At 45.9% G+C, this 70,484-nt stretch overlaps 3 protein-coding genes across 3 annotated transcripts; all 3 read right to left on the bottom strand.

Annotated features, from left to right (window-relative positions):
* Positions 1–11,744: 11,744 nt before the first annotated feature.
* Positions 11,745–13,287, bottom strand: LOC135202824 (uncharacterized). Its single transcript, XM_064232285.1, has 3 exons — positions 12,910–13,287; positions 12,207–12,331; positions 11,745–11,774 (listed from the first exon to the last, which is right to left on the bottom strand). Exons 1-3 carry the CDS (start codon positions 13,250–13,252, stop codon positions 11,745–11,747), a joined length of 498 nt encoding a protein of 165 aa, XP_064088355.1. The 5' UTR covers positions 13,253–13,287.
* A 179-nt stretch (positions 13,288–13,466) lies between these two features.
* LOC135202724 (probable E3 ubiquitin-protein ligase HERC2) lies at positions 13,467–17,100 on the bottom strand. Its single transcript, XM_064232197.1, has 6 exons — positions 17,076–17,100; positions 15,895–16,062; positions 15,129–15,371; positions 14,688–14,868; positions 14,074–14,246; positions 13,467–13,547 (listed from the first exon to the last, which is right to left on the bottom strand). The coding sequence occupies exons 1-5, from the start codon at positions 17,082–17,084 to the stop codon at positions 14,107–14,109; spliced, it is 741 nt and encodes a 246-aa protein (XP_064088267.1). The 5' UTR covers positions 17,085–17,100; the 3' UTR covers positions 13,467–13,547; positions 14,074–14,106.
* Positions 17,101–18,134: 1,034 nt separating this feature from the next.
* On the bottom strand, positions 18,135–68,927 carry LOC135202723 (E3 ubiquitin-protein ligase HERC2-like). Its single transcript, XM_064232196.1, has 8 exons — positions 68,736–68,927; positions 68,343–68,474; positions 67,563–67,659; positions 66,484–66,594; positions 66,022–66,261; positions 65,028–65,236; positions 41,705–41,861; positions 18,135–18,314 (listed from the first exon to the last, which is right to left on the bottom strand). The coding sequence occupies exons 1-6, from the start codon at positions 68,907–68,909 to the stop codon at positions 65,208–65,210; spliced, it is 783 nt and encodes a 260-aa protein (XP_064088266.1). The 5' UTR covers positions 68,910–68,927; the 3' UTR covers positions 18,135–18,314; positions 41,705–41,861; positions 65,028–65,207.
* Between the last annotated feature and the right edge of the window lie 1,557 nt (positions 68,928–70,484).

The raw sequence follows: 70,484 nt of genomic DNA, 5'->3' as shown, positions 1-70,484 counted from the left end.
TCGACTGTAAAGCCCGGTGACTGATCCGTGACGATCTCTACAGCTCTCTTGCTCAGCATGGTCTTATCTCCTGTCTCAGTGCTACGTCCTTCGATGACCCTGGAACGTACGACTGCTGTTGGACCGGTTGGAGGTGAGGGGTGGCCGAGATTCGAAGGGTAATAGATATCCCTCCGAAGGACATCTACAATCCAGGTCTCGGCGCCGTAGCGCTGCCAAGTTGCCCAATGGCTGGCCAGGCACCCCCCCACTTCCGGCAGCAGTGAGGGGGAACGCCGTCCCTAGCGTTTCCCCCCTTTCTTCGACTTCTTCCAGAGCCTCCACGGGAGGATGAGGAGGGCTGGGAGGAGGGCGGTGGTTACGGCTCCCCTTGCCAGAAGTCGAAGAAGAACAGAGTCGGGGCCCCGTTCGACGCAGCAACCGTCTTAGCCGCCGAGGAAGCGCTAGCCGAGCTCTTAGACTTGGCCGCAGTCCGAGGCTGCCCAGAAGCCTTCGAGACTGCTGGTGAATGAACCAGACGGTCACTGTCGTCAGTGCGCCGTCTGTCCACCGACAGCGTCCACCATCTCTCCTGGGAAGAGAGACGTGGAACTCGTAGAGGTCCGTTTCGAAGCCCCAATGCCGCTTCACGCCCGGCCGCCCTGGAACCCGAGTAAGGACAGCGTCCCTTCGTCGGAGAACCAGGTTGGCCCACAGGTTCACCGTCTGGTGGGCAAGGAAGATGCTCTTCCCCCAACTGGCAAATTCTCCTGAAGGCCGAGTCATCTTCGGGAGAAAATTCCCCCGAGTTGGCTGCGACCTTAGATACTGTGAGGGACCACAGATCTAGCCAGGAGACGGCCTGGAAAAGCTGCCATGGCGGTAATTTCCCAGGTTTCCGAGTGCCTCTTGCTGCGAGAACCACAGTTTCTCGACAGGAGCTGCTGCAGAGACCACAACCGGAGTCAGCCTGGCTAACTCGGTTCACCTGTTTGGGCGGCATCGGGTCTTCAGATGGCACGTAAAAACCGCCGCTGTCGTAGCAGAGGAGGTGGAAGCAGCTTGCTCGACCTGCCAGACTTGAGCGAACCGTCTTGTCCGGAGACAAGCGATTCAACCTGGTCCAGCACTGAGTCCGCAAGCTCCGAACGTCGGCAAACCCACGTCGGTCTGGGTTCCCTCTTCGGGCCCCAGAACGACTCGAGCCGGGACGTGGGCTCGGATGGTGGGAGCGGCGATCCTTCCCCGAGGTCGTTGTGCTGATGAATCATCGCAATAACCTCGGCAAAGTTCCTCTGGATCTCAGGAGTGACTGCATCCTGCGGAGTTGGACCGTCCAGTCCCTCAAACAGGAGCACCTCCCGAGACCCTCCTCCCTCAAGGAGAGGAGAGTGACAGCCCCCCTCTCGGTCTCCTACCCAACCACCTGTGCGTACGACCTGGCTGGTCCGAGAACCGAGCCTGGTGCGTACGACGCGGTGGCGGGTGGGATCCTGAGGGCGCACCCCTCACGATCACTCCTCAATACCTCGCCCCTTCCCGGTGTAACCCGAGGAGGTTTGAAGGTATGGGAGAGGAAGACCTGACGCTCTCTCCTCGCTCGCTGGTAGAACCAGCGGGCTTGGAGGACTGCAGGCGACGCCAACCCCGCGGTGGCGATCGAGCTGCAGACCTAGTCGAGCCGTCTCGCTGTGGAGAACGGCTGGACCAGAGAACAGCGGCCCCGGTCTCGTGTGTCAGAGGACGCTGTGCTGGTCGCCGTACCGATCGCTCTCTGTGAGAGTGACGGTCAGGCGACCGGCGAGCTCCACTGTCACGGTGAGACGGTGCGTATCCTCATGGTGCGTCACGCTCGCTGGTACAGCCGTGGCTGGTGCCGCGAACGGGGGGACCTCTTCCCAGCCTCAGCCCGTGGCCGGTCATGGACCGTCACGTCCGCCCGGGTAGCCAGCTGCTCGCCGCTAGAGCGAGAGCTGGCCTGGTGAGAGTCGCTGTGAGCGGCTGTCACCAGTCTTCCGCTCCGTGCCGTGAACCTGACGCTGAGCGGACTCAGAGGTCTGGTTCCTGGCTGCACGGTTCGCTGGTAGGCGACCGTACACTCGGTACCTCTCGCGAACGAGCGGCCGAGCCGGACCCTGCTGCTGTGGCCGAACCACTGACAGCAGGTGAGGAAGTGCCGGTGTTAGCCGGCACCCCTCTGGTCCCCGTAGTCTTCTTCCTTGCGGGAGAAGAGACGGGTCCTGCTCCCGAAGGAGCAGGGCGCCACCAGCGAAGAACCCCCCGTCTCACCAGAGCGAGACGGGCCCTTAGAAGTTCCCGAAGGAGACTTCTTAGGGGGGGGGGAGGCGACCTTCTTCTTCTTCGGCGGGGGAGCCTTAGAAGAAGAAGGGGAAGAAGAGGCGGCAGACGACGACGACGACGAAGAAGACGATGAAGACGACGACGACACCTTCCTCCTCTTCTTCTTCTTCTTCGTCAACCTCCTCAGGACCGATGTCAGATCTGTCATCCAGGACGGAGCCGGGGCTGCTGTTGCCGAAGCAACAGGGCCCGGACGTACCTGTCCGAACAGACCAGCATCGGGAGCAGCGGCGCCAGGAACAGGAACAAACATCAGCAGGTGCGAACATCACAGGAACGGCAGACGAGACAGCAGGAGCAGGTACAGGTACATCAGCGGTGGTCACGGCAGGTACGGCAGACTGTGTGGGTGGTACAGGTGGTCGAACCAGCGGCACAGCCTATCCTATGGTACCGTGGGAGGTCAGGGCGAGCTCTTTCGGGCACATGAAGTCCGGTCGCGGCAGCACGGCAAACCCAGGTGGCGGCATCACACTCCCCCGAGTTACGGCGACTGGCCCCTGCACCGATGTAGTGGGTGTTACAGAGACCGCGTGCTGGGTGTACACCAGGTGAGGAGGGGTGAAGCATAGCCAGGGGTTGTAAGGGTCGTGGTGGTGGTCGTGACCGTTTGCAGGGGGGGTGACCGCCACGGAGCCAGCAAGATGATAGAGCAGCCCCTGGACACTCGGCACGCCCTGCAGCCCCAACGATGCCCACACCTGTCCGAGGTCATCCTTCGCGGCAACCGCACCTGAGGAGGCAAAAGTCGGGTGATTAGAAGGATCCTATCTACCCGTTCGCGCGAAGACGAACGGATAGAGGACCCAGAGTACAACTCTACGTCAGGGTATCTAGCGCCCTCCTCCACACTCGACACGTCAGGAGAGGAGAAGGACCTAGACACCCCCCCGAAGGGGAAGGCGCGAAGACGTGGAAGTTGAGCGGGCGGCAGGAAAGAAGACGAAGTGTCCGTCACCAAAGGGAGTCGCGGGAGAGCTTTCCGACGACTCCTTTGCAGGCCTTCGCTTCTTCCTGCCCTCATACAAAGACCACTGCGCCTCCCCGACCGACCAATCAATACACATCACAGGGCTCGGCTCGGGTGCATTCGCGCCCCGACACCGAGCACACAAAATATGAGGGTCAATCTCCGGGAATGATCTGAACTTCCCGCATTTACGCCCTTCGATACCCGGGCAAAGTCTCCGTGGGGTAGCGAGGCGAGAGATTCCATCATAATCAATAATTGAAGGCAGCAATTAATATGAAAAAAGAGAATAATTGTACTTACAATAACTCTTTCATACACAATTACAACCAAATACTCAGAAAGCAAACGACGAGAAGCGGGCAGAGAGCGTCGAACAACACGTCCATCCACTGCGAGGCCGAAAGCAAAGTGATTTGTTTACCTCCCAGTCGCGCGCGCGCGCCTGTCGGACAAGCAGTTAACTACCGAACCCCTTGTTCGAAAGCTTACGACCTATCCAGCTGCCGCTAGTACCTTCCTATTGTAAAAGGACCGAAGGTTTGTATGCCGTGTCGGAACCAAATTACCATAGCTTGGTGGAAGAATATCTTGCTCAGCAGAGGCAAGAATAAATATGGTAATACTCTTATTTGACAAAAGGAAGATGAGCCAAATGCACAAGTTGTATCCTAAAATAATAAGGCAGTAATTAACTGTGATGAAGCAACCAAACTATGCCACCGAGGAAGAAAAACCCAACAGCACCAAAATAAACTTTTTAGGGTACATCCATGATACTCATAAAGCTTGTACATTTAGGATGGTAAATTTAGATAACTGACAACATAGTAGCCTAAAAAAATGACAATTTGTCGAAAATTGCATTTTTCCTAACTATACAAACCTGAGGTCCTTTAACAATAGGAAGGTAACTAGCGGCAGCTGACGTCGTAAGCTTCGAACAAGGGAGAGCGTAGTTAACTGCTTGTCCGATCGTGCGCGCGGCCCAGCGCCACTCCCGAGAGGTGAAGAATCACTTTTGCGTTTAGGCCCATGCAAAAAGTTGTTGCAGAGTGAGGGGTGGCATGAGGTGGACTATATGTAAAGGACCTCAGGTTTGTATAGTTAGGAAAAATGCAATTTTCGACAAATTGTCATTTGTTCCGATACGTAATACAAACCCTCGGTCCTTTAACAATAGGAAGACTCACTTCTTGGTGGGAGGAATCTGAGTCTTTTTGGTGAACAGACTGGTGTTCGTCCAACCCTGGAGTGCCTCCCTGGTCGTAAGAGCAAGGGAGGGATCCAAACCTCTGTCCGATTGATCGGGGTGTGCACCGCAGGATCAATGGTCAGACCTCTGGGCCAAGTACTAAGAGAGAGGCAAGCGTATCTCTTCGTACCAGCAAGCAAGAACTTGTTCCTGTTTGCAAGAGACAATCATAAAATGATGGGTTTGTCTCAAATTGGCATCCACTTCCTTCCCCCTTGTTGGAGGAAGTGGTGGATATTTACTTCTATCCCTACTGAAAGGGATAGGATGGTGCTCTATTGAGTAGCTCACCTGCATCTCGTCCTTACCCCAGCAGGGTGACGACTGTGTCCCCTCTACCCAGAGGTAGAGGGAAGAAAAAAGATGGGAAGAGGAGCCAGTCACACTCTCATTCCTCATCCATTCTTACGGTCACACCAGGACTCGATGCTGTTCAGCCTGCGAGGGTCTGGGTTAACTACACAACGTGTTGAGCAACCACCACGGTTCCCAAGGAAAAAAAAAAAAGATCCAAGGAACTGTGGGCAATATATCCTGAAGGTAGAAGGAGGTTGGCATGCGGTCCGGTTGGTTTGGACAGGCGCCTGCCTTCATTACCTGCGCCACGGAGAAGTTCTTGCGGAACGCGAGAGATGATGAAGAGGCGTCCACACTCATTCCTGGGTGTCGAGTTTCTTCAGACAGCTCCGTCGCGCCTTCACAGGACAAAGCAGCATAGCCTTCGTATCGGAGCGGTGAAGTCCATTATTGGAGGGTATTGTGAAGGACTCGAACCAATCGTCAGTTACCGAAGGGTTCTGAGTCTTCGCTACGAAGATCGGTACGAAATCGAGCGTCACAAATCCCCATCCCTTTGTGCTTGACTTCTCAAGAGAAGTCAATGCAGTTACCTAAGACGAAAAGAAGAAGGGAATATTCGTCTTATGACCTATCCCTCTTCTCGACTTTGGTTATGTACAGTACTCATACTGACAAGCTATTAAGACGAAGTAATGATTGCTCTGGAACAACCGAACTAAGTCCACAGCATCAGTTCGTAACTGACTCTTGGGCGCTCTGACAGCTGCCCGACTGACTGGTTCGGAATCAGTAGAGGCAAGTTGTCTAAGCATCCGGGTAAGTCACGTGACCTTCGCCCTTTAAAGTTATGCTGATAGACCAAACAAATAAAATATTTGTTAGTCACCGATGCCGGACGGCGCGGCGATGATTCTCTTAATGCATAAGCTCAAAAGGCGAAAGTCAATTGCCTTCAAAAGACCGAGGTCCCTGATGGCAAGAAAATCTCATAGACGTTGAATCTCAGCTTAAGGAGAACAACACTATGGACGTTGAGCGAAGGTAGCAATGAATGCAACCTACGTCTTCCAGCTGAATCGAGAGAAGGAATCTCAAGATTCTAAACCTGTGCTTACAAATGACTGAAAACGCTAACCGCCATTTCATTGCTGTCCGTTGTGCAATGAAAGCGGGGCGTTCTTCAGTAATGAAACACAGGGGAGAGCCGCTTGAAGAACTGCTTCTCATGGGCTGAACGTTTGGAAGTAGAGAAGCCGCAAGTGTGGTAGTAGGCGATGTCTTTCAATACATCTGCTAATCTGGGGGTGAACAATGAACAATTGTACACCTCCGAATACAAGATATTTTGAGGACAAACTCAGATTCAGCAAAAATCATTCGCATTATCGAGATACGATGCAGCAAGAGACTATTACAGAATTCTGTTTACCGTGCGGTAAACAGAAAGATGAGAGTCGAATAGATATCTCTGTTTAAAATTCTCGCAATACCGAAGACGATGAATACTAGCGTCACAGCAGTAGATGGTCATTCATGTATGCGAGAATCCCGTTAATCAGAGACTTAAGTCCGTGATTGTTGGGCAGAGATACGGTTGGTATTCAATCAAAGCAGGTGAGAAAGACATAACTAACCGTCCATCTCAAAGCGGCAGCTGGTACTGAAATGCCATGCGGGCAATTCAATACGCAGTAGCTGTCGCTGACTCGTCATCCTGAGTTGCCAAGCTAATCCTTTCCACGAAGGAATGCGTTCGGCTAGAACCCCAACCGAGCATAAAAAGATATGCTCGAGCAATTATATTTAAGCGAAACGAATTTCGGTAAATATAAAAGCTTAAATGGTGTTGTTGTGACAACACCATAAGTATATAAAATTGAAACTGGAAAGTCCTGGGAGGTTGCAGGCAACTGGGTTGCAGTTCAATTAGAATACTTTTCGTCTAAGTCGCAATCCGTATAATAACCAGGATATGCGCTACCCCTCGACCATTCAACTGCTTAGCAGAATCATGTCGCAGAGGTTAATATACGTAGTATATTTGTAGGATTCTGAACAACGATCTCCATCCTAAATTCTTTCCTTCAAGAAAACAAATAAGGATTGGAGATCGACCACCTTCGGTCTCTATCAAAGAAAGTGAAGAAGTCTTCCTCGAAGGAAAGCTTCAATGGTGAACAGAATACTAAGACGATAGTTCAAGCCAAACTGGATATTCCGTCCGTTCTTCTCTATTCCAGGTTGGTCGCCTGTTGTGAGATAGTCTTCTTTCAGCAGCAGTCTTCTTCCTAATGCTAGAAATTCCAGGAATTCGAGCATAGGCGAGGTTCCCGATTATCGTGTAACATATCGGGGATTCTCGTCTCGCTCACTTTGGACCGTGGTCTCGCCTAAGTGTTTGGAGATCGTAAGAAACTCTAACACTCTGAATGCGCTAGAAATTCCGTAGAATTCTAAGCAGTCTGCGAAACCCCCACCGAATTCGTCAAACGATATCGGCTGGTGGTCCTCTCGATTCCCGTAGAAATCGAGAACTGGGCAGGATCCCTCCTCAACGACCGGGGCTTACGTCAGGTAGGACCCGAAGGTCCCCCTGGTAGCGCAGTCCCCAACGTGGAATACTACAGAGAAATCTCTGTAGGATCCCTCCCCTTTCCCTCGTAGCCGTAAGGGGAGAGGGAATGGGGGGGGAATTGGATACTCGCTCGCCTTCCCAGTGGAACTAGCAGTTGGGAGAAGAGTTAGGAGCAGCCATCGCCTTGCGGCGATGGCCTCTCAGAGTCTGGGAAAACGTATCGTCAGGAGAAAAAGTTTTCCCGAGGAGGGTTACGAACTCATACTGTAGGTAAGGGTCTGCCGCCACTGTGAACGTCGTCTGGGTGGGGCTGATCGACACCTGACAGGAGAGAGCCGATACCGTCCTCCGACTCATTCCAGTCCTCGTCGAGGTCGAAACCTCTCAGGAGGACCGAAGGAGTATTAAATACGGTGTCCGAAGACACGTAGAAACGCCGCTGTCGCAGTAGAGGAGGTGGAAGTAGCTTGATCGACCGGCCAGAACTGAGAGAGCCTTCTTGTCCGGAGACGAGACTCTGGTTCAAGACAGAATCGGCAAGCTCCGATCGCGGCAAACCCACCGTCGGTTTGGGTTCCCTCTCGGGCCCCAAAACGACTCGAGCAGAGACATGGGCTCTGCTGGTGGGAGCGGCGATCCTTCCCCCAGGTCGTTGTGCTGACGAATCAGTGCAATAACCTGGGCAAAGTTACTCTGAATCTCGGAAGTTACAGCGTCTTGAGGAGTAGGACCGTCCAGTCCCTCCAACAAGAGCAGCTCCCAAGACCCTCCTCCTTCAGAAGAACGGACCAGCAAACAGATCCCTGGACGTTGCCTCCAATCACTTGCGCGTACGTCCATGGCTTGGTCTAAGACAATACCTGGCACGTGCGGCGTCGTGACGGGATCAGTGAGCGGCGCAATCTCACGATCACTCCTATATACCTCGCTCTTCCTGGCGTCTTGCCAAGCCCGGAAGTTGAAGTATCGGAGAGACAGAACTGACGCTACCCCCTCCCCCCCCTGACGGTCGCCTCCAATCACTTGCGCGTACGTCCTGGTGGTCCTAAGACCATACGTGGCATGTGCGGCGTCGTGACGGGGATCGTGGAGCGGCGCAACCTCTCACGAATCTCTTCTTAGCTACCTCGCTCTTCCCGGTGTAGCCCGAGGAAGTTGAAGGTAGTGGAGAGACAGACCTGACGCTCCCCCCCCGCTCGCTGGCAGGACCAGCGTACGCGGGGGGCTGCAGCCGATCCACCAACCCGCGGTGGGGATCGATCTGCAGGCCTGGCCGTGCCGCTCACCTGTGGCGAGCGGCTCGACTGAGCACGTCGACCCCGGTCCCGTGCGTCAGACGAGCTGCTGCTGGTCACCGTATCCGCCCGGTCCCTGTGGGAGCGGCGGTCAGGTGACCTGCAGAGCTCGCTTTCGCGGTGAGACCGGTGAGCGTCCTCGCGGCACGTCAAACCGCTGGTACCAGCCGAGGCTGGTACCAGCCGAGGCTGGTACCGTCGGTCGAGGGGACCTGGGGGACCTCTTCCCAGCCTCAACCCGTGGCCGGTCAGAGACCGTCACGTCCACCCGAGGTACCGGCTGGTCGCTACGAGCGGCGGAACGTGGCCTGGCGAGTCACCTGAGCGGCTCTCGACAGTCTTCTGCTCCGTGCCTCGGTCATGACGCTGAGCGAACTCAGGCATCTTAACTTTGGCTGCACGGTCACCCGAAGGAGACCGTACACTCGGAACTTCTCGCGGACGAGAAACCGAGCCGCCGGTACCTGGCTTAGCAGCAGAGCTGCCAAGACCAGGCGAGGGTGTACCAGCGGTAGCCAGCACACCCTTGGTCCCCGTCTTCTTCTTCTTCTCAGAAGGGGAGACGGGCCCCGTTCCCGAAGGAACAGGAGGACCAGCAGAAGAACCCCCCCGTCACACCGGAGTGTGACGAGCCCTTCGAAGTTCCCGAAGGAGTCTTCTTAGGGGGAAAAAACCCCGTTACCAGCTGGTCGCTGCGAGAGCGGCCGCTGGCCTGGCGAGAGTCACCTGAGCGGTTCTCGCCAGCCTTCTGCTCCGTGCCGTGGTCTTGGCGCTGAGCGAACTCTGGCGCCGAAACTTTGGCTGCACGGTCTCCCGAGGGAGAGCGTACACTCGGGATCTCTCGCGAACGAGAGACCGAGCCGGAACCTGGCGTAGCGGCATCGCCGCTAGCACCAGGCGAGGAAGTACCAGAGCTAACCGATACTCCCTCCTGGTCCCCGTCTATCTCTTTCCTTACGGAAGGGGAGACGGGCCCCGCTCCCCGAAGGAGCAGGAGGACCAGCAGAAGGACCCCCCCGTCCCACCGAGGTGGGACGGGCCCTTAGAAGTTCCCACGAGGAGACTTCTTAGGGGGGGAGGAGGCCGCCTTCTTCTTCTTCGGCTTATGGGCCTTAGAAGTCGAAGGGTGGGGGAAGAGGCAGCAGCAGACGAAGACGAAGATGACACCTTCCTCTTCTTCGTCAGCTCACGCAGGACAGTCGTCAGGTCCTCCATCCAGGCCGGAGTCGGGCCTATTGCCGAAGCAACACGGCCCGACTGCACCTGTCCGGAAGGACCTGGGACGGGGGGAGGGGGAAGACACACCATGGGCAGGACCAGCATGGACAGGCGCAGGAACCAGGAGCGACAGGAACAGCAACCAGCTCAGGAGCGGCAGGAACAGCGGCAGCGGTAAACACAGAAGGGACAGCCAAGCCAGTAGCGGGAACCACATCAGCGACAGGTACGGCAGGCCCAGCCATCGCCTCGTAGAATCATCGGCAGCCAGCGGGAACCTGGGTACTGGCGGCCGGTCCAGGGGCGAGCTGCTGGAACAGCGGAAGTCTGGGGCAGGCAACACGAAGAAAACACAGGCGGCAGCGGCATACCCCTCCTCGGTACGGCGGCGACCGGCCCTAGAAGCGGCAGACGGCGTCACCGACACAGCATGGGGAGTGTAGACCAGCGGGGGGAAGCGCATAAGCATAAGGCGTGGCCAGGGTGGAGGTTGTAGTGGAGACCGCTCCAAGGTCACCGCCCCAGACCTCGCTAGACGCTGCAGCAGATCGTGGATGCTAGGCACGCCCTGCAGCCGCAGTGGCCCATACCTGTCCAAGGTAGTCTCCCACGGATGTAGCACCTGCGGTAGCACAGACAGATTAGTAAGAGGGTTCCCTCACGCACGGGGGGGAGGGACATGCCCCACCCCGAACGCAAGGAAGACCCAAATACAAAATACAACGAAGAAGCTGAGCGGGGGGCAGGAAGGAAGACGAAGAATCGGATACCAAGGGAGTCGCGGGAGAGCTTTCCGACGACTTCCTGGCAGACCTTCGCTTCCCCTACCCCCGCACAGCAGTGAAAAGTAATATGAAAATGAAAACAGAATACTGCCCTTGCGATTCACTTCATAGAAACTTAAAGGGGAAAAGATCATTCCCGGGTAAGAACGGAAACTTGATCCAAATAATATGATACTATCATAAAATATATATGAAAATGAAACAGAATACTGCACTTGCGATTTCACTTTCACAGAAAATAATCGTAAGGATCAATTCCCGGGTAAGAGCGAAAATTGATCCAAATTAAATTATGCAAATAAATAAATGAAAATGAAAAGAATACTGCATTGCGAATCCACTTTCATTGCATTTTATCATACAAAATAAAAGGCTCGTGCCGAGCGCAATCACGCTCTCGGTAACGAACGCACAGGGCAAAAATATAATGAAAAAAGTACTTACATTTTTCAATTACACACTTTCGCCCAAATACATGACTCGGCGCGAGCGTCGGCATCGAGACATAATTCAAGGGTTCAATTCATGAAAAGAGAGGAAATCGCCGCATCTACGGCGATAGCTCTATGTTGGTTCATAATTAAGTAATGAAAATGAAAACAGTGTACTTACAGTTTCATTTTCAAGTCAAACAAACCATTAGTAGAAAACACAATATAAACAAAGCATACGACGATGAAGCGGGCAGAGAGCGATGACGAACACGTCCTTCACACCCGCGGCCGAAAGCAAAAGTGATTCTTCACCTCTCGGGCGCGCGGGCGCGCGCACGATCGGACAAGCAGTTAACTACCGTTCTCCCCTTGTTCGAAGCTTACGACCGTCCCAGCTGCCGCTAGTTACCTTCCTATTGTTAAAGGACCGAGGGTTTGTATTACGTATCGGAACAAATATACAGTTATTCAATATGCCATATTTGCTGCATTTTTGCTTTTCACCTACATATTTTCTTTTTTAATCATTACTGTAATAAATCTCTTTAGTGCACTTTCAGAATGACTGCCAATTATGCTGAGAATATAATTTCACTCAAAACCTGTGAAGAAATTCATTCATATTAAAACAAGTAAAAGTAAACTAACTGAAATATTAATGATGAGATGGTTATAAATACTGATTACTTTATGCTATACAAACACAAAAACATATGCAGCAACTAACAAAGAAGAATTACATGAATACCTCTAACTACTGCACAACCATTTCAAAACCTTTTGGGATGAAATAACACAAATTTGTTCATAAACAGCCAAACTTATTTGGTTATTTATGAATATTTCTCATAGTATAATATGCATAAGTACAGCTTGAAGTTTGTACTTACAAAAATCTGGAACAGGACTTAGTCCTTTATTTTTTGTATTTATATGCCTTTTACGACAGTTCAAAGAAAAGTAGGATCTATTTCTACCATTAGGAGCAATTTTAATCATAAAGAAAACCAAACAAAAATAATTTCTTAACATACCTGAGTGAAAAAGGCTTTCCTCAAGGATTCAATGTCGATGGTCTCCTCAGAGCATACAAACTCTATTACTTTTGTGGCTATTTCTATTACCCGGGTAGTTGAAGGGGGAGCTGTTGGCGTTAAAACTGTAAAATATAGAAATAGAACCTTCAGTTTTGTATTTTACATTTTTCAATAAAAATATCTGAAAGACTAATTAGCACTAGCATCAAATAAGTAAAGAATATGAAACTTTCCTTCAAATGATGGCAATAAAATTAGTATCATTATTCAATAAATAATTAAGCCTTTCTGATGAGTTATGATATCAAATTGCATGCACGGTAATCCCCAAAATAATTGTGTGCTTGCTCCCTCTTTCTGGACTGGAACTTAATAAGACTTGAGAACAAATTATGGTAATTTTGACAAGTTTAACTTTAATTATACACTACTATTACTATGGCTAAGTGAACATGATGCATTTAAACAGAAGAAAAAGGCTGAGGTTGTTGAGAGGAGCTATTTACATGCTATATACTACAGAAAAAAGATGATAGTATGGTGAAAAAATGCAACTCATAAGTGTTACTACCAAAAAAGGTAGGGTTTTTAAAATACAGATGAGAAAGAGATAGAGAGAGAGAAACAGTCATTAAAAATGAGTGACAAAAGAAAATATAAAAAACAACTGAGCTAAAGTGAAAAGCCCAATTACACTCACGTGAAGATGGTCTAGATGGAGAATGAGGTGTTCCAGAAGGTGATGGAGACCTCTTCAAATTCAAACTGACAGATGCCTTTTTGCTCTCAGTGGAAACCTTTTTCCCATCGGCAGATAATCTCCTTTCTTTTTCAATAACATCCACATCCCCTTCTAATTTCATGTTATCTAGCGAAAGTTCGGTAGAGAGACGACTGAGACCAACAGGTTCTGGCAAATCCTTGCATATATCTTCACCTTTGTCGAGCCGTCCGCTTCTTACGTCTTGATCGTGACTAGTGTAATTGCCCCCGGCATCATCACTATGTGCATTGCTGCCGCTACTAATACTAATATCCTCCATGGAGCTGGTCCCTTCCTTTGATTCCTGTGGTAAGACATCATGATGTACAAAAAATAAAGCACATACATTAAATTATAAAATACTCAACTATATCAGCTAGTTAAGCATCTACAGCCTTTAAATACTACATCAGGAGGAGCATCTTTTTCCCCTTTCCTGACTTGTGGCAGTGGTATCATTTGAGCGAGCGCAACAGCTGAGTTGCCTTCCGCCACTGGATACTCCTCTCACTGCAAACTTATCCAATGCTTCTACATCACCACAGCTGGCTGGGCGGACTTCATAAAATACAAATCTGAAAATTTTGTCCTTTAAGTTATCAAATTAAAACTTATTACAGATGAATAATTATGTACACATCTTTTTTCCAGATTCCTCTCTAACTTAAAAGTTATAAATCATGATTTTTGACATCATAATGCCCTTTTGCACCTTTTTTCCTTCAACCAACCACAATCTATTACTAAATTTTTACCAAGACTAACCTGCACATAATTTACCATTTTATTCTTTACAGTAAAAATTCAAAGGACATTTCATCTCCAATTAACACCTACTTCAAACAAATACCTTCACTTGAAGTTTGGCATATTGTTCCAATAACATTTCTGTACTGAGAGTTCATTTATTTTATATATAATAGATAAACAAAGGTACTCCAAATAAAGCTAGCCATTAAACAACTCAAGTCCTGATTTTCAATAAAATGTGATCTCCAAACTAAAACAAATTGTTTAATGCTCCCCACACACATAATACAACCCTCAAAATGTGCTATTGAGCTAAGCACCTTAAAAACACAAAAAGGATGATCTACACACCTGCATCTTTCCATAACAGGTGCACACACCTCCTTATACGACCTCGTAAGTTCTTGCCGCCTTGATCAGTAGCCACTTTGTATTGTGGACATGACGAATGAGTTCCTGCAAACCTCGTGGCAGATCTAAAGTGGATTCCCATCCATGACTATCCTCTGCACTTAAAGCCAGACCTAAAATTCAATTTAAATAATAAGGGATCAAGAAAGATAAAATCTCATTAATTCTATTTTCATTAGTATTCTTGGTAATGTGTTTGGAAATGGATGAAAATGCAAGTGCAAACTTAAAAAATGGTCTTCATGTGTAATATATAAACAGTAAGCATTATATGGCAAGGATATTATTAATAAAGAAAAATAAAAAATACACCAATGAGTAATACGGACATAAAATCAAATGGCAAGTCTAGCCTTACTGCAAAAGTCCTTAAAAAGTCAAGCCTGCTATTATAACACAGCTTATCTGTAAATGATTCTCAAAGATTCTAGTTCCTTTGTTCAATATATGCCTCCTAGTTATCAAAAGAAACCCAAAGATATAAGAACAAAACCAGTAACTACAGCACAGAGTACTCTTAACCTACAACCAACATATGGGGAAAACTCTCCTACCCTGTTCAATCACTTCAATCAGCTGCAGAGTGAGATGTGTGTGGCGCAACAAAGTGGCTGACATGAGGCGTCCAACTTCTTCTATTGGGTGGTCTAATGAAAAATTAGTGTGAAGAGCATGACGACCAGAGTGACGAATTTCTCTGTCACAGATGGAAAGGTACATTTGCACATAAGGATCCTGAAAAAGAGAGAGAGGAAGTAGAATTCTAGTATACAATGTTTAGTTATTCAGGGAATGACATATGTCCTCATTTGTTAGTTAATCATTCAAATAACTCATGATGGTTCTACAGACAATTAGTTGCAACCACTGGTGAAAGATGAAGCAATTAAATAATGACAACTTAACAATATTTTTATATTAAATGTAAAAAAAGTTTTACTACTTACTAAATTAATAAATGTCACTGAAATAACAATTTCCAAGAAGGAACTCACCTGTGTCTTGCCCTCCATGAGAGCTGAGAGGAAATAATCAGCCATGTTTGAAAAATAGGTTTCAATTTCAACCTGGGGTCCGGAAGTTTGTCCTTGCGTCCTTGTTTTCTTGTGGGACAAAGGATCAACAGGACGGGGAAGTCTGACATCACCAGGAGTGGTAACAGAGCCTGGTGTAGTGGCTGAGGAACCAGTCCTTGCCTCACCTTTCTCTTCATCATAAGGATCTGGGGGTTGCACAGTCTGCAAAAACATGCAATGAATAGTGATTACCATACATCCTGTTATTACGGTTTAGTAAAACCATACTGAAGCAAATTAGGATAGTTTTGGCATGAGAAAGGAGAAAGATCAATCAGTAAAGAGCAAACCAGCATTCAATAGAATGTGTAATTTACAAGGGAATGGAAAGGACTAAACAGTTTTCTCTTACCAAATTAAAGGTACAATCTCATTAAGACTGAGGATCATGAGGATGATAATTGTGAAAGTTCCAAGCATTTTCTGCTACATAACTCTGGCTGCCCTATATGTTAGCTATCTGAAGGCACAATTTATGGCCCATAGCTGATTACTAAGAGATCAAAATCCAATGGCAGCCATGCAGACAATTTTCAACTTGCAATCAGCACAAAGATTAAAATTTGGTGTAGAACAATAACCTCTCTGTAAAAGCACTATATTCAATTATGGATTTAGACAATAAAAACACCACTTGCTGCTTCATTGTCATGGCCATAAAATCAGCATAATACTACTCAAGTACCTGGCATCCAGCTCTCATAAACTCAGCTGAGATCCATCTTTCATGGTCCATTTCCCAAGCAGTTGATGGCTGTCCTCTTGCCTGGCAGCTTGCATAAACTCCTACTAACATGGCCAGTGCTCTTTCAGTATCAACAAGTGGTGAGGATAAGGTACTTGCATCCAATACCTGAAATTGTAATTGACTTTATGAGTTACAATACATATATACAATGATTTAGGAAATAACTTTATGTGTTACTGTACAATGTCTTAAGAATGGAAATTAACTTAACAAATATATAGCACATGCAATCCTTAAGAAAATAACCACCCAAGATTTTTAAAATAACAGTAGACACAATTTTTTTCAGATTCACCAACAGCTCTTACTAGCTAGATTGTTATCCAAGATAGTTTCTGTGCATACCAGAACAGGGCCACTGGCTTAATATCCTTATATTCAAGCAAATACTCTTTTAGCATTAGTCTACTGATCTCTTGAGATACAAATTATCAATGATACAATTTATGAAAATTAACATTTTAAACTGCAGATGTCTGTGCATAATAAAATATTGGTTTGCAAAGAATTTATAAAAGTTGAGCAAAGAATTTATATTGTAATCATAGCACAATACATCACGCTAATGAACTTAACTATTTCAACATTAAAAAATGTCTGTAAGACTCTTTCCTTGTGGCAATACTATGTCCCAAATGGGAGTTGGGTCAAATTAAAAAATTACTGACATGAATTATCATGATGACTGCAGTCAGATATGCAAAACACAATACGATTACATTATTCTTTGAATAAATTAACAACAAAATATCTTGTATGGAACCAGCAAAGTCTGCTACATAATGAGGTATGCAGCTGAGACACAGGAAATGGTAAGAGTCCTATGGTTGTTGGGGAAAATAAGCAATACTACTTTTTGGTCATACATGAGTTCACAAGATGATTTCTATGAACACAAACAGCAAATACATATAGTTTTCTTTAGTTTTCTTTATGAGTCTCTCTTTTACCCCCAACTTTACAGCCTGAATACTTCAACATGGATTCTAGTAACAGGACTTAGCTTGTGCATACTGATATAATTTACAAGTGCTGACTGGACAGAAGACAAACTGATTTCAAGAAAAGCTTCTGAATTCTATTGAAACTTTAATCATTCTAATAATCAAAAGGCTTACCTGTACCATTTCTTGCTCTGGGTCCATACAAGTGCTACAAAATACTAGACATCATCTCCTTTGCACGAGTTGAGTGATTAGCCATCTCCCATACCTGGGTGGCGTCTTGACCTGCATAATACTGTAGTATGTCACTTCCACAAGGTGCAGTCAACCTAAAAGAAAGAAATTTTAGGGCATCATCAAAATGGTTGGAGACCTGGAAAGAAATGCTAACATTGCTTTTCATTACTTATATGACCATCCATCCCCATTATTGGAAAACTTGTGTTAGAAATGATGATTAATAGTGCTTCTTGAGTCTACTTACCTGAACTCCTGAACATCATAAACCTTCCCATTGACAACAATCCAAAGGCCACCATCTTTGTTGTGGTTTTCAAGGTCTGCTTTGCGTATTATCGGTACTTCTTCAGTCTGCTTGTTAGTAGTTTACTGAACAAATATCAAAACTGCATCAATGCAAAAACACAAATGCAAACATCAAACAAAAAGCTATTTTGCATAATGTACAGAAGAAACCAAGTTTAACAGAGGTCATGCTTCAAATAATGTTTACAAATTTAATGTCTATGATCAGCATATAAAGTGATACCATCCCAGAAGGAATACCATTATTTGTCTAATCCAGAGAGCACACTTTCACCACCCTTTACGAGGGATACCATTATTGTGATATTATTATTTCTATCATAGTGACTGCTTTTAGGCCTACAGCCAATATCAGATGATTATATAAACCAGGAAAATACATAAGGGGCAAAAATAATTACAAATAGGAAAAATATCTTTATGGTATAATTTCAAGAAGTCCTTAAAAAGTTAAGATGATGATGATGGTGATGATGATTATGGGCATTTTAATGAATTAAAGCCATTTTAAAGCATAATAAGATAATGACAATATTCTTAAATACTTTTCTGATATAGCAAAACCTTCATATAAAAAAAATGAACAACTTCAAATGATAAAGGCACTTATAAATTATTATTACATAACTATATGAATTCAATAGTTTCATAATTTAAAGAGCAATAATTCACAATACTTACCAATTATTCCTGGCCAAGCCATATCCTCTGTATCTTCCCTATCAGCACCAGGAGACAGTTGATTGAAACGATCCAATGGTTCGAGAAGGCTCAACAAAGGTGATATGAGATCGCAAGACAAAACAACATTTGAATTGTGAACAGAAACAACCAGTAATGAAACAAATAACTCGCTGAGCAGTAGGCCTGAGAAAAAAAGATGACAAAAATATAAATTATACAATAAAATTACTTTGCCTAAGGTAAACTGCAATGGACATTTTTTCAAATAGTTAACACTAGATCACAAAAATGGCTGAATCCTTGAAGACTGTAAAAAATATTCTATTTATTACAAAATTATTCTTAAATGATTACTTTAACTCAAATTCTTTGGAAATATATTTGTTCATATACGAAACAAACCTTCGGACTTAAACATTAAGATAATACTAGCGCCAAGCTGGAAACCAGTAGAATTAAAATTAAACTTGTGAGATCCAGGGACTATTGGAATCTATACCAGGTCACGGGGCACATAGTACCCAAGAACGGCCCTCGGCGCCCCGTAACAAGCCAGTTACTTTCCTACCGCCTTTAAGATAGGACGTGATTACTTTCTACTATTTGTTTTAAAGCCGGTTTTAGTTTGCCAGATTTTATTCATTTCACTTTTTAACTTTTCTTTTTAATTTCTCTTTCTCTGGGGATTGACATGGTGTTTGGACTGAAAAAGGATACCAAGGTGTCGTATGAATTACCTTGTTCAAGTCATGCGGAGTCCGTTTTACAACACATAAATGCACAGATTGCAGGAAGGGATAATTCCTTAAGATCGAATAGATTGTTTAAGTTCATCCCCCCCCCAAATGATGAAATATAGGAAATATTATACAACACCAATGGTTCCTTTTCTATCTAGACAAATTAAACCAAATGTGGTAAGGTTAAGGCCTCGATTAACCTTGGATCAAGTTAAGATGGAATGCCCTTCAATGACTTGCCAGGAAGCTGCTACGTTAGAAGCAACGGCTTCTTCTGTCTTCCAGACTGCTTCTTGGTTAGATCTTTGGTCAAAAGCAGTGGCAAAAATTGCATCCTCAGAAGTAACAAGGAAAGTAGTGGATGAGTCAATGTTGATCAGATTGCTACAATCAGGTTCCAAAGCAATTGCGTACTTGACAAATTTAAGTGCCAATGTTTGGGCAAATATCCTGTTAATGAGGAGAGATGCAGCTTTGGCTAGATTAAGGTGTACTGTTGATTTGGATTCCCTGCTAGCAATGCGGAATGGGTATAGCCTAGAGTCGCAATTGCTGTTGCCAGAGGGCATACTGGAAGGGCTAGATAGAAGAAGGATGGACACTAACAATAGATTAGTACAGCAGGCAGTTAGAAAACCATCTGGAAGTCAAGCTAATCCTATTGAGGTAAGGCAGCAGCAAATACCTCGTAAGAAGCCAGTGAGACATACATCCCTAATATAGAGCAACAAGACCTTCTTCCCCAAAGAAAGTTAGCTCATCTGCCCTTTCACAATAGAAATAACAGAGGGAGGGGGATTAGGGGTAAGAGGGAGAGGTTCAAGACAATAGGATGGGCGCCTCTCATCACTCAGCCACACCAGTGGGGGGTTGCCGGGTGAAATCACTGGAAGGTATGGCAGGAATATGGAGCAGAGCAGTGGGTGGTGGATGTTCTCAGGGTCAGTTATTTGATCCCGTTCGAAGTAACCCCACCCCTGACAGAACAACCATTACCTCACCTCGCTTATGCTCAGGAACCTCAGAAAGATTTTATTCTGCAAGAGGAAAGTGAAGAAGATGATAGAAAAAGGGGCTGTGGAACAAGTATCCATTCCGTCAAAGGGGTTTTACAGCAGGATTTTCCTTGTCCCCAAAGCCAACGGGATTGGAGGACAGTAATAGATCTGTCAACATATAATCTGTTTATAAGAAAAACCAGATTCAGGATGGAGACTCCAAAGACGGTTCTACAAGCAGTCAGGGCTGACAATCGACTTGAAGGACGCATACTTTCAGATCCCAGTCCATCAGTCTTCCAGGAGTCTCCTCAAGTTTTTACAAGAGGGTTCACTCTCATGTCGACATGGGCGCATGCTCAGGGGATCAGGCTGATAAGATACCTAGATGATTGGCTGGTGATAGCCAAAGTCCAGAGAAAAATTACATCGGGACAGGGTGACCCTCCTGTAGTTTTGTTACAGCTTAGGTATTGTGATAAATCAGGGAAGTCGCAGCAGGATCCAAGTCAATGGCTGGTGTATCTGGGTATGATTATAGACACAGTAAAAGCCAAAGTATTCCTGGCAGACCAGAGGGTAGAGAAATGCAAACAAGGGGTGTTGAATGCCTTTCTGGAAAAACAAACACAGCCAGCAAGACCAGTGGCAGGTAGTACTGGGAATTCTAACTTCCTTGAGAAGCTAGTACCACAAGGGAGGCTACACCTTCAATCTCTACAATGGAGGATGAAGGAGTTTTGGTCGCAAACGGTAGATCACCCATACGAGCAAATTCCTTTGTCGACAGAAGTGAGGAAAGAGACTTACTGTGGTGGTGCAGGACAACAATCTGACAGTGGGTGTTCCCCTTCAGCAACCCTCCCCGGATCACTTGCTGTTCTCAGATGCATCACTTGAAGGTTGGAGAGCCATATGGAGGAGCTGATGATTTCCAGCAAAATGGAGTGGCGAGGACAGAGAACTCCATATAAACGTGCTGGAGTTAAAAGCAGCATTTCTAGCACTTCAGAAATTCCGGGAGAGGGTGAAGGGGCAATCAGTGGTATTGATGTCAGACAACACCACAGTAGTAGCTTATGTAAACAAGCAAGGAGGCCTCGTATCTCGGCAGTTACACGTATGATAGTTCAACTTCATCGTGGGCTGTAGAAAACTTAGTAGACATCAGGGCCAGATATATTCCAGGAAAAAGAAAACATAGTGGGCCGATTAAGTTGAGCCGCAGGAATCAGATTCCTGGGAATGGAGTGGTCCTTGCATCAACAGGTAGTGGGCAGAATGCTCATATTGTGGGAATAGACCTATTCGCAACAGGTACAACAAAAAGTTGGAAGTGTATTGTTCAGCAGTTCAGACGTAGAGGCAGTAGCAGAAGATGCGCTACAAAACCCATGGACAATCGAATGTTTACGCATTTCCTCCATTTGTCTAACTCCCATCAGGTTCTGAACAAGGTAATGCGGTCTCAGAACCTCAAAATGACTCTGGCAGCTCCTTTATGGCCGAAGGCAGAATGTTTCCGGACCTGTTGGAACTCCTAATAGACGTGCCGAGAGAGTTACCTCCATGGAACAACCTACTATGTCAGCCGCACGTGTAGAGGTACCACCAGTCGGTGAAGTCCCTATCACTTCACGGATGGAGACTGTCAAGCAGAAAGCAGCAACACAGATGGCAGGAAATATCAGAGTCATCTGCAGCAGTATACCAAGGAAAATGGTCAGCATACTGTGATAGGTGTCGTAGAGGGAACTTGTCTCCACTCGGAACCATTATTCAGCAATTAACAGACTTTCTGATATATCTCAGGACAGAAAGGCATATGTATATACAGGTAGTATTCGAGTTACGATTATCGTCTTAAGATAATCCGATGTTACGATGGGGTTAGCAATTAATACCGGAAAAAAAAGTTGAAAATACATGTTTTTAAATTTCGCGCACAATGAGCGCAGTCAGCAGCGTACTGCGCTGTACGATATGTTGGCCCGAAAGCGAGAGGCTGGCAGCTGAAAACACGAGTCAGACCTCACTTGGTCTCGCTCTGAAAACAGTACGATTAGGTCCGTGTTCGTTTGTGCTTTTTGTGAGTTTTTTAAGTAAACTAAAACGAAAAAACTATGTCTGCTAAACAACCAAATAAGTCTCCTGCTGTTGTGCAAAAAAGAAGAGGCAATCCATCACTTTGGAGCAGAAATTGAAGATAATCAAACAGCGTGAAGGTGGAAAGGCAGTCATGGTTATCACACGTGACGAACGTTTTATCGCAATCAACGGTATCCACCATCCTAAAGGACAAGAAAACGTGTAATGGATGCTGTAAAGGCATCTGCTTCTGTTCATTCAACGGTTATATCAAAGAAGAGGATAGGGCCTTTGGAAGAAATGGAGCAGTTACCGGTCATGTGGATGGAGGACCAAATACAAAAGCGTATGCCACTCACCCTCTTGACCATTCAGACAAAGGCATGCATGCTTTTTGAAGAACTGAAGAAGAAGTATGATGATAACCACAACAAAAGTTTTGCAGCAAGTACTGGGTGGTTTTGTCGTTTCAAGAACCGCCATAATTTTCACAGTGCGAAAATTAGCGGTAAAGCAAGCAAGCTCTGATGCCGATGGAGCAGCTGAATTTAAGGTTGCTTTAAAACGAGATCGTGTTAATGAAGGGTACTTGCCAGAGCAAATCTTTAATGTTGCTGAACCGGGCTTTATTGGAAGCGTATGCTACAATGGTCCTACATCCACAAAAAGCAACAGAGATCCCTGGTTTAAGCATACAAGGATCGATTGCCTCTTCTGCTTGGGGGAAATGTGGCTGGGTATAAAACTTAAGCCCTTTATGATTTATCACTCAGAAAATCCAAGGGCATTAAAAAACGTTGACAAGCATATATTCCTGTGCATTACCGTCATAATAAAAAAGCGTGGATGACTGCAATACTGTTCGAAGACTGGTTCGTTCATTGCTTCATTCTGGAAGTGAAAGATTATTGTAGGAAAAATAACATCCCCTTCAAAATTCTTCTGATTCTCGACAATGCTCCTGGCCACCCCTCAGCACATCAGAGATATTAACGAGAATGTAAAATAACAATTTGTTGAAAATTGTATTTTTTCCTAACTATACAAACCTGAGGTCCTTTACAATAGGAAGGTACTTAGCGGCAGCTGAACCGGTCGTAAGCTTCGAACAAGGGGGTTCAGTAGTTAACTACTTGTCCGGCAGTTAGCGGTACGCTCGACTGCGAGGCAGGGAGTCACTTTTGTTTCTTTAGGCCCAGGAAAACGCAGAGTGAGGGGGTGGCATGAGGTATGTAAAGGAATAGGTTTGTATAGTTAGGAAAAATACAATTTTCGACAAATTGTTATTTGTTGCGATACGTAATACAAACCTTTGGTCCTTTAACAATAGGAAGACTCACTAATTGGTGGGTGGAATCTGAGTCTTATGAACAGAATGGTGTTCGTCGTACCTTGGTTTATTCCCTCCCCGGTCATAAGAGCAGAGGGAGGGATCCTAGCCTCTGCCCAGCTGATCGGGGGGGTGTGCACCGCAGGATCAGTGGTCAGACTTCTGGACCAAATATATAAGAGGGAGGCAAGCGTACCTCTTATAAATAGCAAAAAGCAGGAACTAGTTCCTACTTCAAGAGCCAAGGAAAAGTTATGGGTTTGTCTCTTGTTGGTTTCCACTCCACCCTTGTTGGGGAGTGGGTGGATTACACTTCTATCCCTACTGAAAGGGATAGAATGGGGCTCGGTTGTGTAGCTTACCTGCATCGGCCTCCTGTTCAGCGGAGTGACGACTGCGGCCCTCTGCCCACAGGTAGAGGAGAGAATGAAGGATGAAGAGAAGCCAGTCACACACTCTTCACTCATCCATTCATGCAGTCAACCACCAAGGATGCGATGCTGTTCTGTCCGCTCGGGTGCTGGGTAGACTACACAACTTGTTGAGCAACTACGACGGGTCCCAAGGAAAAGTGTCCAAGGACCTATGGGTGATATCCCAAAGGTTAGCGAATAAGTAAGTGAAGGTGGTCTGGTTGGCCCAAACCCCTGCCTTCAGAACCTGCGCCAGGGAGAAGTTCTTGCGGAACGCAAGGGTTGGACCAATACCTCTGACTCCGTGGGCTCGTCGGACGAAGGGTACGGGTGTCGTCACTGCCAGCTGTCTCGTACGCCCTCCGTGAATCACCTCACGCAGCCAGAAAGAACTAGTGTTCTTGGATATTACTTCTTTCTTGGTAACCCCCGGTTCTAACGAAGAGGCGTCGACACTCAGGCCTGAGATGCTGAGTTCTCTCCAGATAGCGCCGTAGCGCCCTCACATTACAAAGCAGCATGTCATCCGCATCATTATCGGTGAAATCCTTCAGGGAGGGGATTGTGAAGGACTCAAACCGGTCGTCAGAGACCGAAGGATTCTGAGTCTTCGCTACGAAGTTCAGGACGAAATCGAGCGTCACAGATCCCCATCCCCTGGAATGCTTGACATTGAAGGAAAGATCATGAAGTTCCCCTACTCTCTTCGCCGATGCCAGGCCAGCAAGAAGAGGGTCTTGAGGGTCAGATCCCTGTATGACGACTCTCGGAGTGGCTCGAAGGTCTGCGAGTCAAACTCCTAAGGACGAGAATCACATCCCATCCCGGGGGCCTGAGTTCCCTGGGTGGGCAAGACCTCTCAAAGCTCTTCATCAGGAGGGAGACTCAAAAGAAGAGGAGATATCCACACCTCACAGTTTAAGGACTAAGGCCGGGCGGCTCTGTAGTCCTTAACTGCAGAGACTGAGAGGAGCTTCTCTTGGTGAAGGAAGATGAGGAAATCTGCTACCACAGAAAACGGACCACTTCCCTGGTATACAGCCGCAGAGGACTGTCTGAGGTATCCAGCCATTTCTGTCGCTGCGCTGCAAGAAAAGCCTCTCCACTCGCAAGAGATGGTGGATAGCAGCCAGCCGTGAAGACACAGGGACTTGACCGACAGGTGGTTGTGCCAGGGGGGAATTTCTCTCGCGCTTCGGCAAGCAGAGCCAGTAGGTCTGGATACCAAACGGCCTGAGGTCCCATTTGGGTTGGCGCCACCAGGATCATCCAAAGGTTCGCAGTGATCAGCGCCCTGCTGATCACTTTGCGAATCAAACAGAATGGGGGAAAGGCATAAACGAAGAGGTTGTCCAACGGATGCTGAAGAGCGTCCTCTGCGGCTGCCCATCGAGTAGAAAACCTGGAGTTTTCTGTTGTGCCAGGTGGCGAACAGATCCACGACTGGACGCCCCCACAGGTTGAAGAGCCTTTCCGCCATGTCTGGATGAAGGGACCATTCAGTTCCTATCACCTGACCCTCCCGACGACTGAGCTTGTCGGCTACCACATTCCTCTTGCCTGGAATGTAGCGAACCGAAAACTCTATTGAGTGTGCCGCGGCCCACTCGTGCACCTGCAACGTCAACTGGTGCATTGGGAGGGACACTAGGCCCCCCTGCTTGTTGACGTACGCCACTACTGTGGTGTTGTCGCACATCAACACAACCGAGTGTCCCACCAGACGGTCCCAGAACTCTTGGAGAGTGAGGGGAACGCTGCCTTGAGCTCCAGGATGTTGATGTGAAGTGCTTGTCCACACGATTGGTCCACTACACCTGCAGTCAGCAACTCATCCAGGTGTGCGCCCCATCCTCGGTCCCGATGTGTCTGAGAAGAACAGCATCTCGGGGGGGCGGGTGAAGAGGCACTCCTCTTACGAGATTCCCGTTGTCCAGCCACCAGGCTAGGTCCTGCCTCACCTCCTCCGTGAGGGACACGGGGAAGAAGGGAGAGTCCCTTGCCTGTGACCAACACTCCTTTAGTCTCCACTGAAGAGACCGCAGGAGAAGATGCCCGTGAGGGACTAACTTCTCGAGAGACGACAGGTGGCCGATCACGACTTGCCACTGCTGGAGCTGGTTGCTCCTGTAGAGACAGGAACTGTCTTACTGCCTCCCTGAACCTGCTGATCTGCAAATCTGCGGGGAAGACTCGCCCTGCTGCCGTGTCGATCAGCATGCCCAGGTACTTCATCCTCTGCTTGGGTTCGAGTTCTGACTTCTCGTAATTCACAACGATTCCCAGATCGTGGCAGAATTCGGAGTCGATCTCTGTCCTGCAGCAACTGCGAGCAAGAGCTCGCCAGGACTAACCTCAAGAGACGTATCCCTACCGAGTGGGCCCAAGCCGAAACCAGCGTGAACACCTGTGGGGCGGTTGAGAGACGGAAACAAAGTTCCCTGAATTGGTACACCGTCCCGTCGAGGATGAAGTGGAGGTACTTCCTGGAGGATTGATGGACGGGTATCTGGAAATACACGTCCTTCAGATCCACAGAAAGCATGAAGTCGTTCTCCCTGATGGAATCGAGCACTGAACGTGCGGTTTCCATCGTGATCCGAGTCTGGCGAACAAATCGGTTCAAGGGAGAGAGATCTATCACCGGGCGCCAGCCCCCCGAGGACTTCTCTGCTAGGAAGAGGCAGCTGTAGAGCCCAGCGGACTGATCCTGAACGATCTCCACAGCACTCTTGCTCAGCATGGTTTCTACTTCCTGCCGAAGCATCACGTCCTTGGTTGAGCCAGGAACGTATGTTTGCAGATGGACCGGGTTGGAGGTGAGGGTGGCCGAGACTCGAAGGGTAGTAGATATCCCTCCCAAAGGACGTTTACTATCCAGGTCTCCGCACCGTAGCGCTGCCATGTTGCCCAATGGCTCGCCAGGCACCCCCCCTACTTCCGGCAGCAGGTGAGAGGGAACCACCTTCCCAAGCGTTTCCCACCTCTCTTCGACTTCTTCCCCGTCCCCCCTTGTGAGAAGGAGGGCTGGGAGGAGGGCTTGGTGGCGGTTGCCCTTGAAGAAGTTGAAGGCAGAGTCTTTCCTTTGGGCTTCGACAATGCAATCGTCTTGGCCGCAGAGGAAGCTGTCCGGTCACCCGCAGGTGACCGTACACTTGATGACTCTCGCGAACGAGAGGAAGGCCAAGACAGTACCTGGTGCCGAGGCAGAACCTCTGGCGCCAGGAGGAGGTGCTGGTGTTAGCCGACACTCCTCCGGTCCCCGTCTTTTTTTTTCCTTGCGGAAGGAGAGACAGGCCCCGTTCCCGAAGGAACAGGAGGACCGACGGAAGTCCCAACCGTCCCACCGGAGTGGGACGGGCCCTTAGAAGTCTCGGCACGAGACTTCTTGAGGGGGAGGAGGCAACCTTCTTCTTCTTCGGCTTTGGGGCCTTAGAAGTTGAAGGGGAAGCGGCGGGAGGCGACGACGACGAAGAAGACGATGAAGACGAAGACAACACCTTCCTCCTCTACCACTTTGTCAGCTTCCTCAGCACCACCGTCAGGTCTTCCATCCAGGACGGAGCTGGGGCAGTTGCCGAAGCAACAGGGCCCGGCTACACCTGTCCGGAAGGACCTGGGGTGGGAGCAGCAACACCACGGGCAGGAACGACGGTGGCAGGAACTGGTACCAAAGCTGGAGCAGCAGCATACTCAGGCCACAGGAGGCGGGGCAGGAACGGCAGCATCCCCTGCACAGGAGGCAGGTCTAGCGGAGTGTTCTTGGGACACAGGAAGTCCGGGGCTGCAACAGGCGCGGCAAAACCAGGTGGTGGCGTAGCAGCGGGCATCGAAACCTCTGGCAGCGGTGCCTGCACAGCAGCTGTAGGGGTCACCCAGTGGCTACGTGCTGAGTATATACCAGGTGAGGCTCCTGTTGTTCCATTCTCACAAATGAAAACAAAAGACATGTACTTACTTATATACTTGCAATACACACAAGTAAAAGAAAAAGCAAAAAAGTCTTCACGCAGTGAAGCTAAACCCAAGCATACAACAGAAGCAGGCAGAGAGACGAAGAGCAGCACTCCATCCATTAGCGCGGCTGAAAGCAAAGTGACTCCTCGCCTCGCAGTCGAGCGTACCGCTAACTGCTAACTGCTGGACAAGTAGTTAACTACCAAACCCCCTTGTTCGAAGCTTACGACCAGTTCAGCTGCCCCTAAGTACCTTCCTATTGTTAAAGGACCTCAGGTTTGTATTACGTATCGGAACAAAGATGTGTTTCTGCCACCAAACACAACTTCTCTCATCCAACCATGGATCAGGGTGCTGTGGCTACGTTCAAGGCGTATTATCTTTTCGGAACACGTTTGCGAAGGCCTGCTCAGGCTACAGATAACGAGGAGAAAGATCTCAGAACTTCTGGAAAGAATTTAGTGTTCTTAATTCCCATTATGAACATTGGAAGGGCGTGGAAGGAGGTAAAGAAAGTTGTGTATGAATGGGGTCTGGAAAAACGTGCTAAAAGTGTATGTGAACTCGTTTTAAAGGTTTCGATCAGAATGAAGAAGTGGAAATCAATAAAAAGATCTTGATACTTGGGAAAAGTTTAGATTTAGAAATTGAGGAGGAAGATATCCAAGAACTTATAGATGTGCAAGATGTAGAGTTAACGGCAGAGGATTTAATTGCACTTGCAGAAGAGAAAAAAAAAGCAGAAGAGGAAGAAGAAATAAAAGAAGAGCCGGAGTGAATGTTTACGACTAAAAAACTGGCAGAGGCATTTGCTTTATTTGACCAAGGACTGAAACTTTTAAGTGAAATGGATGGGGATGGGGAACGGTTTGCCAAAGTTCAGAGGGCTCATCAAGACAATGTTGCATGTTACCGATTAATTTACGAAGAGCGAAAAAAACGCACTGTGCAACCTACAACGGACTATTTTTTCAAGAGAACGGCTCCAGTGCCTTCAGCTTCCCCCCGCCCTAACCCCTCACTTGAGACTCAATCCTGTACGTCTCGGAACAGTTGTTTCCTAGAAACGCCTGAACTAACAGAAGAAGAATTCTATCTGAAGAGGAGCAAATTGATGATCCTGATGTTTTATCATCCTCCTCCTCTTCCGATCTTTAGCTATACGTAGCCATGAACAGCCTGACACCAATCACGTATGCCGACAACAGACCGAATCTTGGTGAGTACCCTTTACACTAGTATGAATCTTGTTATTATTAAATTTCTTTTTATACTTAGTTATCATAAGTCAATCTGCATTGAAACACCCGAATTAGCTGATATTAATAATTACTATACCGTATATGTATAGGTATACTGGTGTAGTGTAGGTTAATCTTCCATATATGCATATACTAGCCTATGGTACTGATTAACTTAGTGTAGGCTAGGCTATATTCGAGATACGATTTTCTCAACTTACGATGGATTTTTCGGAACCTAACCCCATCATAAGTAGGAGAATACTTGTTATCTGCTGTAAAGGGGTACAGGGCTGCTCTAGCCCTCGGTCTTACGCATGGAAGGTGTGGACATTTCGGCTTCATGGGAGCTGGCATGTAAATGAAGAAATATACTTTAAAACAAATTTCCTATTTGTATAAAAGTAATTTTTCTTAAACCAGCCAATACGTAATGCAATCTTTAACCACTTATGTACAATCCAGCAATCTCAGAAAATTTCTTATACACTGCAGGTAAAAAGTGCCTTAAATACCAAACTGAATGAACTAGAAAAAACCTTAAAAATAATAACAAATTAATTCATTACTGAAAACTTAACACCATTTACACTTTGAAAGAAAGGCACTGTTCTACAAAACACTGTAAAAGATGATAAATTATAGTATGTTAAAATAAAATGGTTTCCAGGACACTTCTATAGGAAATGCCATATTAATCCAATCTTACAGCACATATTAGGACCCTCCTTATTCGCAGCTCAGCACTCACGCTTTAGTTATCATGGCTTTTTTCTGTTGATCCACATTATTTGCAGAAAATTTGCCTATTCACAGTTTTTTTTCACAGAACAATTACAGTAGTACCTCGAGATACGAAATTAATCTGTTCCGAGGCGCCTTTCGTATCATGAGGTTTTCGTATCTTGGACCACATTTTACATGTAAAAATGGCTAATCCGTTCCAAGCCCTCCAAAAACACCCCAGTAAATTTCATAATAAAGCTAAATTGACCTATAAGCAATGAAATACTACAACAATTTGGACCATTCAATACCTAAATTAAGAATACAAATGCAAAACCTGTAAATAAAGTGTGTATTAGCGTACAAGAAATATTATTACTGTAACACAAAATGTGGAAGCTTACCTTTCGAGTGAGGCTACGTACATACGTAACTATCCAAGGAAGATTGCTTCTACCTACTTTTCACAATGTTCCTGTGTGAGCCTTTTCGGGGGATGTCTTCTACAAATGATTGCACTTGATGAAAGTGGCTTTAATTTCTGCCGTTTATTTTTTCTTTTGTACATAGTACGTACGTACACTTTAAAAAATATACGTACACAATGTTCCTGTGTGAAGCCTTTTCGGGGGGTTGTCTTCTACAAATGATTGCACTTTTATTGAAAAGCGGCTTTAATTTCTGCCGTTTTTTTTTGTTTTTTCTTTTTTGATTTTAACTTTTTTTTATACTTTACGTAGGTTTTTTTTTTTTTTTTTTTTTTTGGGACAGAATTTCAACTTTCTGTTTTTTATCCCTTGTTTTTTTTTTTGCACCTTATGACTCTGTTGGCCCTGTTGTCCATCAAAGCCTGTTCAACCAAATGCTCTCTCTGCAACTGATTGGGGTACTGAATGTTCGCTGCTGACCTTCAACATAAACTGAAGTGCCTTGGTTATACGTACTGGTATGCATGTTGTAAATTATTGGTCTACACCCTCTGTTCAGCAGGGTTGTGGATATTCTACCAACCAATTGCAAAGTTTCCAGTTACACCCATGAGAGAGACCTTGATCACTTATCCATGTGAGAGATCTTGGTCACTCTTTTTTTAAATAACGTTACACATTGGCGATCCCGAAAACGAATAACGCGTGCGTACTATAACAATGCTGGATACCGAGTGGCCGAAGCACGCCACCACGTGTACATAGTAGATGCATGATGGGAGGGACGCTGGCCAATAGGAGAGAAGGATTTCATGGCCGCGACTAGCATCAGGAACCAATGGGAGAGCAGGAGGATGGTGGCGAGTCTACAAGTACTAAGATGGCGGCGCGCGCGATTTTCAAAATTGTTATCCGGGCGAATCTCGGACTTTCAGACCTTTCGTATCTTGAAAACTTTTCGTATGTAGAGCGTTAAATTTTTCGTATCTCGAGTTTTTCGTAAGTTGAGCCTTTCATATCTCGAGGTACTACTGTACTGTATTTTCATACTATTCTCAAGACTAAATGTTTTTTGGATGATAGTTTAAGGTATATTTGGTGTTTGAACAATTAAAATAGGCAGTTATAAGCATTTTAGATGGGCTCTTTGGTGTTTGAACTATTAAAATGACAATTTGTCGAAATTGCATTTTTCGTAACTATACAAACCTGAGGTCTTTTACAATAGGAAGGTAACTAGCGGCAGCTGGGACGGTCGTAAGTCTTCGAACAAGGGAGTTTCGGTAGTTAACTGCTTGTCCGACAGTGCTGCGCGCAGCGCGACTGGGAGATAAAGAATCACTTTTGCTTTAGGCCCAGGAAAAAACACAGAGTGAGGGGTGGCATGAGGTGGGACTAATATGTAAAAGGACCTCAGGTTTGTATAGTTAGGAAAAAGGCAATTTTCGACAAATTGTCATTTGTTCCTGTACGATATACAAACCATCGGTCCCCTTGACAATAGGAAGACTCACTTCTTGGTGGGAGGAATCTGAGTCTCTTGAGAACAGACTGGTGTTCGCCCAACCTTGGATTGCCTCCCTGGTCGTAAGAGCGAGGGAGGTATCCTAGCCTCCTGCCCAATTGATCAGGGTATGTACCGCAGGATCAATGGTCAGACCACTGGACCCAAGTAATAAGAGAGAGGCAAGCGTATCTCTTAAAACTAGCAAGCAAGAACTTGTTCCTGTTGCAAGAGGTAACATAAAGTTATGGGTGTCTCTTGTTGGCTTCCACTTCCCCACCTTGTTGGGGGAAGTGGTGGATATTCACTCCTATCCCTAATGAAAGGGATAGGATGGGGCCTCGGTCGTGTAGCCTACCTGCATCGCCTCCTGCCCATAGCGTTAAAGTGAACTACCGGGGGGGCAAATTCCCCCCTTCCCTCCTGCCCACAGGGTACAGAGGGTGAAAGAGAAAAAGATGGGGGGGAAAGGAGAAGGCCAGTCACCTTCTCAATCACCTATCCCTTCATGCAGTCCACATCACGAAACGATGCTGTTCGGTCCGCTCGGGAGCCGGGTAAGCTACACAAGTGTTGAGCAGCCACCACGGGTCGTAAGGAACAATTGTCCAAGGAACTGTGGGCTATATCCTGAAGGTAGAAGGAGGAACGCAAAGGAAGGACCAATATCTCTGACTTCGTGGGCTCTCGGACGAAGGGTATGGATGTCGTCGCTACCATCAGCTTTGTACGCCCTTCTGATCACCTCACGCAGCCAACAAGAAAGAGTGTTCCTGTAACTTCTTCTTGGTCATCCCAGTGCTAATGAAGATGCGTCAACACTGATCATCTTCTTCTTCAGGTTATCCAGGGAGGACAATACAGTGGACCCCCCGTATTCGCGGGGGATGCGTACTAGAACCCCCCCGTGAATAGTTAGAATCCGCGAATGTTTGGAACCCCTATAAAAATGCTAAAAAACAGCCTATTTTGTTAGTAAAACTCAAGAAAAACCCACTAAAAAATTTTCATACATGGTTTTTTTAATAGTTTTATCACAAAAAGTGCATTTATGATGAAATTCATCAAAAAAAACAGGAATTTGGGGATATTTATCATAGAAAAATACCGCGAATGCGCGAATTTTCCGCGAATAATGCAGGGAAACGTTCCCGAGAGAAATCCGCGAATGTGTGAGTCCGCGAATCTGGAGAACGCGAATACGGGGGGTCCACTGTACTTGGAAGTAGAGCTGGCAGGGCGGGGAGCAGGCGATGTCTTCCGCTATACATCTGTAATTCGGGGTGAATAATGAACAATTGCACACCTACGAATACGAGATATTTTAGAAGACAAACTCAGATGTCTGAAGAAATCATTCCGCATTATCGCAGGGGTGCGATGCAGCGGGACCTTACCTTACAGACCTTACAGTTCGTTCGGGTTGCCCAGGTCCCTCAGTGTGAGGCACGTCTAATGTCTACCAGAGAGTTGCTAGTACATCTTCCGGTATATTTTGCATCTTCCAATCTTGGATGGTCTGGGATGCAGTTTAGATATTTGTCGAGCTTATTCTTAAACACAATCTTAATTGCTCACTCCTGATATATTCCTCAGATGAGCTGGCAACGCATTGAATAGACGCTGCATTATCGATGCTGGTGCGTAGTGGATTAATGTCCTGTGTGCTTTCCTTATTTTTCCTGGTATTGTTTTGGGCACTATTAATCTACCTCTGCTTGCTCTTTCTGATATTTTTTAGTTCCATGATATTTTCTGTTATTCCTTCTATCTGTTTCCATGCCTGAATTATCATGTAGCGTTCTCTTCTCCTTTCTAGACTATATAATTTTAAGGATTGTAGTCTTTCCCAGTAGTCAAGGTCCTTAACTTCTTCTATTCTAGCTGTAAAGGACCTTTGTACACTCTCTATTTGTGCAATAATCCTTTTGATAGTGTGGGTACCATGTCATATTGCAATATTCAAGTGGACTACGAACATATGTTTTATAAAGCATAATCATGTGTTCAGCTTTTTCTTGTTTTGAAGTGCCGTAACAACATTCCCATTTTTGCTTTACATTTTGCCAAAAGAATTGCTATTTGATCATTATGCATAACATGTTCCTATTCATCATCACACCAAGGTCTTTAACTGCTTCCTTATTTGTGATTGTCTCATTATTAGGTCTCCTATATGCATATAGCTTTCCTTCTCTGTCTCCATAATTTATTGATTCAAATTTATCAGAGTTAAATACCATCCTATTTTCCTCTGCCCAATCATATACTTTGTTAAGGTCTCTTTGTAGAGCGTTCCTATCTTCATCACAAGTAATTTCTCTACTTATTCTTGTGTCATCAGCGAAACTACTCACTACCGAATCCTTAACATTACTGTCTATGTCTTCAATCATAATAACAAACAGTATTGCAGCTAACACCGTACCTTGTGGAACACCGGATATTACCTTGGTTTCATCCGATTTCTCATCGTTTGCAATAACTATCTGTTTTCTGTTGTGTAAAAATTCTTTTAACCATCTTCCTACTTTATCTACGATATTGTGTTTTCTAATTTTCTTTGCTAATATATTATGGTCTACTTTGTCAAAAGCTTTTGCAAAGTCTAGATAAACCACATCTGTTCCATTTTTCCGCTATTTCATATTTTTTGAATATGTTCTCACGGTGGACTAACAGTTGGGTTTGTGTACTTTTTCCGGGTACGAAACCATGTTGTCCCTATATTAAACAAATATTTTTTTATTAAATGTTTCATAATATTTTTCTTCATTACCCTTTCATACACTTTCATAATATGTGATGTTAGACTCACAGGCCTATAATTACTTGCCTCTAGTCTTGATCCACTTTTGAAAGTATGGGATCCTATGCTAATTTGTGCTCATCATAAACCTTGCCTGTATCTACACTTTGTCTTAATAATATTGCAAGTGGCTTTGCGATAGAATGAACTACTTTCTTTAACAAAATAGCAGGACTCCATCCGGCCCTGCAGCAGCTCCATTTTTAATTTCATTAATTGCCTGCACAATATCAGCTTCATTAATTTCTATGTCAGCTAAATATTCACTATTTTCGTCCCTTACTTCTATATCATTATCTTCATTATCTATTCTAGGGGTGAATTCTCTCTTATATCGTTCTGCCAGTATGTTGCAAATTTCCTTTTTTCATTCGTTAATCTCCTTTAATTCTCAGAGGGCCTATTTCTATTCTTCTTTTATTCATCTTCTTCGCATATGAGTATATAGTTTGGGGTTTTGCCTGATATTTAATAGGGTTTTTTCTTCCAAGTCCCGTTTTTCATTTCTTTTGATTGTATAATCTTTTGTTCTGCATTTTCTATCTTACTTTTTAGTTCTATAACTTTCCATGCATTTTTTTCTTTTGCAAGACCTTTTTTCCACGTTCTGATTTTCTGGAACAAGATCCTTCTGTCTCTTGGTATGCATGAATGATGTTTACTTTTCTTCTTCGGTATATATTTATCCACTATTTTCTCTAATATTTTATATAATATCTCTGTATTTACCCTTATGTCATCGCTTACGAAAATGTTATCCAATCTTTGTTTAATTCTTCATTTATTTCTGACCATTTTATATTTTTACTGTAGAAGTTGTATTTTCCATATCCTTCCCACTTTTCATTTCTTGCTTATCTCTGTTTTCACTTGCTTTGGAATGAACTGTTAATTCTATGACATTATGGTCTGAAATACTCGCATTATAAACTATTATTTCTTTACATAATTCATCTCATTCACAAATACTAGGTCTAAAGTATTTTCCTTTCTTGTTGGCAGGTGATTTATTTGTTGAATGTTGTATTCTAGTAGCATATCTAATAGCTTTTCGAATTGCCTCTTATCTTCTGCACTACTATTACTCTCTTTTTTATAGTATAAGTACAACCACAATCTCCTATTCGTTCTTCCATTCTACGAAAAGGAAAGTTGAAGTCAACAGATAGGAGAATAGTCCCCCCCCCCCCCCCCAGTCCTTTGTGATTTTCTACATATATCATCCAATTTTTTCAATTATTAAGTCAAACTCTTTAGTATTAGGAGGTCTATATATTACTATGTTCATTAATTTTTCAGATTCAAATTCTTCCCAAAAACCGCTATTCGTTTCCACATTCTGAGTTACTATAATTTCTCATATATTTTTCCTTGTTTTTTGTCTTTCCCATATATTGCGGTTCCCCCTTGATTCCTATTTTTTCTATCTGATCTATAAGTTTGGAACCCTTTTATTTGATCATCATTCCCAGTCTCTTGGAATACCAGGTTTCACTTAATATTCATTATATCTATTTTCTTTCAATTTTGGGTTAGTTTCTTCTAAGTACTCTCTATTTTTCTTTTTGTAGCTTTTTACTCATAACTAAACCATGCGCATGTCATCACTATGATGGTTTGCGTGTTTTCTCCTTCATTTAATATTGGTAGTAATAAGGATTTTCCCATGTCTCTTTCATGTTTCTGGTATGTTTTGTTTTTCTTTTTTTTTTTTTCATTCCAGAAATTCTGACATTAAAAAATCCAACTTTTTTTCTAATATTTTTTGATCCTTCCTTCATCATAATTATTCATTTTGTGTCCTGAATCTGCAATTTTCTCCGTTTCTGCAATATCCTCTTGCATAATAAAAACAGTTTATTATCTCTTGAGTAAATTTTTGGAGCTGATGACTTTGAAAATTTTTTGCTGACACCTCTGCATATCTCATTGGTGGTTTGCTTTTCTCTTTTACCTGATATTCCTTAGTTGATTTCTCTCTTTGAGTTGGTTTCTTTCTTTTTATTTTGGATTTTATTTACTTGGTTGGTTATTTATTTGATTATGATTCATGCTACAGGGGTGCATATATTTGCATTTTTTGTGTCGATCTTACATCCTTTTCCTTCTTTTAGGTTTTTGCATATTTTTGGATGCAGATCTCTGCAATCATCCCATAGCCATCTAGGTATGCACATTTTACCATATATTTCATAGTTGTGATATTACCTTAGGATGTTTGTAGTATAACATCTTTCTCCAAATCTGCAATTCCTCTTTTCAAAAGGTTGCAGATTTGTCTTTCTTTCTTGTCTATTTTTTTCCTCTTTCCCGTCATTGTGTAGATGTGTAGAGCCTCTTCGGGATTTGCTTTTCTGTTGCCATATCGTAATTTAATTTCTTCGTAGGTATGCTGCTTTATTGCCTAATATGTATATCAATGAGTATCTCTGCATCCATACTTTTTATCTTGTTCTTTGTTTTCCTTATTTTTTTTTCTGTCATTTCATTTTTGTTTACTTCTCTTTGTTCTTTTCCGTTTCCTCTTCTTCTTCTTCTTCTTCTTCCTTCTTCTCCTCTTCTTCTTCATCCTCAACTATTTGTACATTCAATCTTGATTTAATAACATTGTCTATCCATGATAGACATGTTGAACAAAAAATTCTTGTATCTTTTCTCAATATGATAGAGTCCATTGAGATATCTCTGTCTGAAATTCTCGCAATGTCCAAGGCAATGCAGTAGAGATGGTCATTCATGTATGTGAGAATCCCCGTCAATCAGAGGCCTAAGTCTGTGATAGTCAGGCAGAGATACGGTTTTTCGGTAGTCAATTATTGTAGGGGAACAGAGACACAGTTAGCTCTCGCTCACTCCGTCATCCTGAGTTGCCAGGTAACCCATTCCAAGAAGGAATGCGTTCGGCTAGAACCATCAAGCATAAAAAAAATACGCTCGAGCAATTGTATTTAAACGAAACGGATTTCGGTGAATACAAAAGCTGAGGTGGTGTTTTGGTCGTAACATTACCATAAGTATCTCAAAATCGAAACTGGTAACTCCTGGGAGTTTGCAGGCAGTCCCAAGTTGCAGTTCAATTAAGATACTATTCGTCTCGATCACAATCCGTAGAGTTAACTACGGTATGTGCCTACGCCCTGGACAATTCAACTGATTAACAGAATCATGTCGCGAGGGTAATATACGTAGTATATTTGTAGGTTTTCTTGTACAAAGACCTCCATCCTAAATTCTTTTCCATTCGAGGAATGAGAATAAGGATTGGAAGCTGACACCCTTTATTCTCTAATCAAGAGAGTGAAGGAGAAGTCTTCCCTGAAGGAAAGCTTCAATGGTGATAACAGAATACCGAAGACAACAGTTCCAGCCAAACTGGATGTTCCCGTTCGTTCTTCTCTATCCCAGGGTTGGTCGCCTACTGTGAGATATTCTTCCTTCAGCAGCAGTGCTTCTTCCAAACCTAGAAATTCCAGGAATTCGAGATTCGGCGAGATTCCCAGATTATTGTAGTAACATTATCGGGGATTCTCGTCTAGACCCCTCTGGACCGTGGTTTCGCCCAAGTGTCTGCAGATTGTAAAAAAACCTGAACACTTTGAGAGTGCTAGAAATTCCGCGAATTCTAAGCACTCGGCGAAACCCCCACCGAATTCGTCAGCACGATCATCGGTTGGTGGTCCGCACCCGATTCCCGTAGAAATCGAGGATGGGGCAGAACAGAATCCTTCCTCAACGACGGGGACTTACGTCCGGTAGGACCCGAAGGTCCACCCCAGGGACGCAGTCCCCAACGTGGAATCCTACAGAGAACTCTCTGCAGGATCCCTCCCCTTTCCCTCGTAGCCGTAAGGAGAGAGGGAATGGGGGAGGAAATGGATACTCGCTCGCCTTCCCAGTGGAACTAGCAGTTGGAGAAGCGAGTACGAGCAGCCATCCCCTTGCGGCGATGGCCTCTCAGAATCTGGGAAAACGTATCGTCAGGAGAAAACATTTTCCCGAGGAGGGTTGGACGAACTCGTACTGTAGGTTAAGCGTCTGCCGCCACCGTGAACGTCGTCTGGGTGGGGCTGATCGAGCACCTGATAGGAGAGAGCCGATACCGTCCTCCGACTCCTCCTAGTCCTCGTCAAGGCCGAAACCTCTCAAGGTTGAAGGGACGGACAGGTGAGGGAGACCTGATGCTCCTACCCTTCATACTAGCATGCTAGTAGGCTGGGAGGACTGCAGGCGATCACCAACCAACAGTGGCGATCGAGCTGCAGGTCTGGACCAGCGGCTTCTTGGAGAAAAGCTGGACCAAGGAACGGAGCATCGGTTCTCATGTTCAGGGGAGCTGTTATGAGAGCTCCTCCCTTGCCTACCAGCAGAACCGGTAGGCTGGGAGGACTGTGATCATCATCAACCACGGTGATGGTCGAGTTGCTGGTCTGGACCAGCGGTTGGCGATCATTCCCCGAGGTCGTTGTGCTGACGAATCAGCACAATGACCTCAGCAAAATTCCTCTGGATCTCAGGAGTGCATGCATCTTGAGGAGTAGGACCATCAAGCCCCTCCAGCAAGAGCAATTCCCGAGACCCTCCTTCTTCAGAGGGAGGAACAGCGGCAGACCCCTCCTGGTCTCCTCCTGCCACTTGCGCATACGACCTGGTCGATCCGAGGACCGTGCCTGGCATGTAGGACGTTGTGGCGGAATCGTGGGGGGGCGCACCCCTCACGATCACTCCTTGTTATCTCGCCCTTCCCGGTGTAACCCGAGGAAGTTGGAGGAACAGGGGAGGAAGACCTGATGCACCCCCCTTGCTCACCGGCAGAACCGGTGTGCTTGGGGGGCTGCAGGCGATCGCTAACGGTGGCGATCGAGCTGCAGGCCTGGTCGTGCCGTCCCCCTGGGGCGAGCAGCTGGGACCGAGAACAGCGGCCCCGGTCCCGTGCGTCAGGGGAGCTGCTGCGGTGGGAGCGGCGGTCAGGGGACCTGCAGAGACCACTGTCGCGATGGGACAGGTGCCTATTCTCAAGGCGCATCGAACCACTGGAACCAGCCGAGGCTGGTTCCTGCAATCGAAGGGACCTCTTACCAGCCTCCGCCCATGGTCGGTCTAGGACCGTCACAGCAACCCTAGTAACAGCGGGTTGCTACGAGAGCGATCGTGGTCAGCGAGAGTCACTTGAGCGGCTCTCGCCAGCCTTCTGCTCCGTGCCTTGGGTCCTGGCGCCGAGCGAGCGACCCGTACACTCGGAACCTCTCGCGAGCAAGAGGCCGAGTTGGAACTGGTGTAGCGGCAGCGCCCCTACACCAGGCAAGGAAGTACCGGTGTTAGCCGGTACTCCTCTGGTCCCCATCTTCTTCCTTGTGGAAGGAGAGACGGGCCCTGCTACCGAAGGAGCAGGAGGACCAGCAGAAGGACCCCCCGTCCCACCGGAGTGAGACGGGCCCTTAGAAGTTCCCGAAGGAGCCTTCTTAGGGGGGAAGGAGGTAGCCTTCTTCTTCCTCAGCTTGGAAGCCTTGGGAGTCGAAGGGGAAGAGGCGGCAGCAGTCGACAAAGAAGAGGACGAAGACGACGACGACACCTTCCTCTTACTCTTCTTCGTCAGCTCCCTCAGGACAGACGTCAAGTCTTCCATCCAGGATGGAGCCAGGGCTGCTGTTGCCGTAGCAACAGGGCCTGGCTGCACCTGTCCGGAAGGACCAGCGTCTGGGGCAGCAACACCGCGGGCTGGAACGACGTCGGCAGGTGGCAGGAACAGCAACAGCGGCAGGTGCGGCAGACAGGGCAGGTACTCTAGGAGACGGGCAGCAGCCCACGACATCCTGGTACCGGCGGCAGATCCAGGGCGAGCTCTTTGGGCAACGGAGACCGGGGCTGGCAGCACAAAGAATCTGGAGGAGGCACACCCTTCTCGGCACGGCAGTGATCGGGCCCTGCACGGCGGGCCGTTGCTTCACAGACATCACGAGAGGGGTGTAAACCAGGTGTAGTGGTGGTCACCGCTCCATGAGTGACCGGCACAGCTCCCGCCAGATGCTGGAGCAGCCTCCGGATGCTCGGCGTGCCCCTGAAGTCCCAGCGACATCCACACCTGGCCAAGGTCGCCCCCGCAGCGGAGGAGCCCTGAGGAAGCAATAGTCAGAAGTTGGGGGGGGGGGGGGGGGGTGCCCAGCCCCACCCCGAGGCGAACGGAAGACCCTGAATACAAGTGCACGTCGGGTAACGAGCGCCCACCTCCTCTACGCTCGACGGATCGGGCGAAGAGAAGGACCTCGAACCCCCCCCCCCCTACAAGGAGAAGGCGGCATACATGGGAGCTGAGCGGGGGGGGGGCAGGAAAGAAGACGAAGTATCGGTTACCAAGGGAGTCGCGGGAGAGCTTTCCGACGACTCCTTGGCAGGACTTCGTTTCTTCCTGCCCTCGTACAACACCCACTGCACCTCCGACCAATTAGAACAAATGTTACACGGCTTGGCCCGAGCGCATTCGCGCCCTCGGCACTGAGCGCAAGGGCATGAGGATCTATTCCCGGGAATGAGCAGAATCCTTGATCCATAATGATAATAATAAATGAAAATGAAAAAGAATACTGTACTCACAATTTTCACTTTCACACTATCACAAAAATACAAGGCTCAGGCCGAGAGCATTCACGCTCTCGGCACCTAGCGCAAATGAGGATCAATCTTCGGAAAAGAACGGAAGACCCCACACTTGCGGCCCTCCACCCCCGGTACACTCTACGGTTGATGGAGGGCACGGGGATAGCTCAATGTCCGATGATCCATAAAATCAATGTAATAAAAGATGAAAAAGACGGTACGTAATTACAATTCACTTTCAAACACTGACAAACCAAGTTGAAAAATTCACAACAAAAGCAAGCATACGACGATGAAGCGGGCAGAGAGCGATGACGCAACACGTCCTCCACACACACGGCCAAAGCAAAAGTGGTTCTTCACCTCCCAGTTGTGCTGCACGCGCACTGTCGGACAAGCAGTTAACGACGGAACTCCTTGTTCAAAGCTTACAACCGTCCAGCTGCCGCTAGTTACCTTCCTATTGTAAAAGGACCGATGGTTTGTATATCGTACCGGAACAACAGACAGTTATAAGCATTTTTGGAGGGGGTTTCAGTATTTGTGGGTTTTTGGTATTCGCTGGTGGGTGCGGAACGCATCTCCCAAAATACGGTGGACGACTGTAATGCAGAGCACATCTCAAGAGATAAATACACAAAACTTTCTAAACTAAACCAAATCCTGACCCATAAAGCACCCAACAGTCCACTTTCTTTATAACCCAAGCCTCCTCTTGTTTAGCTAAATATTAGAGAATTCAACTTACCTGTAATGTCTCTCTGGAGAATAGCACAAGTGAGAGCAGTGAGAACGAGTGTTTATAGTGGCTAATGAGGTAGCAATTGAAAGTGTATCTGAGACATGGCCCACAAGAAGAGAAAGGTATTTCCTTAAAAGCCAGCCAGCTCCCTCAACTTCACTTTCTGTAAGATTACAAAAACAATCGTTGTCTATGCACTCAGCATTAAAATTATCATAAACTTTTTATACCAATATAAAATTCTCAAGTCATAGTGTGTATTAGCAATTACATGTATTTTCTGCTACTGTGTGCTACATAAACTGACTGAACTGAAGATTGTAAGTATTATGGTTTTTGTGAAGTTGTTTTGATTTACAATAAATAAAGATAACACATAAAAGATATTTATTGTCATATTACTAGGGCTATTCTTAATTACCAGTCCAAGGCCTTCAGATAACAGGAACTTAACTGCATTATAAAACAGACTGAGAATTTTGAATCACACTCATGGACTCCCCAAGGCTTACCAATGAGAATTAAAAATGATGTTTTTATGATAAAACAAAGTTTTATGTATACTTACCTGGCAGGTATACTATATATATACGTAGCTATATTCTCTGTCGCACTGGCAGAAATTTTCAAAACTCGCGGCAAACCGCTAGTTTACCGGTAGTTCAGGTGATCACCACCCACCTCACGTGGCACTGGCGCTTGGAACCAATTCCCATTTTCATCAGATTTTCTCTGAACCTGTCCCCTGAGGGGAGGAGGGTGGAATTTAATTATATATGCCTGCCAGGTAAGTATACATAAAACTTTGTTTTATCATAAAAATGTCATTTTTATGCATGACACTTACCTGGCAGGTATATATATATAGCTGATTGACACATTTGGAGGTGGGTCCAAAGACAGCAACATCGTTGGAGATTAAAAATGACAAATTTGTCGAAAATTGCATTTTTCCTAACTATACAAACCTGAGGTCCTTTAACAATAGGAAGTAGCTAAGCGGCAGCTGGAACGGTCGTAAGCTTCGAACAAGGGAGAACGGTAGTTAACTGCTTGTCCGACAGTCGCGCGCCGCGCGACTGGGAGGTAAACAAATCACTTTTGCTTTGGCCCATGCAAAATACGCAGAGTGAGGGGTGGCATGAGGAGGGACTATATGTAAAGGACCTCAGGTTTGTATAGTTAGGAAAAATGCAATTTTCGACAAATTGTCATTTGTTCCGATACGTATACAAACCATCGGTCCTTTAACAATAGGAAGACTCACTTCTTGGTGGGAGGAATCTGAGTCTTTTGATGAACAGACTGGTGTTCGTCCATCCCTGGAATGCCTCCCTGGTCGTAAGAGCGAGGGAGGGATCCAAGCCTCTGTCCGATTGATCGGGGTGTGCACCGCAGGATCAATGGTCAGACCTCTGGGCCGAGTACTAAGAGAGAGGCAAGCGTATCTCTTCGTACCAGCAAGCAAGAACTTGTTCCTGTTTGCAAGAGCAACATAAAAGTATGGGTTGTCTCAAGCTGGCATCCACTTCCTCCCCCTTGTTGGAGGAAGTGGTGGATATACGCTCCTATCCCTAGTGAAAGGGATAGGATGGGGCTCTGTTGAGTAGCTCACCTGCATCTTGTCCTTATCCAGCAGGGTGACGACCGTGTTCCCTCTAACGCACAGGTAGAGGGGGAAGAAAAAGATGGGAACGAGGAGCCAGTCACACTCCTCCATTCACCATCCATCTTACGGTACCCCACCGGACTCGATGCTGCTTGTTCAGCCTGCACGAGGGTCCTGGGTTCGCTACAAAACAACGGTTTTGGTTGAGCCAGCCACCAGGGTCCCAAAGGAAAAACAAAGATCCGAAGGACCTGTGGGCAATATCCCGAAGGTATAAGGAACGGGCAAATGTGGTTCTGGTTGGACCAGACCCTCTGCCTTCAGTACCTGCGCCAAGGAGAAGTTTCTTGTGGACAAGGCAGATGTCATTCGAATCCTTTTTTTTTTTCCCTTTTTCCTTTCCTTTTTTTTTTCCTCACATCGAAGGCGGTGAAGTCCATTAGGGAGGGGATTGTGGAACGACATCGAACAATCGTCAGGGATACCGGAAGGGTTTCTGAGTCCTTGCGCTACGAAGTTTCGGTACGAAACTCGAAGCGTCACGGATCCCCATTCCCCTGGGTGCCATGGAACTTCGCAGGGAGAAGTCATGGCAGTTCCTCAGAGGAAAAGAAGGAAATAGTCGCATGACTAATCCCTTTCTTCTCTACCTTCGGTGATGTTCCAGTTACCCGCGCAAACTGGTCTGTCCGTTAGCAACGAAGTCTCTCGCATCCTCCTATCCCCATGCAGCGTAGTTCTCGGGTAGTGGATAGGTACACCGACACTCCATGGTGGGTGTCAATGGTATGGGTTACTGTGACAAGCTATTAAAAACGAAGTAACTGGTTGCTGTGTTAACAACCGACTAAGTCAACAGGCGTAAATTCGTAAACTGACTCGGGCGCTCTGACAGCTGCCGACCGACTGCGTTTTTTCGGTAGGAGGCCAAGTTGTCAAAGCATCCCGAGTAAGTCCACGTGACCTTCGCCTTTTTGGAAAGGGTTTTTATGCCGAGAGACCAAACCAAATGATGTTATTTGTTTGTTGTCACCATTGCCCGGGACAGCGGGTGCGTGATGAGTTCTCTTAAGGCATGTACCCAACATACGAAAGTTCAATTGCCTCTAGAGACCTAGGTCCCTGAAAGGTAAAACCATCTCATGTTTGGTTGGAAACTACTTCAACTAACGGAGAAACAACACTTTATTGTAACCGTTGAAGACGAAGGTAGATATTGAATGCAACCTACCGTACTTCACATATGAATCGAGAGAAGGATCCTCAAGAATTCGATAACCTGTGCTTACAAACATGACTGAAAAACGCTACCCTAGCTATTTGTCATTGCTGTTCCTGGTGAGAAGTTCGTAGTTGCAATGAAAGCGGGTAAGCGTTCGTTCGGTAAATGAAAAACCACAGGTGAAAGGCCCGCCTGAAAGAACTGCTTCTCATGGGCTGAACATTATGGAGGTAGAGCTGTCAGGTCGGAGAGTAGGCGATGTCTTCTGACATCATCTTGTAAATTCGGGTTTGAAAACAATTGAAACAATTGTACACCATACTAATACGAAGATATTTTGAAGACCCAAACTCAGATGTCTGCAAAATCATTCGCAATTATTCGCCAGTGCGATGCAGCGGGGAGACTTGTACAGACTTTCTGTTAACCGTGCGGTAAAACAGAAAGATGCAAGAGTCCAAGAGATATCTCTGTTGAAAATTCTCGCAATGTTCGAAGGTCGATGGGAAATCTAGCGTCACCGCAGGTAGATTGGTCCCTTCATTGTATTGCGAGAATCCCCGCGTTAATCCGAAGACCTCAAAGTCCATGGATTTGGTTAGGCAGAGATACGGTTTCGGTAGTCAATCAAGCAGGGGAGGGAGAGAGAGACCTACATGAACCGTGAACTCTCGGAGGCCCAGGCTGATACTAGAGGCTGCTTAATATCAGGCAGTTCAATAACGCAGTGGGTTGGCCATGCTGACCTCGTCATCCTGAGGTTGCCAAGGTAATCCCATTATTCCACGAAGGAATTGCGTTCGGACTTATAACTACCGAGGCATAAAACAAGAATATGCTCGGGCAATTATATTTAGGCGAAACGAATTTCGGTAAAATATAAAAAGTTGAAATGGTGTTGTCCGTGACAAAACCATAAGATATAAAATTGAAACTGAAAACCTCCTGGGAGGTTGCAGGCAACCCCGAGTTGCCAGTTCAAATTATAATACTTCTCGTCTAAGTCGCAAATCCGTAGAAATCAACTAGGATATGCCGCCTAACCCCTCGGACAATTCAACGTGCTTAGCAGAATCAGGGTCTCTGAGGTTCTAATATACGTAGTATATTTGGGTAGGATTCCTGAACCAACGATCTCCATCCTAAATTCTTTCCTTCAAGAAAACAAAATAATAAGGATTGGAGATCGACCCCCACCTTCGTTCTCTATCAAAGAGAAGTGAGGGAGAGTCTTCCTCGAAGGAAAAGCTTTCAAAAAAAAAATGGTGAACAGAATACTAACGACGATAGTTCAATCCAAACTGGATATTCCCGTCCAGATCTTCCCTCTATTCCAAGGTTGGTTCCGGCCATTACTGTGAGATAGTTTCTTTCATCAGCAGGTCTTCTTCCAAAACAATGCTAGAAATTCCAGGAATTTGTCGAGCATAGGGCGAGGTTTCCCGATTATCGGTTGTTTGTAACAATATCGGGGATTCTCGTCTCGCTCAATTCTTTTGGACCACCGTAGGTCTCGCGTTAAGTGTTTGAAGATCGTAAAAAAAACTCGAAACACTCTGAATGCGCTAGAAATTCCGTTAGAATTGTCCTAAAGCAGTCCTGCGAAAACCCCCACCGAATTCGTTCAAACGATATCGGCTGGTGGGTCCTCTCGATTCCCCGTTAGAAAATCGAGAATGGAGTCAGGCTTCCTCCTCAACGACCGGGGCTTAAACGTTCAGGTAGGGACCCGAAGGGTCCCCCCGGTTAAGCGCAGTCCCGAACGATGGGATCCTTACTAAAAGAAAAAATCTCTGTCGGGATCCATCCTTCCCCTTTCCCTCGTATCCTGTAAGGAGCAGAGGGAATGGGGAAGGAATTGGATACACTCCGCGCCTCGCCCTTCCCAGTGGAACTAGCTAGTTGGAGAAGAGTTAAGGAGCGCCAATCGCCTTGCGGCGATTGGCCTCTCAGAGTCTGGGAAAAACGTATCGTCAGGAGAAAAAAGAAAACGTTTTTCCCGCGGAGGGTTACGAACTCCTCACTGTAGGTAATAGGGTCTGCCACGCCACTGTGAACGTCGTCTGGGTTGGGGTGGGACTGAATCGAAACCACCTGACAGGAAGAGAGCCCGATACCGTCCTCCGACTTCATTGCCCAGTCCTCCGGTCGAGGGGTCCGAAAACCCTCTCAGGAGGACCGAAGGAGTAATTTAAAGAAATAACGGTGTCCGAAGACACGATAGAAAACGCCGCTGTCGCAGTTAGAGGAGGTGGAAAGTAGCTTGAATCGATACCGGGCCAGAACTGAAGAGAGCCTTCTTGTCCGGAGAACGAGAAACATGGTTCGAGACAAGAATCGGTCAAGCTCCGATCGCGGCAGACCCACCCGGTCGGTTTGGGTTTGTCCTCCGGGCCCCAAAACGACTCGGAGCAGAGACGTGGGCTCTGGCTGGGGGTGGGCGGCTAGGCAATACCTTCCGCAGGGTCATTATGCTGACGAATCAGCTTAATGACTTCTGGCAAATTTCCTCTGTATCTCGGGAGTAACCGCGTCTTGCGGAAGTAGGACCAGTTCCCAGTCCCTCCAACAAGAAAAACAGATCCCCTAGATACTCCTCCTTCAGAAGGAGGAAGAGCGGCAGACCCCTGACGGTCCGCCTCCAAGCTAATTGCGCGTATGGTCCCTGGTCGGTCCTAGAACCGTGCCTGGTTCCATACGGCGTCAATCGGGGGTCGCGAGCGGCGCCCACCTCTCGCGATCACTCATAAGGTACCGTCGCTTCCTACCCGGCGTAGCCCGAATGGAGGTTGAAGGTTACATGGAGAGGCAGGACCTTGACGCTACCCCCCTAGCTCGCTGGCAGGACCAGCGTGCTTGGAGGGCTGCCTGCTGATCGTCAAACCCATGCCGGCGGTTGGGCGATCGAGCAGCAGGCCTAGCCTTGCCGCTCGCCTGAGGCAGAGAGGTTGGCTTTGAGGCTGAGAAACGTCGACGCTGATCTCTAGCGTCCAGGCTGATGCTGTTTGCTGGTTACCGTACCCCTCCGCCCGGTCCCCGATGGGAGCCGGCCCGGTCCCAGGTCTCGGGATTGTTGGTTATGTTTTTTTTTCTTTTGGTTACCCTGCTAGGCTCCGCTGTCACGGTGAGGGAACCGGCGCGAGCCCTCCAATTCCGGACGCGTCGAGCCAGCTGGTACCAGCCGTGGCTGGTACCGACGGCCGCCGGGGACCCCCTTAACCTCGCCTCAACCCGGTTATGGGAGAGGCAGACCTGACGCTCCCCCCTCCCCCCTCGCTCCGCTGGCAGGGACCCAGCGTGCGTGGAGGGCTGCTGCTGATCGTCAAACTGATCCCGCGGTGACGGCTCGCGCAGCAGGCCTAGCCCTTACCGCTATGCGCCTGGGGCGATTGGCTCGGCATGAGAACGTCGAGGACCGATCTCTAGCGTCAGGCGAGCCTGCCGCTGGTCACCGTGAGGAGAGAGAGGAAGAGCTACCGCCCGGTCCCATCGGGAGCGGTTCGGGACGGTGTGACCTGCTAGGCTCTGTGGTCGCGTCGAGAACCGGAGGCCAGCGTTCCTCTCGGCGCGTCCGAGTCGCTGGTTAAAGAGCCAGTGGCTTGGTTACCGGCGGTGTGGGCCGCGGGGGACTCCTTCCTCCGCCCTCAACCCGTGGCTGATCAGCGGGACCGGGGTCAACCGTTAGCCCGAGAGCAGCCAGGTTGATCGCTGCGAGGAGACGTCCACTGGCCCTGGGCGAGGAGTCGTGTGCAACAGACTCATCGCCAGTCTTCTCTGCCTCCGCGCCGCCTTGTCTTGACCGGCGAGTGCGAGCTCGGGCGGTTCAAAAAACTTTGGGCTGGACGGTCTTCTTGGAAGAGCAGTCCAACTCGGTGCTTTCTCTCGAACGAGAAGCGGACCGAGACGGAACCTGGTTTAGCGGCAGACCCGCTAGCACCCAGGTTAGAGGACCCGCACCAGCCCGAAGGCTGGTAGCCCTTCTGGTCCCTCGTCGACTTTCATTTGCTTTGGCAAAGAAGCGGACGGGCCCCGTTCCCGAAGAAAAAGGAACAGGGAGGAACCAGAAAGAAGAGCTCCCCCAGCTCGCCTGAGCGAGCCGGGCCCCTTAGAAGATCCCGAAGGAGGTCTTCTTATAGGGGGAAGGAGGCAACCTTCTTCACTTCTTCGGCTGTTTGGCCTTAAAGAAGTCCAAGTGGGGAAGGGTCTTCTTCGCCAGGCTCCGCAGGACAGACGTCAGGAAGTCTTTCCAATCCGGAGGGAGGGACCGGGGCAGGTTGCCGAAGCAACAGGGCCCGCTCTGTGGCACCGCTGTCCGGAAATGCAGGGTGGGTGACCTTGAGGACTGTGGACAGCATCACCAACAGCAGGAACAACAGAAACGGAGGTCCAGGAAACCGCAAGGCAACAATTCTGAAAGTGAATGAGCAGACAGGCACCTGATCTGAAATAAGGGAATGAGCGACTGGGGACAGCAACAGGTACGGCAGGCCCACGGCATGGTTACCCACAGGAAGAGACAGGAGGCGTCCACTGATCTGGCAGCTACCGTCATCCAATCGGCACTGGCGGCAGGTCCAAGGGGGGTACTCCTTTGGGCAGCGGCAGTCCGGGGTCGGGCAATACAAAGAACCCAGGTGGCGGGTGGCACCGTCCCTGATTGGCACGGCAGGAATTGGTTCTGGATTGGCAGCCGTGGGTTTGTTTACCGACATGACATGTGGTGTGGTAAACCACCCATGTGCGGTCTGACATCTCATATGATTTTGGCTGGTCGGAGATTTGGTTGTTGTAGGGTTGGTTACCGTAATCATGAGTGACCCACTGCCGACCCCGCCAACCGCTGAATCAAACCCCACTGCAGGTTCCCAGCGACTCTCCACAACCTGTCCCAGGTACGTCCTTCGCTGATGGCAAACCTGCGGGAAGCAACAGGTCGGGTTAATTAGGGGGCAGGGGCTTTCCTCGCGCCCTGGGGGGAGAGGAAAACCCCACCCACCAGAGCTGGAAAACCGAAAGAACCCCGAGTTACAACTGGGACGTCCGTTACCAAAAGGAGTCACTGGACTTCCGATGACTTCTTGGTGTCCTCGTACAGGCACCCACTGCGCCTTCTGACGAATGCAATTACACGTTAAACACAGGGCTCGTTGCGGGAGAAACCCTCTCGCCCCACGACAACGAGTACAAAACCTCGTGAGGATCTACATTCTACATTCAAGGTCGTCTCCCCACGGTATGTAGCACCTGCGGTAACATAGATAGATTAGTAAGAGGGGTTCCCTCACGCACGGGGGGAACAATCCGAGCGGGGAAGACATTGCCCCACCCCGAACGCAAGGAAGCCCCCACACATACAAAAATACAATGAAGAAGCTGAGCGGGGGCACGGAAGGAAAGACGAAAGAAATCGGCTAAACCAAACTTCCTGGCAGACCCTTTGCTTCCCCCACCCCCGCACCAGCAGGTGAAAAGTAATATGCAAATGAAACAGAAATACTGCCCTTTGCGATTCCAACTTCATAGAAACTTAAAGGAGAAAAGATCAATTCCCGGGTAAGAAACGGAAACTTGATCCAATTAATATGAATTGCTATCATAAAATATTACTATGGAAAAATGAAAAGAAGAATACTGGGCACTGCGATTTCATTTTCACATAAAAAATCGTAATGGATCAAATTCCCAGGGTAAGAACGAAAATTGATCCAGATTCAAATTCATGCAACCAATAAATGAAAATGAAAAGAATATTGCAATTGCGAATCCACTTTCATTTGCATTTCTATATACAAAATTAAAAGTTCGTGCCGAGCGCACTCAACACTCTCGGTAAACGAACAGCACATGGCAAAAACTATAATGAAAAAACAGTACCTTTACCTTTTTTCAATTACACCCTTTCGCCCAAATTACATGAACTCGGCGCGAGCGCGCCCGCCCCTCAGGCCAATACCGCGACATAATTCAAGGGTTCATAATTAAGTAATTGAAAATTGAAACAGTTGTACTTTACAGTTTCATTTTCAAGTCAAACCAAAACCATTAGTAGAAAACACAATAATAAACAAAGCAATACGACGATTAAGCGGGTCAGAAAGAGCGATGACGAAAACACGTCCGTTCACACCCCACCGCGCCGAAAGCAAAAGTTGATTTTGTTTACCTCCCAGTCCGGCGCGGCGCGCGACTGTCCGGCACAACGCAGTTAACTACCGTTCTCCCCACTTGTTCGAAAGCTTACGACCGTTGTTCCAGCTGCCGCTTAGCTACTTCCATATTGTTAAAGGGGACCGATGGTTTTGTAAATTCTACGATACGGAAACAAATAATAAATATTATTCTACTCCTTGGTTCCTTACCTGGGCTAAGGTAGGTGACTTCCATTAAAGGTCCTGCTAAGGCTCTGAGCCCTGCTTTTAACCTTAGGTAGCTCTCAACTAGGACGTGACCTATTTGTTGAAGAAGCCTCTAAAAGGAATCTGACCAAATGGACGTTTGAGAGACCAGAAAGAGAAAGTTGAGTGAAAGAAAAACGAAGAGAGTGAAGAAGATGCCTGTTGGTGGTGGAAGAAAAAGAGAATGAAAGGAGTGAAAGAAAAGAAGAAATGAAGTGGAGAAATTGATTGAAAAAGAAGGAAAGAAAGGGAGGGAGAAAGAGACAAGAAGAGGAAAGAGAGAAGAAGAGGAAGTGAAAGGAAACTGAAAACGGTGAAAGTGAGAGAGAGAGAAAGAAAGAAAAGAAAACGTGGAAAGAAAATAAAAGGAAAGAGAAGAAAAACTAGGAAAAAAAACTCGAATGTGTTGACAGAAAACCCTAAGCCCTCTTCTTACCACGGGCATTCCATAGCCTAGTAATTATTAGTACCACCTGAAACAAAACACACACAACCAATAGACCAACACCTAACCAACCTAACATCATAGACTGAAGGTGGGTAGTAATACCCTCTCAGACAACCAGTAAAAATAAAACCTATAACCTCCAATTAAAAACACCTAGCATGTTTAGTAGGTTATGGGGTTGGAAAATCCATTTGGCCCAATACTGCAACCTGAGGACACATACCTGGGCCCAACGTTTGACAATTATGTTCAAAAGTTGTCTTGGACGTCTCTTCAATAATGGGTAGGCAAAATGTTATTTTCATGAATAAAATAAATTTTTTGAACATACTCAACACTGGTAGTTATATTATGTAGCTTACGTCCCTGACGTCAACGGCAGAATTTTCAAAACTCGCGGCAATCGCCGATTGGGTAGTCAGGTGCACCACCATGTGCGCCATCTACCAGGTACGGTAGCAACCATTAACCAACTAATTTTCCTCAGATCTTCCATGCCCAACATAAGTTTTCTAGAGGGGAGGAGGGTGGGGAATTTAATTATCTATAACTTACCAGGTGAGTAATGGTTCAAAAATTTATTTTGTTATCATGAAAATAATCATTTTCAAACATCTAAACTCACCGCTGGTAGTTATATATATAGCTGATTACCATCCTTGGGGGTGGGTGGGAGGGTCAAAAAACAGCTATCAATCGTTGGAATTGGACATAAGTAGGTTAATTTAAAAAAAACAAAACTTACGGGTTCGTTACCATTTTTTGTTTAAGGAAGCTGACTTTAAATGATATCCTGTCTCATTGTGTCTGCTTTCCCATTTATGAGGAGTCCAGCGATCCACCCACGGGGCTGAAGACCTCTTGGAGACTTGTCAACCGGTCAAACCTCTAAATGTGCTAAGGACTCCCTACAATACTCTTGGTTCCGGGTCACTACTAAGGAAACAAGTTGATGACCTGACTAAAGATCAAGTGATTGTGGAACAGGGACTGCATCCAGTCCTCCAAAACAAACCAACCATAACTTTTCAAATAGTTCCAAGAGAAGAAACAAAAGAAGTATTGGATTATGGGTTTTAAGGGGTAGACCCTTTTCCCACTACTGAAAGAGCTGCTTAACAAACGGACCCAGTCGGTGTAGCAGGGTTCTTGTCATACAAAGTTTCTGGCACTTGCGTAAGATAGTGCCCGGACTCAAAAAACTGACTTGCTACCTACCAGAATGTTTGCGTTCCAGGATTTATTCTTGAAGAGATCTAGTTTTGTTTAAACAATGCTACCGAGGTTGTTGCTACAGCTCTAACCTCCGTGGTGCTTAACTTTTAAGCAGACTTCATATCTGCCTTTCTAGTAACATGCTGAATGCGCTTCCCTAATTCAATTGCCTTATAAAAAAGGATAGCGCATTCTTCGACATTTGCAAGAGGGAGGGTTTCTTGACCCGAACACCAAAGCCCTTCTGAAGTGCCACGTTTTATTTGTCCTCGTTCTCTGCCAAGTAATGCCTTCAGAGACCTTACCGGACAAAAGAACTCTCTCTACTTCCTCAACCCGTGCAGATCCGAGAGGTTCGGAATTTCGAATGACTTTGGGCCGCAGGGTTTGAGAGGGGCGTTCGTTTTTGGCTAGGAATCCCAACTGGTATCGAGCAGATAGGCTTTTGCCCTGTCTGAAACCTACAGTTTTTTGGCTGAAGGCATGGATTTCGGCTGACCTCTTTGCTGTTGCTAGGCCTAATCAGGAAGGAGAGTTTTCATGGTGGAGGTCCTTAAGGGATGTTTCCTGTAAGGGTTCGAAACCTGTCACTCATGGAGAAACTTGAGGGAAACTACATCCAACATTCCAAGATGCTGGAGGATTGTATTCTTTCCCTTCCTAGTTGTCTCGAAGGATCTAAGGGAAGATCTTGTAGATCCTTATTATCAGATCAGATTAATGGTTTTCTATGCCTGGAAGACAGCTGCTAGCAATGCTCCTGATAAACCCTTGATAGTAGAAAGCAAAAAGAAAAGTTCACCGTCTCTTCTTGAGGTATAGCAGAAAAATCTGCTATCTGAGGTCCACAGATGGTTACTGGAAGAGGAAATAGAGTTGGTTCCCATGCACCATCCTCTAAAAGTCTCCCACTTCGATTTGGTGTATACCTTAATGGTTGAAGACCTCCTTGCTCGTTGCAATTGCACTCGCTGCCCTCCCTCGAAAATCCTCTAGCTCTTGTGAGTTTTTCGCTAGTCTGAAGGCAGTTAGCTGAAGATCTTGGAGGTTTTGGTGATACCTTGTCCAAGTGGGGCTGTTTCTTGAAGTAATAGTCTACTCTTAATACGGAAGGGCTTCTTGGGGGGTGTCCACCATCCATTCCAGTACCTCTGTGAACCCATTCTCTTCGTCGGCCAAGAAGGGTGGCCAACTAGAGTCATCCTGGTTCCTTCTCGTGAGTCCACAAACTTTTGTAACACTCTGTGGTCCACTTTGAATGGGGGAAAGGGCGTACACGTCTAGATGTGTCCCAATTTCAGGAAGGAAACGCATCTATGTGGGGATTGCTTCGGGGTCTGGGACTGGGAGAACAGTTAAGTCTCCATCCGTTCTTTGTCTGCGCCTGTTGCAAAGAGATCTAGCTAAGGGCAAGGGCCCCCCCAGATTCGCCCTATAACTCTTGCAAACTTCCTGATGGATGAGTCCATTCTGTTGTGCAAGGACTTGCTGTTTCCTGCTCCAGGAATGTCTTGTCCTCACATTCTTTTCTCCCTGAATGAAGCTGTGTTGTTACCAGAATCACGTTTTTTGTGCCTTTTGTCCAGAAGGGAGCTAGTTTCCTCTTGCTGGCTCTGTATAGAAGAGACTGAGTGAGTTCCCGCCTTGTTTTGCTTGATGTAGGCCAACGCCGTTTTCTTGGTGTTGTCGGAGTTTGACCTGTACCACTTTTGTTCCGGACTTACGCTTGCTCTAAATTCCTTGAGTAGCTAGGGAAAAACTGCAGTCAATTCTTTCCAGATTGATGTGGAACTTTACTTGCTCCTTGTTTCCAGAAAGCCCCGAGGACTTTCTAACTTCCCTTCCGCCAGTGTTGCTCCCCAGGCCCGAGTCCGGGAGGCGTCGGAAAACAACACTAGGTCTGGGGTTCCTCTGCTCTAGGGAGAGGCCTTCCTGGATCTGACGGGATCGTTCCGCAACCACTGTAATAGTAGGGTTTCATGTCGTTCGAAACAGCGAATACACATTGACTCTAGTTGGGTCTTCTTCTTGTCCCAATGCTGATTTAGATGAAAACTGGCAAAGCAAGGGCGGTAGGTTTCAGTCTTCCCAAGGGAGACAAAACTTTTGTTCTAGCGAGGAAAAGGTCCCCAGCAAGACTCATCCATTCCCGATGCGCCAGAGCACTTCTGTTTTTCTTTAGGAAGTTTCTTCTTTTCTCTAAAGCTTGGTTCCGTTTCTCAATGTGGACGGAAAAGCCCGAAAAACCAAAACATGACTCTGGAATTCCCTCATCCCCAAGTACAAGATTTCCTGGGATGGGATTCAGTTGGGCGATTTCTGGTGGGTTTTATCAGAAAGGCCATAGGTCTTTCTGATAATCGAATTGTTTTTTCCTGAAGATTCTCCAGAACAGTTGGTGGCGTAGGAAATGGGCTCTGGAGGAGCCCAATCGTCCCAGATACAATGAGGCTCTGATGCGTTTCTTGTGTAGCATTGCTGCTACGTTGCTCATAAGTTTTGTGAAAATTTGAGGTGCGGTATTTAGACCGAAACAAAGAGCTCGGAATTGAAATGTTTCTGTCTTGTAAACAAATCTTAGGTACTTTCTGGAGTTTGGGTGGATCGGGACGTGAAAATAAGCATCCTGGAGATCCAACGAAACCATCCAGTCGTCTCGTCTGACTGCAGCAAGAACTGATTTCGTTGTCTCCATAGTGAATTTTGTTTTCTTCACAAAAAAATTCAGGGAACTCACGTCCAAAATCGGTCTCCATCCGCCCGAGTTCTTGGGGACCAGGAATACTCGATTGTAAAACCCCCGGAGACTCCAGGTTCTGAACTCTTTCTATTGCTCTTCCTTCGAATTAGCATAGAAACCTCTTGTTTTGTATCGCTAGAGTCTTGGACTCCTCTCTGTACTTGGCTGACAGATCGATCGGTCTTTTCTGCTAAGGGGGTTTTTTCCAGAAAGGTGATCTTGTATCCTTCTTTGAGAAGCTGAATAGACCAAGGATCTGCTCCCTTTTTCCCTCCCATGCCTTTGTTTAGCCAAATTTTTTGAGTCTGGGCTCCTACCACTGTCTGAAGAAGAACTTTGTCAGACTTTATTACTTCCTCCTCTGAAGCCTCCTTTCTTGGAGTTTTTTTGTAATAGGTCTTGCATTTCCCTCTCCTGAGGATCTACCTCGAAAGGGCCGAGAACTACGTGGTAGAGGAGTGTTTACTTTAAGTTTCCTGTCCTGCAAACTTGACGGAACAACTCCTTCCCTTGCTGCTTTAGTCATCAGATCTTGTGTCGCTTTTTGAGTCAGAGCTGAGGATACTTCTTTTACCAAACTATGCGGAAAAAGATGAGTCGAAAGGGGAGCGAAAACAAAGCAGTTCCGCTCTCTGAGTTGAGCGTTACTCCACTCGAAAGAAAAGAACAAAAATTGGGCCCTTTTCTTCAAGATTCCAGCTGAGAAAAGGGCTGCTAGCTCGTTCGACCCGTCTCGAAGCGCTTTGTCAATGCATGACATAAGGTGAACCGAGTTCTTCCGTTTTGGTAGACTTCAAGTTTTCAATTTTCTTTCCCTTTAACGAACCCAGAGGTCCAGTCTAGGAAGTTAACGACTTCGAAGGCTCTCTAAAAATCCCTTTGAGGAGGTGGTCCATTTCAGAGGAAGACCAAAACACTTTCGTCTTCCCCATGGCCGTCCGACGAGAAGAGTCACAAGACTAGAGAAGTCCCCATGGGAAGAAGCTGGAACTCCCAAAAACCTAGGACTTCTCCAGTGTCGTACCAGATGCTGGATCTGGAAGCTAATCTGGCCCGGAGGAAATGAAGAAAGCTGTTTTTCCCTGTCTTTCTTAGAGTCCATCCATTCCTCAATTAATTCAAGGCTCTTTTCTTTCGAAGAGCGCGATAATCATCTTCGTAAGTCGGATTCTTTTAGAAGCCTTCCCTAAAGTGAACTCTGAAGGTGGAGAACGAGGGGGCAGCTGGCACAAAACTTTCTGGAAAAAGTTCCGCAAAAACTTTCATAAGCCTTTTAAGATCTGCTGAAGGTTGTAGATCTGTTTGATATTCTTCCTCGGAAACGACTTGCATCTGATCAAAAGGAAGAATGGGGGATGTCTTCATTCCTTTCTTCTGATTGAGACACACTGATTGTAGCGATGTCATGTTGCGTTTGTGCATCCTGCTGTCCAGTTTCTTGATGCCTGGAGTCTCGGCATCCTGTCTCATGACGATTTTCGTCCTGGCGTCTGCTTCAAGACGTTTTTCGTCCTGGCGTCTTGCTTCAAGACGTTTTTCGTCCCGTTGCGTCCTTGCTTCAAGACGTTTTTTTCGTCCTGGCGTCTTGCTTCAAGACGTTTTTTCGTCCTGGTGTCTTCCTTCAAAGACTTCTTTCGTCCTGGCGTCTTGCTTCAAGACGCTTATTCGTCCTGCTGTCTTGCTTCAAGATGTTTTCATCCTGGCGTCCTTGTTTTCAAGACGTTTTTCCGTCCTGTCGTCGTGCTTTAAAACGTTTTTCGTCCTGGCGTTTTAACAGTAAGAGTAGCAGGTTGATATGACTGCATAAGAGAGGAGAGTTTCTTCTGCTTAAAATCTTGCAGTACGGAAAACTGTGGAGCTTCTTGCTGCTGGGAACAGACTAGAGAAGTTGCAAGTCAATCTCTCTCTCTTCATTCTGTTCGTCTTTGAGATGAAAGGCCTGAAGAACGCCAATCCGAAGGAGGAGCAGGAGCATGCACTGAAGGCATCCAATCGTCCGATGCTTCCTTTACTCCTACCAAAGACGACGACCGCCTGTGCGGTATCTTCGTCTTATATTGGGTAGGAGAGCAAACATCGGAGACGAAAGGGAAGCGAACAGGAGTTGTAGCACGCACCGAAAGTCTCCCTTCGTCCGAATCCTTCCTTACTTCCTGCAAAGACGACGGCCGCTTGTGCGACATCATGCGTCTTGATTTGGCAGGAGAGCAAGCATCGGAATCGAAAGAGAAAACGATCCGGAGTTGCAGTTTTGCACCGAAGGTTTCCCCCTTTCCAATATTTCCTTGCCTCCTACCAAAGACGATGGTCGCCTGTGCGACGTCTTACGTCTTAATTTGGTAGGAGAGCAAATATCGGAAACCTGAAGGAAGCGCTCGGGGCTGCTCCAATGACTACATCCTGGACGCTCTTGACGTATATCTTCCTCCTGGCGTCCAGTATCAAGACGCTCGGCGTCCTGGGAATTTTCCTTTTAATGGGTCTGGATTTAGAAGTCTGACGCCAGCCCCGTCTGGGTACTGGCGTCGTCAGAAGACGAAGAAAACACTTTAACCTCGCCTTTCCTATAGCGAGGGTGAGCGTCCTGGGGATCGTCTCAGGTACGCTCGATGGGGACGACCGATGCCGGGAGCTAAAACCTCTCGCCTCCCTTCGTCGGTCGACTTTCCTTCTCACAAGGGGTTGGTGAGCTTGGAAAGGTGGTAGGACTAGGAGCACGACAAGTCCGAGCGGGGCCGCACCCTCCACTGCACTTGCACTAATTTTCACTATTCACTTTAATATCTCTCAATTATTAAGACCATAATTTATCCCTGTCTTGTGCCAGGGATTCTACCCGTTGACCAAGGGCTTGAATGGCCGTCATCATGTCCTGTAATGATGGACTTTTACCTGTTTCTGAAACTGGATTTGGTAATGAATACAACAGGAGGAGGATCAATAGGATTATCGAGGGATAGAGAACTATCTATTCCTTGACTGTCTATGGAGGAGCGAGACAAGGTCTTCTTCGCTCTCCTTATCCTATCCTTCTCTAATTTACGCACATAGCGGTAATATTCAATCCATTCAGTCTCAGGCAAGCCCACACATTCATCACATCTATCACCTATCTCAACAAACTTTTCCTCTGCATTTACTACAAATAGAATGCGGATCGAAAGATGATTTAGCAAGTCTACTTTTGTCTTGCAACCTTTACACACATTCTCAACTTGTTGAAGCAGAATCAGACATGATGAGAAATCAAAAGAGAGATCAAAAACAAGCAAAGGTCAAACCAACAATATCGAAACGAAATCAAAATCCAATCAAGCGAAAGCCAAACAAAGCCAAAGTGTACTTCACCAAATAATACTGCAAAAGACAAACGGGCTATAACGAGCGAAGTTTTCCAACGATGTCACCGTAGCGGCGGCCAGGGAAGATCTGAGGAATAGTTGGTATGGTGCTACGTACCTGGTAGAGGGCGCACAGGTGGTGCACCTGACTACCCAATCGGCGATTGCCGCGAGTTTGAAATTCTGCCGTGACGTCAGGGACCGTAAGCTATATATATAACTACCAGGTGAGTTAGATGTTTGAAAAAACTGAATTTGTCCTCCAATATGGTCGTCGTCTATTATTTCCGTTGAGGGCCATATTTTTCTTGAACGCCACTGGACGTAGCTACCGCTCTAACACTTCGTGCGCCTTGACTTTAAGTAAGTCCAAAGTTTTCCTCTTGGCAAAGCATATGTGCTTCTTTAATTAATTCTCTGAGAAAAAAGGCGATAGCATTTTTTCGTCATGGGTCTATTTGGCTCTTTCACTGAACACCAAAGGGATCTGATGGTCCCCCTCTAATATCTTTGGTTCTTTCCACGTAATGACGTAAAGCCCTTACTGGACAAAGAACCATTCCTGTTCCTGACTCCCCACAAGGTCAGAAAGACCCATAATTTCAAAGGATCTTGGCCAAGGATTAGATGGGTTTTTTCTTCCTGGAAAGTGCCACACTGCCTTGTTGTGTTTTCCAGCCAGCCTATTTCTTTATTGATTGCCTGAAGTTCGCTAATTCTTTTAGCTGTAGCTAAGCAATTAGGAAGATGGTCTTCTTCGAGACATCTCTCAAAGATGCATTTCTTAGAGCTCGAACTTGTTCAGTAACTAAAAACTTCAGGACAATATCTAAATTCCAAGAAGGGGGGGGCTCTGCATTGACACTTCTTCGTCTCAAAAAGACCTGAGGAGGTTCTCTAAGATCCAAGTTATTGGAAATGTCTAAGCCTCTGTGTCTGAACACAGCAGCCAGCATACTCCTTGTACCCCTTGACAGTTTGATTCGACAAACCTACTTCCTTCTTCAAATACAGGAGGAAGTCCGCAATTTGGGTCACAGAGGTACTGGATGAAGAAACCCTTCTGCTTCTTGCACCACTTACGGAAGGTCTCCCACTTCGACTGGTACACTTTGATGGTGGAGGTTCTTCACGCTCTAGCCACTGCTTTGGCCGCTGCTCTAGAAAACCCCCTCGCTCTGACAAGTCTTTCGATAGTCTGAACGTAGTCAGACCCAGAGCGAGGAGGTTCTTGTGAAACCCTGTCGAAGTGAGGTTGTTTGAGTAAATCTACTCTTGCGGGCAGTGTTCTTGTGTGTCCACCACCATTCCAGTACCTCTGTGAACCAATTTTGGGCCGGCCAGTAGGGAACTATGAGAGTGAGTCTTGTCCCGTAACTCTCCCTGAACTTTTTTTTCATGACCTTTCCTACTATCTTGAACGAGGAAAAGCATAAGCGTCCAGACCCGTCCAATCTAACAGGAAGGCATCCACCGCGACTGCTTGAAAGTCTGGGACTGGAGCGCAGTAGGCTGGCATCTCTTCGTCATCGCAGTAGCAAAAGGTCCACTACCGGACGGCCTCACAGTTTCCACAGCTCTGGCATACCTCTTGATGCAGCAATCCACTCCTTCGGAAGTAGTTGCCCACTTCCCTGCTCAGCAGGTCCCGTTCTGACGTTCTTCCTTCCCCTGAATGAACCTGGTGAGCAGGTGACATTCTCTTTCTCTGCCCAAAGAAGGACTTCTTTCGCCAGATTGCACAGAGATAAGGAATGAATCCCTCCTTGCTTGCAGAGATACGTCAGAGCTGTGGTATTCTCGCGGTTGATCTGTACTACTTTTGTCGCGGATCAAGACCTTGAACGCCTTCAAAGCCAAGAAAATCGCCCATCAGTTCCTTCCTGTTTGTATACCAAGATGCTTCCTCTTTGTTCCAGAGGCCTGACGCTTCTTGAGGACCTAGTGTCCACTCCCCAACCTGCTTGCGGTCCGAGGCATCGGAAGAACAACACTAGGTCTGGGTTCTTCTGTTGGAGCGATGTACCCTCTGCTAACTTTTTTCCAGAGTTAGCCACCACTCCAATTCCTCCTTGATCTCGATGGGAATTTGAAACAGGAAAGAGTCCAGTTGCAATTTTTCTTGACCAGACTTCGTTCAGGAAGAACTGCAAGGGTCTCATGTGAAGCCTTCCTAGAGAAACAAACGCTCTATTTGAAGAGAGTGTCCCCAGCAAGCTCATCCACTTTCTCGCAGAGCATTGGTCTTTCTCTAGGAAGCTCTAGGAAGGCGGGTTGCACCTCCCCGAAGGCATAGGACTTGCCTGTCGGGGGATGGAACAAAAGCCTGAAAAGTCGCTGAGGAAATCAGAATCCCCAAATAGACTAGTTTCCTGTGTTTGGGGATCAGTTGCGACTTTTCTAGGTTTACCATCAGACCCCAATTCTTTGTCAAACTTAAGGTTAATTTCAAGTCCTCCAGACATTGTTGTCTCGACTGGGATCTTATCACCAATCGTCTAGGTAGAGTGAGGCTCTGATCCCAATAGGTGAAGCCACCTCGCCACATTCGACATAATCCTCGTGAAAACCTGTGGCGCTGTGCAAAGCCCGAAGCAAAGGGCCCTGAATTGAAAGACCCTGTTCTGGATCACGAACCTTAGGTACTTCCCATATCTTGGATGGATGGAATATGAAATATGCATCTTGAAGGTCAGGGTCCACCATCCAGTCCCCTGGACGCACTGCTGCCAGCACGGTGTTTGTTCGTTTCCATCGTAAACTTGGTCTTCTCCACGAAACAAGTCAGATGGCTCATCATCCAGTACTGGCCTCCATCCACCCGAAGCTTTCGGCACCAGGAAAAGACGGTTGTAAAACCATGGTGACGAGTGGTCCATGAACATGGTTCTATGGCCCCTTTTCTGAGCATGGTGAAGACTTGCTCCCACAGTGCCTCTTTCTTCTCTAAGTCGTTGTAATGAGCCCCGAGGGCTCTTGGAGAGGTGGTAAGAGGTGGCTTCTTAGGAAGGGGATCTTGTAACCTTCCTGGGCTACACTGACGGACCAGGAATCCGCTCTCCTTCTTCGTTCGCCAAACTTCCCAAAATCCCCAGGAGTCTGGCCCCAACTGTAGTCTGGAGGACTTGAGAATCATTGTTTGTTTGTAGGTTTCGATCCTCTTTTAGCAGGCATTCTTTTTCCTCTAAAGGAGGGGCAAGAGAACGGTCTACCCCAAACAAAAGGGAGCTGCTGAGATCGGGTCTTGACTCCTTTGTGTTCTTCTTCACAAGCTTGGAGGCAAGTACTTCCTCACTGACGAAGTCAGAAGGTCCGTGTGTTGCCTTCTGAGTGAGCGAAAGGGGAGATGTCCTTAATGATCTCCGATGGAAAAAGTTGCCCTGAGAGTGGGGAGAAAACCAACTCGGCCTCTGAGAGTTCGACACTCCCTTGGCTGCAAACGAGCACAGCAGGGTCCTCTTCTTCAGAACCCCTACCATAAAGAGGGATGCTAGCTCGTTCGCGGCCCATCTCTCAGGGCCTTGTCCATTACAGGACATAATACTCCTAGGAACTTCCATTCTCAGAAGAGCCTTTATCTTGCAAGGTACGAGCCAAAGCCCCAAGACTAGTCGAGGAAGTTTGAAAACTTCAAAGGTACAAAAAATACCCTTCAGCAAAGATGGTCAAATTTCCGAAGAGGTCCACCAAATCTTGGCTGTGTAAGGAATGTCTAAGAGCACTGTCGACGATATTGAGAAGTCCCCTGGGTAAGAGGCAGCAGGAACTCCCAGATCAAGACTTTCCCCCGTAGGCTAAATACCACACAACCCGACTTCGCCGCCAACTTGGCTGGAGGAAGCAAAAAGAAGTCTTACCTGCTTCCCTCTTTTCCTTCAACCAAGCGTTAACACACGTAAGAGCTTTCTTGTCCGTGATGGAGAGTGTCATCTTCAAGAAGGAGGACTTCTTCGGGGTTTTGGTCCTAGTGGTACTGCGAAAGGGGAGACAATGGGGCTGTAGGTTTGAAACTCCCCCTCGAACAGAGACAGGAGGCAAGTCGTCAGTCTCTTATAGTCCGATGATTGGAGCTTCAGCATTTTTCTCTTCATCAGAAACAAAGTCTTCCACTTCCTCTTGTCCGCTGAAGAATATCCTGGATGCCCAAGTCCTGATCCAGGACTACAAGCAGAGTCCGCCTCCAAGACTTGCTTGCTGGAATGAGGTCTGAGGGATTGCGTCCTGACGAAATACGTCCCGGTCTGGTCGAGAGGAGGCAAGTCGAAGTCCTGCCGTTTAGGTCTTTGCATCCAACGGAGTGAGTTGCGTCCATCCGACGTTCTTCTCGTTTCCTCTTGCGTCCTGCGTCCTGTGCTGTTGAGCGCCGTCTTGCCTTCGAAAACGGAAAAACTGCGTCCTGTTTCCGAGACTTAGAAGGCAAGAGGAAGGAGGCAAATTCTTGTCCTTAGTCCTTTCCCCCCCCCCCCCCTTGGGAATTTGGACTTGACGGGAAGAAACTCGTCTTTTACGTCTGGAGAAGACTGATCGGGAGGTGTTTTTTCCCAAGACTTGACAAGTATCAGCCAACTTCCCTGCGTATCCGTTCCAAAAAAGTTTCTTAGTAGGCCGATCCACTTCCTGAAGGATCGAACGAGACGGAGGAGAACGAAGACGGGAAGGACTGGGACGCGAGAGGCGAGCGGTCCTGAGGTCTACGAGACGGAGAGGAGAAAGGGGAACGAAACACCCGACGAAGGGGGAGAATCTCTAACTGGAGAAAAGAAAAAGCCGCCAAACGAACGTCCTGCGTCCTCTCTCGAAAGATTTCTTCTCTTCCTCTTGACGGGATTGCGTCCTCATCCGCACTAGACGAAAAAATTTCGGGACTACTCCATCCTTCTTGAGCAGAGCGCCGTGCATCCTGAGACGCGGGTGGTCTCAATGTCCTCTTGAGGGGACGCGATTCCTCCGAATAGCGCCATTCCTAAATGACGAAGAGCTATCGGAGGAGGACAAACACTTCCCAGTAACGCCTTTTTTTCTTTTTTGGCGTACTGCTGCAGCCTGGGACGCAACAACAGGACTGTCCTGAAGGGACGACTGACCGTGTGAAAACCCCTCTCGCCTCCCTTCGACTGTCGACTTTCCTTCTCCCTTGGGTCTGGGAGCTTGGAAGCGGTTCTAGGTCTATGAGCACGAGAGAGACGGTCGGCCACCCCCTCACACACACTGTCACTAACAACATTAAATACACCCACTTGATCAGTTTTAATCGCTGAATCTGATCGCCCATCGAAGCAAGGGCAGCAAACACTTTTCACATATTGGGAATCCTTCATCTCCTCAGATCCACAGCGGGTGCAGGTGAAACCTGTGGGAGAAGGTGCTACAGGTTCTAACTTGAGAAGGAACTGGAGAAGGAACAGTAACAGATTCATTCACAGCTTTGCTAGAAGAACCCGATCTTTCACTCCGAGACAATGATCTCCTAACACGATCTTTTTCTCCAATCGTTCAACATACTTAGTGAGAGTTTTCCCATTCTTTCTCAGTCAATTCTCACACTCATCGCAGTTATTCTCCCAAGTACACACAAATTCTCTAAACTTCTTACACACAGTATGAGGGTCTACCGAAGATTTCGGTAGTTTACTTCACACCCTTCTTTCACACACACTCTAAACACAATACCGGAATCAGACATATTCTAAGGAAAATCCAAAAAAGCGATTGCACAGCCAACGTTCCAATATGATACCAATACAGCAGTCAAAAGCAGAAAAGTCGGCAAACGAGATCGAAAATCTAGCAGGGAACCCACAACGTTTGTTGAAGGTTCGGCTGACAGAGAAAATCTGATGAATATGGGAATGGTTTCCAAGCGCCAGCGCCACGGGAGCAGGGTGTGATCACCTGAACTACCGGTAAACTAGCGGTTGCCGCGAGTTTTGAAAATTTCTGCCAGTGCGACAGAGAATATAGCTATAAATATACCTGCCAGGTAAGTGTCATGCATAAAAGTAGGGCAGGTACAGAAACATAGCAAAGTGAATGGATGAAAAGTAAAGGGCAGAAAATAACACCAAGTAATCATATACGTATATCAGGGGCCCTTGCCCTTTGGATAATCAGCAACATCTGATATGTAACAAATACCTATTATACAGCCCTCATTTGAACATTTAAGTCATTCTACAACCAACAGTAAATCCATCTAATTTACAGCCTAAACTAACCTATGCTGAAACTCTTACCATTCAAGAGAAATACATAATTCTTAAAACAGCCTAGCAGTTGTTAAACTGAATTCTGATAAGTTGGGGTCTGCTATGCTGACAAGCCACTGCAATGTAAAAAATATATCTACAGTATGATCATACCTTGTAAGGCATGTTTAGGAGAAACACTGCACTCCACTGGGAAAAGATGGCTGACAAGCAGTCTCTGAAATCTAAGGAGGAGCTGAATGGACGGAGAGAGTTCTCCAACAGTTCCTGAAACCGCACCAGTGAGCCCACCACTCCGCTCATGATGACTATCTACTAATACTGCTGACGAGATCATAGACATGTTGTTCTGGTGCAATAGCCTGAAAACGAGTAAATTTATTTTTAAATACCTCACTTGCATTCAAAAATTATAAAATACAACTTTAACATGCAAACGTTTTTTTTTTTTTTTGAAATCTGTATAAAACAATACAGAAATAGACAGGTTCTGCCTTGTAGCCATAAAAATAATTAAATTCTTATATACAAGCATTAAATTTACTTAATGATCTCAAACTTCAATTAAATAAAAAAAAACACACTGCAATATTTCAGGGGTATTTTATAACTAGTTAATGTGACATCTATTTTTGCCATTCATTTTACAATAGGGTTAATTAGATACTATATATTTTAAAAACTGCTAATATGAAAATGCAGTCGTGTAGTGTGAACTCTCTACTCTCATTTAACTTCATTCTTCACATATGTAATACTTTAGCATTTTGTTAATGCCCATTCATATATCACATCCTTACCTCATTAGCTTTTTTAAAAAGGAGCTATTGTAGCTTTTTGTTGCAACAGATTTGGAATGCATTCTGGAGATTCAATAGCCTTTTACTAACAGTTTTCCGCAAGTAACAAGGATTACAGGTTGTATACTTTATCCAAGAGTACCTTGGAGGGAGGGACATGTGCAGATTAACCTCATTCTACCCTTTAGCAGTACCTGTGCAATGAGCTAAAAGTTCTCAACATGTTTAGCAGCATGTTATTATTTTGCCATAATGGCATCAGTAAGACTAAGAAGCATTAAAACTGTCTTCTCTCACATGTACAGAGAGGACCATAAACTACAAGACACTTAGAAACAAATACTAACCTGCAATCTCATTAGTGTTTGTAGATGCATTTCTCAGCAACTGTCTGACAAGATGTAGCAATGGTAACGTTGCAGACTGGTCGTCTGACATGGAATTGTCGCAAGAGCGTCGAGCAGAGGGAGTGTCTCGCATATTTTTCCTGGGACTAACGTTAGATCCTCCGATGCTGTTAGTACTGCTTATGGTACTGCTTTGTATGACTTTGTTCTTCTCACTCCATTCAGCCTCCTGGACCTCAACTTTGAATGTAATATACAAAATTTAAATATATATCAATAATAGTACAGTCTAAAAAAACTTTAATGCTTGTGATGAAATACCTCATGCAACATTCATAATGTATTATCTCAGTAATTACAATCTAATACATTAATAATATTCATGGTAGTAACAAAATTAACACAGAAAAAATATAAGAACTGGTCAAAATGAACACCTAATTCAGAGACAAATTCACTTACATTTGATAGCAGCATTAAGAGCCATTTCTAAGCCACCATCAGCCATCAGACTTGAGACCAGAAGGTCAATCATAAAACGCCGGCCTGAGCTCATGCTGGATATATCAGATCCTAGAAAAAAGAACACTGATCAGTAATGTGAACGTTTGTAAAATTTAAGACCAACTGAACCATAGTTCATGAAATGCAACCACCACTAATCTTTCCCTAAAGCCCTTTTAACACAAAGATATGAAAAAGTAAGTTCTTTCACAAAACTGCACTCTCCTTTCTGAGGAAAATAACAGCACAAGAAAATAGTGAAAGCTCTCAGCACAGTACCCCAACACAAGAAAGGAAGTAAAATACTGAAAACTGGAAAATTCAATAAACATGGCCATTACTATTCAAATTATTAATGAAATTTATTGCTGTCATAAAAAAATAACATGGAGACAAACACGCCTTGCTCTCCTATTTGTACAAAGAGAAGATTTTCAACTCAATCTAAACACTTTACCACACACTCTAACTGATCTATACAACCTTTGTAGCAATATCCAATCACTGAAATTTCTATAGAACTTTGAAGCATGGAAAACTGGACCATTCCAGTCTAGAAGTCTGACATTATGTGTACAATAAAAAAGACATATGATCTAAATGGAATTAGAAAAAAACCTTCCTAAGCTTATCAGTATCTTACAACATATACATGATCATTCATTTTAAAGATATACAGAACCTTACAACAATTCAACAAAAGCTTACAAGAACAATTTTCTTATTTTGTATGAAATGACTATGGAATCATACTGGCTTTCAGTTTTGATTTGGCTTACTTATGCCCTTCACTATATTGTAGTAATAACATAAACAAATCTCTTTCATTCTTAATTGGCCCTTCAACATTTTTCCTGGATTACTTTGTCTATCAATGCAAAAATTACTACTAAAATGCCATTATTTTCTTACTAAATTTGTAAACTTCACTTCAGGGGAATGAAAGCACACCATAAAACTGCATACCTTGAATTCAGAACCCAAAAAAACTATGCAATTCAGTATTTTACTTTATATCATCCCTAAAAAACACTTACCTGTGCTAGGAAGGAGAGAAGACAGCGCTTTGGCCCGTTCCTCTGCTGTTGGCAGCAAAATAGACCAGCCTGTCTGTAATGTTGCTTGGGCAGCTCCCTTATAGAGAGAGTGAGTAAAGAATATTAAATTAAAGGAAAACTGCTGATACATATTAAATTTGAAAAAATAAAAGACCTACCACTGAAAGTCTATTAAAACACCCTTACCACAGAGATCATATCATTTATTTCACCATGCAACAACCTTGCTATTCAGATACTTTTACAAAAGTTTTAAATGCCTTACATCACACTCTTGCCATAGCATTATGATTTTATTACAAGGGCTAGAGAGAGAGAGAGAGAGAGAGAGAGAGAGAGAGAGAGAGAGAGAGAGAGAGAGAGAGAGAGAGAGAGAGAGAGAGAGATGCTTTCATTATATGCTTTGACAACAATATCCCTCAACATCTTGGTTCGATGGGCTGAACATGTATTATGATGCTCATTTGTCACTCACAATGGTCCCTCTCCAATACATGTATCATAACAGGGACATGTGAGGATAAATGAACTTTGTTTCCATTTTACAAAATATGGAAACAATGTCCATTCTTTATATCGAATTTCCAGACACTATAAATTCATAAAGAAATATTTCTTTGTAAAGGATTAAAAAATTTAAATCAAAGTAGTCAAAGATTATTCATGTTCACTGAAGCAATGGCTGATTTGTTCTGTGAACAAATTTAAATCTTCCCTTTTACCTACTGAGGTAAACATACACACTGTGACACAACATACCTGAATTGTAGGCAAAACTCCAGAACTGCTTGCAAGATTGACAACTCGTTGCTTCAAGCTTCCTAGGAGAAAAGAACCCACCCGAAGTCCTATACTTTCCACATCTGTGTGATTCTGTACTGCTGAATGTAACTGGAAAAAATATATCAAAATGGAAAAACATTTAGATATGTGAACTCTTTTTTTTTTACTATAGGCAATGATAACATACAGTACTACCTATAGTTCACTTAATTACAAAGGTATCAGTTACTAAAATGATAGAAGGTGAATTCATACATCATGAAAGTATACAGCTAATTACAGTCCACTAATTACTGCTGCATACCCTTCTACTGAAACCTGGGTAATTTCCAATATCTCAAGCGTAAAATATTTCAAATTTTTCATTACCTGCAATCTGAGCAAGTTCAACCCAGCAACAACCATGCACTCTTGCTCCTGTGATGGAATGCGATCGTCTGCAAGACCTTCTCCAACGCGAGCTAAAAGGTCATTCAGCTTCACAAATGTTTCTTCGCAAACTTCAACAACATAAGGCATTCGTGTGGACACAGACCATGACATCTTGGTGCTCCATGCAAATGTCTGAAAAAATATTTTGGGATCTTATAGCTCTCTTAAAAAAGAGTATTAAAAAACTTCCTAATGATAACAGTTTCAGATGATCTATTGGTAACAAAAAACACAAAACCATATACAAAGTTTATTTACATCAAAAATGTTTTTTTCAAAATGCTGTTTCAAGTAACATACCTGTGATGGGCCCACAAGCAATGCCAATAATACTTTTGCCTTGAAGAGCAGAGAGAAGGGATGGTTCTGGCACAGCTGCGTGAGGGGAGTCTCCCAACTGAGCTTGATCATTACGGCCCCAAACATACACTTCTCCATCCTCTGTTAATATGACCACATGCATGCAGCCAACACCTACTTCCACTACCTTTTTACCTGCATATGCACACAATAAAACGAATAAGAGGATTAAACATTATCAGAAAGAAAAACACATTAAAATACGACTATACTAAGAGACAATGTATACAAAGTCCTGACAAAATTAATTTAGGTTTAAGTCCAATTAATATTTTCTGACCAATGGTAACTGGGAACCTGCTTCATCAGAAAAAAAGTTTGATTACAAACTTTCCTCAAAGCCTGGAATGAAAATCTCTACACTCACTAACCACTTCAATGAAATATAGGACATTAAAACAAAAATGAAAGAGGATGATCTCCAGAGGTTATGGGTGAAGTTTAGATTAAAAAAAAAAAAAAAAAAAAAAAAAAAAAAAAAAAAAAAAAAAAAAAAAACAAAAAAAAAAAAAAAAAAAAAAAACTCCCAGAACATTTTTCCAAACTTCTTGCTTCATATTACTTATCGAAACAGCCTATCAAGTTTTTCTCTGCATTTTGGAGACGGGCATTAATACATTTTATGAATATACCTCACCTGCTAAAGTTTTGACCTGTCTTGGGTACCGAACATGTTCTTCACAATTGTGCCCTAATCGGTGGTTGTTCTCCCTTACCCCAGGTGAACAGAGCGCCGGATTTGCTAAGAGCTAAGAAAACTGAGCCCCACAAAAGACTCTACATATTTCTTGGCCCTGTAATTGAAAACAATTCAGTATATTTAAAAGTTCATCTTAAGTCCCCTCAAAATGCTTTATTAAATATTACTATCTAAATATATATATAAACGACAAATTGTATGCCATCCAATTATCAGGTACAACACTTCAATATATTATAATAAAAAATAATGCAATGCAATCTCAAAAGTTTCATAATGGCAATCTGCTAAGCAAGATTAAACTAATGACTATTGTTTTTCTGAGATCATCTATCCCTATGGACTGCTTTGCTTGACAATTCTACCGAAGGATCTTACCTGAAGCTTATCAATTAATTTTGTACTTTTGGAGCCATCTGAACCCCCTCGACCTAGTTTTCCATAGTCACCGTCACCCCATGAATACACAGATCCAGAATCTGTCACAGCCAAAGTTTGTGCATCACCACTTCCACAGGCAACATCAAGGACACGTTCACCTGAAAATAATGAGTTAAGCGCAGGTTCTGAGAATGATGCTTATCAAAAAGTATAATGCTAACTACCCTATTTAAATTGGTCAAGGG

The sequence above is a fragment of the Macrobrachium nipponense genome, chromosome 33 (assembly GCF_015104395.2).
Source record: "Macrobrachium nipponense isolate FS-2020 chromosome 33, ASM1510439v2, whole genome shotgun sequence".
NCBI classification, from domain to species: Eukaryota; Metazoa; Arthropoda; class Malacostraca; order Decapoda; family Palaemonidae; genus Macrobrachium; species Macrobrachium nipponense.
Note: the sequence above shows the minus strand (reverse complement) of the source record. Positions and strands in the feature narration are given on the sequence as shown.

What these genes read in the sequence shown, in the direction of transcription:
- LOC135202724 (XM_064232197.1), bottom strand. An exon ending in TTATGAGAGCTGGATGCCAG is followed by an intron (nt 15,372 to 15,894) that starts GTACTTGAGTAG and finishes ATGTTTTTGCAG; the next exon opens with ACTGTGCAACCCCCAGATCC. An exon ending in TCATGGAGGGCAAGACACAG is followed by an intron (nt 14,869 to 15,128) that starts GTGAGTTCCTTC and finishes TCTCTTTTTCAG; the next exon opens with GATCCTTATGTGCAAATGTA.
- LOC135202723 (XM_064232196.1), bottom strand. Translation starts at nt 68,909, where the DNA reads ATGTCATGGTCTGTGTCCACACGAATGCCTTATGTTGTTGAAGTTTGC. An exon ending in GAGTTTTGCCTACAATTCAG is followed by an intron (nt 67,660 to 68,342) that starts GTATGTTGTGTC and finishes TCTCTCTATAAG; the next exon opens with GGAGCTGCCCAAGCAACATT. An exon ending in TTCTCTCCTTCCTAGCACAG is followed by an intron (nt 66,595 to 67,562) that starts GTAAGTGTTTTT and finishes TCTTTTTTCTAG; the next exon opens with GATCTGATATATCCAGCATG.
- LOC135202824 (XM_064232285.1), bottom strand. Translation starts at nt 13,252, where the DNA reads ATGGAGGATATTAGTATTAGTAGCGGCAGCAATGCACATAGTGATGAT. An exon ending in TCCATCTAGACCATCTTCAC is followed by an intron (nt 12,332 to 12,909) that starts GTGAGTGTAATT and finishes TATATTTTACAG; the next exon opens with TTTTAACGCCAACAGCTCCC. An exon ending in GGAAAGCCTTTTTCACTCAG is followed by an intron (nt 11,775 to 12,206) that starts GTATGTTAAGAA and finishes ATTTCTTCACAG; the next exon opens with GTTTTGAGTGAAATTATATT.